Below are 63,549 nucleotides of genomic sequence, written 5' to 3' on the forward strand. Positions count from 1 at the left end.
AGGATTCGGGGGAGGGTTTGCGATTAGATGGGAAGAACTTCCGGATGCTCTCCTCAAGAACACAACCAGAGGCAGGTATGCAAGAAGAGAGACAAGAGGAAGAACTCTTTACTAGATCGCTAGCTTCATTGATCTCAACATGGTTACCGGTTTCTCGGTACACGGATCTCTCTATATTCTCGCTACGTGCCCGTGAAGAAGGGCTGCCCCCTCTCCTTATATAGGGGAGAGGGTGGCTTACACTGGAAGAAACCCTAATGGCATCTTTGACTAGACAAGCTACTTTACAAAGCTACTTTAATCATAGATGACACCGGAGTCCTCTTTAATCGGGGCGCCGACGTCCTCCGGCTTCTTTGACCGTCACCCTTCTCTTTATCGTCGGCCCTTCGTCAAAAGTCACTTTGCTTAGCTCATCTTGTCTTCTAGCTCGGAGAGAATCTTTGACCGAGTCCTGCCGACGAGGCTCTACTTTCCGGTATCTTCTTTACCGGATTCCGGTATACCCCTCTTGGGGATACCGGCTTAGCTCCACTTAGCTAAACTCTTAACCTCAGGCTCCGGTATAAACATTAAACCGGTATCTTGATGGCACAGAGCCATCCGGTTTGGCATGCCTTTGGCATACCGGGGTTATCCCCCCAACATTAGTCCCCGAAGCTGGTATAGCCTGGAGGATTCTATCCTACAGGCCATACCAGGTTCTCATTTTCCTCGGATACCGGTTTAAGCACTCATGTCATGAGCCTAGTTCCGGCACCTTTACCCTTGTTCTTTTTCTTCTCTTTGCAAAGCTCGTTCCGGCATCTCTATTGTCCGGTATCATGTGTCTTTATTGCTTCCTCGGCGAAGTCGAGAATATCTCGGGCCCCGCGCCCGACGGAGACATGCGCACCGTGGATCGACGCGCCGGTGTCGTGGGTCACTTCCCTTCGACTCCCGCGCGCTCATTTAATGCACCGCAGCTGATCCCACTACCTCTTCGCGATCCCGTGTGCGCCTCCGTGTGGCTCCGCGTTTCTTCGCGTGTACTCCCTCGCCACGTGGCGGCCCAAGGCGCGAACCGTCGTGGGCCGCGAGGCGAACCGCCGCGGCCCAGCGGTTCCCTGCCCACTTTCTTTCTCTTATATAAACGCAACTGCCCGTTCCTCTTCATCTTCTTCGCATTCTCCTCCTTCGCGCACAGAGCTCCAAGCCTTTGCGCCACCGCCGTTCTCCGTTCGCCGTCGCTCGTTCAAGCTTCGGCGCCCGGCGAGCTCACGCCGCGCCCCCGTTGGACTTCGCCGTGCGGAGATCTTCGGCAGCAACCCTGTCGTACCCGCCGCATTCGCGTTTCTTCGCGAGCTTCTCCGCCTCGCCGCCGACGGTGCTCTCCGGCGGCCGCAGGTCCGCTCCGCCGCCAGCAAACGACTCCTTCAGCGACTCCGCCGCTTAAGGTAGGTACCAATCTTGCTTCACTTGTCCTCTGGTTGCTTTCCAGATCTTGGGTGTTTGGTGTTCTTATTTCCTCTTTTTCCTTGGTTTTCTTCTTACTCGTAGATCTTCACGCGGGGTCCAAGTCCGGGATTCTTGTTTTTCGCTTCTCTTCGCAATGTCTGGCGAGGAGTCCACCTCTGCATCTTCTTCTTCCCTTTCTCTCAAACGCCGTAGACCCTCTCCCGGCGAATCCACGGCTTCTGATTCGATGGAAACCGATTCCGGCAATCAGCAGGAATCCGGTAGCCACCAAGAGTCCGGTGGCCCCCTAGAATCCGGTAGCTTTAGCCAAGCTTCCGGTAGCGCAACCTCCAGCAGCTCCAGCCAATCTTCCGGCGAGGAGCCTTCCCCAATCACCCGCGGAGCCTGGATGGGTTCCAGTGTCACTCAGTTCGAAATTGATTGGTTATACCGGTCTCGACGGATTCCGGAAGGAGTTTCTTGCCGGATTCCGGATGACGAAATCGAACCGGATCCGGAAGATGACGAATACGTTGTCTTTCTAGCTCACTTTGAGCGTGGCTTCGGCCTTCCTGCCTCTCCCTTTTTCCGCTCCTTCTTAGATTTTTACAAACTCCAACCTCACCACCTTCCTCGGCAACGCCATTTTCTACCTCTCTTGCTACGCCACCTTCATGGAGGCCTACATCGGCATCCGTCCCACTCGTGAGACGTTTGCTCGCTTCTTTGCTCTTCGGATTAACTCCGTTCGGGGCAAGGATATTCCTAAACCCAAGCCCCCGTTCAGTGCGGGTCTTGCATTATCGGCTCCCGTCAAGGGAGCCCCTTTTTTAAGTTTTCCGGCCTCGAATCTTGCCGGTTGTGGCAAGGAACTTTCTTCTACGTGAAGAATACCAGCCGCGCCGATCTCATCGATCTTCCTCCCTTCGAAGCGGGGCCCCCCAGCAGGACCAACTGGAGCTACAACCCGAAGTCGGATCATGCTGAAACCAGCCGGGTGGTACGCTTCTTGACCTCTTTGAAGAAGGAGACCAAGATCTGCTCGGATGATATCATCCGCACTTTCATTTCGCGCCGGGTGCTTCCTCTAAAGCGCCGCGCACATAGGATGAGCGAGATGTATGGCCCAGGCGATCCTACCAAGATCACAGGCCATCCTCTTAGCAAAAGGGATGTTGTTCGCAAGGCTAAGCAGATTTGCCAAACTGCTATGCCCTCCGATTGGGAATGGGGCCTCCTTCCCTCTCGCACCGACAACCCTCCGACCCAGAAGTAAGGGACTACGCGACAGGAGTTGTCTCGACCGGTAGCTTTTGCTCTTGCTAATCTTGCTTTTTCCTGTTTCAGGCCAAGGACCGCTTCCCCCTCATCGAAGCAGAGCGGCGTGGACCTTGCCAGCCTCGCGCCCTCGACTCCTTTGATCCGGATCCTTATATTTTCTGGAAGGACTTGAAGATGGGTAAGGTTCCGGCAGCGCATCTTGGCCGGTCTCCGCCGAAGCCCACTGGGTCCGCTGACGACCTGGCCACGCTTGAGGTATTTTCTTTTCCGGTTTCTTTTACCTTTCCGTTATCGTTTTCCTGCGAGTTGGTTCTTATCCAAACTTAACTCATAGATCCACGAGCGCGTGGCGCCCCTGCGCGCCGAGGCCGGCTCCGAGTTCGTGGACAAGCTTATGGCCCAGGGCCAGAAGAACAAGCAGCCGGCATCCGATGCCGGTGCCAGCCAGGCCCGCCCCTCCAAGCGCTTCCGGACTGAGCCTGTGGGGGAGAAGCAGGTGGGCATGCGTCGCTACGGGCGCAAGGCGATGCCGACCTCTTCCGGGTAAGTTACTCGTTTTCCGCCAAATTCTCTTTTTTGCCAAGAGTTTTTCCGGTTTCCCTCTTCCAACCGTCTTTCTTTCTTTTTCTCAGCCCTCGCGCTCAAGCTTGGCCCAAGGCCATCGGGCTCGAAGATTCTACAAGGACTTCAACCCCTCCTCCTCACTCAAGCCCGGCGCCACCCGGTGCCGGCAACATCTCCGCCTCCCTCTCGGGGGCACGACAAATTCGGGCGTGCGGCCCCTTCACCGTCAGATCACCGCACGGAGGAGGATTCTTCCTTCCCTCCAGAAACCCAAGACACCGGCGCCAGCAACATCGGCGCCGGCGAAGAAGAAACTGCCGGGCGGGCGGAGCCTCCGGCTCCTCCCGTCCTTGAAAAAACAACAACTTCCGCGCCGGAATCTTCCGCGCCGGAAGGTTCCAAAACGGGTGATGCACCCAGCGCTCCTCCGTCTCCACGCTCCCTCCTGATGCCGCCGCCGGTGCTCCTCGCGCCAAAGCCCTCGGGGCCACTTCTACCGCAGCCGCCCCCAAGACCTCCAAGCTCGTCAAGGGGAAGGCGACGGCCTCCGGCCGCTTCCTCCGGCGGCCAGCAGCCCTTGGTGCTGCACGTCGCCAAGGCCGCCAAAGATGCCGCCGCGAAGCCCACCGGCCTCCTTGGCCGTATTACGGAGTTCAAGCGCCAAGGCCGAGACCTGGGGCACCTTCTGCCCTACGCCCAGAAGTGGAACGCCGCGGACATGACTCCGGCGACCCGCGGCCTGGGCAAGGATAGGCAGCCGGCACCTGACCCTGTCGGGGACCGGTCTTCCGAGGAGCACTTCATGCGGCTCCGCAATGCCGTGAAAGAGCTCGACAGCGCGTGGTATGATGCCACGAACAACTTGATGGTACGTTTTTCTAACTTTTCTCAATCCTTACCGGTTTCTTCGTTTCCAGCTTGGTCTTATCTTTTCTTTGGTTTCATGCCGGTTTCTCTCTTGTCTATCTTCCCAGTCCCCGAGTTTTGTGGTGAGAGCGCAGCTTTTAGCGCAAAACTTAAATTAAAAACTTAGCATGAAACCGGCACTGCCAGTCCTCGAGCTCATGTTAAGAACTTTGTTCTTATCACAAAACTTAACTTAAAACTTAGCGCAAAACCGGCACTGCCAGTCCCCGAGTTTCGGGTTAAGAACCTTGTTCTTAGCGCAAAACTTAACTTAAAATCTTAACGGAAAACCGGCACTGCCAGTCCCCGAGTTTCGGGTTAAGTACCTTTTCCTTGGCACATAATTTACCTTAGAAGCACGCAAAACCGGCACTGCCAGTCCCCGAGTTTCGGGTTAAGAACCTTGTTCTTAGCACAAAACTTAACTTAAAACTTAGCGCAAAACCGGCACTGCCAGTCCCCGAGTTTCGGGTTAAGAACCTTGTTCTTAGCGCAAAACTTAACTTAAAATCTTCTTTTCCTTGAACAGCTCACGGCTGACGCTCGGAAGGCCCTCTTCGAGGAGCTTCTATGGGAGCATCGGGAGCTCGCTGAGGCACACGACAAGTGCCAAGGTAAATTTTCGTTTTGCCGGCATCTTTCTTTCCGGAAACCTTTCCCTCCTAACATTCGCAATTTCTGCTTAACAGTGGTTCCGGAAGCTTCCATCGATGCTCTCAAGGAGCAGCTGGCTACCGCCCAACGTATGATTCTTTCCTTGGTTTCTTTTCCATTTTTACTAGTATAACCTTGTTAACACTTTCTTTTCCGGTTACAGGGGAGAAGGACCAGCTCATCAGGCAGCACAAGGAGGAGTTGGACGCCCTCCAGACCAGCCACCGGGAGCTCAAGACCCAGCTCATCCAACTGGGGCTTGACCATGCCAAGGCCTTCGAAGCCGCTGCAGCTGACGCGGCGGCCAAGATGGAGGAGGCATCGGAGGACGCCAGCAACGCCAACGTGGTGCCGCTGGCTGAGCCGGAGGAGGCGGCCAAGGCCCGGAAGGCTGCCGAGGAGAAGGCCGCGCGGCTGGAGGAGGAGCATAAGGAATGCGATCAGTTGATCCTGCAGACCGACGCCCTCGCCTATCGTAAGTTCTTTTATCTTTCGGACTCTTTTTCTTCCGGTCTCTTTTTCTTCCGGACTCTTTTCTTTCCGGTCTCTTTTTCTTCCGGACTCTTTTCCTTCCGGACTCTTTTCCTTAACCTGTTCTTTCTTCGCACAGGCCTCTTTCCGGACTCGCAGAGGTACGCCGTCAAGAAAGTTGACGCGCAGCGCACGGACAAAGGCCAAGCGGATCTTACCGTGCCATGGACGCCCAAGGACCATCTGGTCGCGCTTAACGCGCGGGTGTCCCATATGCGCTGCATAGACCGCAATCTTTCGGACATTCCTGATGTGGCTACCCAGGCTACACGAGACTTTATGGCCTGGCGAGGAGGTGCCGGACACCTTCTCCCTCATCGCCGATCGCCTCAAGGGTGCCGGCGGAGAGGATCCGCGAGTGGCAGGTGCTCGCTGCCCGCGCTGGAGCTGACTCCGCCCTTCGCGTCGCCTCGCTCCTGGTACCCGGAGCTCGATCTGGACGCCCTCACCGGCGTGCGTGAAGACGCGTAAACCGATCTGGACCCGATCCTCTCCGCCAAGCGGCAGGATCGCGCGTACCGCATCGCGGAGTATGCCGACATGCGCACCTTCATCCCTCCCCCTCCTGGCGTCGAGGACTATCCGGCCGAGGAGGAGGATGAAGCCGAAGACGAGGTCCCGGACGATGCCGATGCCGGCGCCGCTCCTCCGGAAGCCCCCGCCGCATGATTACTCTCCTTGAAGTGTTTGCCCGCTATCCGTTTGTTGGTCCCGCTTATCTTTGAAACAATGTTCGTTAAATTCTGCCCCGGAATGCCGGGTCTATGATGTAAAACTTTAAACCTGCTTTTGGCTGTGGTACAACATTTTCTCGCCGGTAAGTTATGCCGGTAGTTAATTATCTTAAGTTTGTTTTAGCACATTGCTTTGGTTTTGCTTTTATCTTGCACCGCAAAGATTTCTCAATTGTCTCCGCATCCAATTTGATGCATACTTGGTTCTTTTGCCTTGGCTCTCGCCTGCCTTCTCTCGGGCGTTCTTTGGCATATGAGCACAAGGTTCTTTCACCAAACAAGCATCTTCTTGAACTTAGAAATAACTTTGAAATTTTGCAAAAACCGGTTTAACCGGGTTAGTTAAATTTTCCGGATTGTTCTTTCCTCGCTTTCCCCTTTCGCAGTTCATGTGCTTATCTCCTACCGGTTTATCTTGCTTGCCATGAAGCCGGTTTTCGGACAAGCAAGCAGAGTCGAAGACTCCGGTAGGATTTAGCACACTACTAAACCGAAAAGAAAAAACATTCAATAAGCAACCGGTAAACTGAAAAAATAGACAAGTTACATGCAACTTAAGTTGGGGTAGTCCCCGAGACTCATTTGAGGTTCCGACATCTTTTATTCATAGCATATAAGGTACAAAAAAGGAACTTCTTACACCACCACTTCAAGAGTAGAAAGGACGCAATGCAGCTACGTTCCATGGACGCTTGCTCTCCTCTCCGGACTTGTCCGCCTTTCCTTTTTTCCACTCCTGTGCATCAATTAGGTAGTATGCATCATTGTGAAGCACCTTGCTTACAATGAAGGGACCTTCCCAAGGTGGCAAGAGCTTATGCCGGCCTTCAGTGCGCTGCACTAGGCGAAGCACAAGATCTCCTTCCCGGAAAACTCTTGGATTGACTTTCCGGTCATGATAGCGTCTTAGGTTTTGCTCGATAAATGGCTGTTCTTGCCAACGCTAGCTCTCTTGCTTCTTCTAGCAAGTCCACATCATTTTCTCTCGGCCTCTTTGACCTCTTGCTCGAGATAGAGCTGTACCCTTGGTGAATCATGGATGATGTCGGTTGGTATCACCGCTTCGCTCCATAAACCATGAAGAAGGGAGTGTATCCGGTAGACCGGTTTGGGGTTGTTCTTATGCTCCACAAGACCGATGGTATCTCATCAAGCCAACACCCCGGTGCTCTTTCCACTCGCGTCAATGAGTCCGGGTTTGATACCGGAGAGTACCAAAGCATTCATTCTTTCCACTTGGCCGTTGCCTTGTGGGTGTGCCATCGAGCACAAATCCAACCGGATATTCTTATCCTCACGTAACCTTTTGAACTCCCCTTGAGCAAAGTTGGTTCCATTGTCGATGATGATGTCGTGCGGGTATCCATATCGCAAGATGATATCCTTCAAGAATTTCACAACTGTATGCCCATCACACTTTGCGATAGGTTTTACTTCTAGCCATTTGGTGAACTTATCCACCACGACCAAGATGTGAGTCATGCTGCTCCTTGCAGCCTTGAATGGGCCAACCATGTCCAGGCACCAAATAAGCAAATGGCCATGTCGGCGGTATTGTCTTTAAACCGGACGCCGGGGTATGATTTTGCTTGGCGTACCTCCGGCACCCGTTGCATTTTCTTACCAAATCCTCGCCGTTCTCCAAAGCAATGGGCCAATAGAACCCATGCCGGAACACTTTTGCTACTAGCGCCCTTGACGAAGCATGATGCCCACATTCTCCTTGGTGAATTTCCTCAAGCATTTCTTTCCCTTCCTCCGGTTCCACACATCTTTGAAGGACACCGGTAACGCTTCTCTTGTACACCTCACCATTGATGAATGTGTATGCTTTGGACCTTCTTTGGATTCTCCTTGATTCATTTTCGTCACCCGGCAAGGTGCCGTTGATCAGGAATTCCTTAATAGGTTTAACCCATGATGGTATCTCTCGAACCAAAAACACCGGTGCATCTATCTCCATGCTATCCACCAAGCATCGTTTCTTCCGGTATAGGCACGGCAGTCCCCGAGCTTGCCGGAACAGGTCCCCGGGTTCGCCGGAGCAGTCCCCGGGTTCCCTCCATCGATATCCATTGGCACAATGTGTGACTCCGGAACAAAAATTGATTCCGACTCGGGACTTGGCTTGATTGATGGTACTCTCAGTGCGCCGAGCTATTCCGGGAGGAATTTCTTGTCGGGATGAGCCTATCTTGGACAAAGCATCCGCAGCTTCATTTTCTCGCACGCGGTACATGGTGAAACTCACAACCTTCGAAGAATCCGGCAATCTTTTGCACGTGAAACCGTACGAGGCCATGTTGGCATCTTTTGCATCCCAATCTCCGGAACACCGCTGTACCACAAGATCTGAATCTCCATAGCAAATGATCCGTGCGCACCGATTTCTTTTGCGACCTTAAGCCCATGGATCAAAGCTTCATATTCAGCGACATTGTTCGATGCCCCGAAATGTACTTGCAAAACATACCGAGGTGATCTCCTTTGGTGAAGTAAGCACCACACCGGCACCTGGACCCTCCTTGAGCTTGGATCCATCAAAGTGCATTTTCCAAGATTCTATCTTCTCGATCCGGCGGTTTGTATTGCATCTCCGCCCAATCAACAAGGAAATCAGCCAGAGCCTCGTGATTTTATGGCATCTCTTCTTTCATACACCGGTACGTATGGTGATATCTCGTATCGCCCATTTCGCAATCCGACCGCTGGCGTCTTTGTTGCACATGATGTCCGAGATGGGTGCTTCACTCACCACCTTCATAGGATGTTCCTCGAAGTAGTGCTTGAGCTTTGTGGCGGCCATAAACACGCCATAGGTCATTTTCTGGAAGTGCGGGTAGTTTTGCTTTGAGAGGGAGAGCACCTCAGTATACCGGCCTCTGGACGGTTTTTCCTTCCTCTTCTCTTTCTACTACCACAACAACACTCACGACCCGGTTGGTTGCTGCTATGTACAACAACATGGGTTCTCTTTCCAACGGCGAAGCCAATATTGGCGCGGTAGCTAACATTGTTTTCAGCTCTTTGAACGCTGCGTCTGCCTGAGGGGTCCAGACGAACTTATCGGATTTTCTCATTAAGGCATACAATGGCAAGGCCTTTTCTCCCAACCTGCTTATGAACCGGCTTAGCGATGCTAAGCTTCCTGTAAACTTTTGTATGTCCTTCAAATCCTGTGGTATTGTCATTCTTTCGATTGCCCGGATCTTTACCGGATTGACCTCAATGCCTCGGCTCGAGACAAGGAAACCCAGCAGCCTTGCCTAGCAGGGACACCGAAAGTACATTTTGCCGGATTGAGTTTCATCCGGAACCTCCTTAGGTTATCAAATGTTTGCCGGAGATCATCGATCGTGGTATCTTTTACCTTAGTTTTTATCACGATGTCATCCACATACACCTGCACATTCTTTCCGATCTGATCAAACAAGCATTTTTGCATACAACACTGGGTACGTTGCACCAGCGTTGCGCAAACCAAAAGGCATAGTGATATAGCAGTAAGCCCCGTGCGGGTAATGAACGCAGCTTTTATTTGATCTTCCTTTTTCAAGGGAATCCGGTGGAAACCGGAATAGGCATCCAGGAAGGACAACAACTCACACCTAGCCGGTTGAATCAATCACTTGATCGATTCGTGGCAAAGGAAAAGGGTCTCTTGGGCAAGCTTTGTTGAGGTTAGTGTAGTCGATGCACATGCGCCACACCTTCGGAGCTTTTGCCTCCGTGTTCTCATCTTTTTCTTTTCAACCATTACCGGATTGGCCAGCCACTCCGTGTGCGTGACCTCCACAATGAATTTGGCAACAAGCAGCTTGGTTACCTCTTCTCCTATGATCTTTCTTCTATCTTCGCCGAACCGGCGCAAAGGTTGTCGCACCGGCTTGGCATCTTTCCGAACGTTCAAGGAGTGCTCAGCCAGCCTCCTCGGAACACCTACCAAATCTTCGCTGACCAGGCAAAGATGTTCCGATTCTCACGGAGGAAGCCGACGAGCGCGCTTTCCTATGCTTGATCGAGGCCGGCACCGATACGAACGGTGCGCTCCGGGTAGGCCGGATCCAAGCACAATGTCCTTTGTCTCATTTGTTGGCTTGAATGCCGGAGCGCTCAGACTTGCACTCATTGCCGCTAAGCTCAACTCGTGAGGATCGAGCCAGCGCAACGACTGCTTGCATCCTTTTCTTTTCCTCCGCGATCACCAGCGATTCCGCTAGGTTCGATCCGGCAGATGCCGTTTCCAGCGAGACCTTGTAGTTCCCCACTACAGTTAGTGGTCCACGAGGTCCCGGCATCTTCATCTTGAGGTAAGCCGTATGGGTTGAGGCCATGAAAGCTGCCAATGCCGGTCTTCCCAGCAATGCATGGTAGGGACCTGTCTAGATCCACCACCTCAAACTCCGCATTTTCCACCCGGCAATTGTCACGTCCTCCAAATGCCACGTCCACCCGGACTTTTCCAACCGGTGCGCAGGACAAACCCGGAACGATTCCATGGAAGGTTGTGCGCGTTGGCTGAAGCATGTTTTCTCGTTATGCCCAGCCGTATGCATGGTATGCTTGTACATGATGTTGATGCTACCGCCATTATCTATCAAGCACTTTGCTGAACTTCACTCGAGTCTTGTGGCCCTTTCATGATTGGGTCCACAACAAGAGCATATCCACCCGGATTCGGCATGATCTTGGGGTGATCCTTGATCGACCAAGCAATTTCCTGGCTGGACCACTGCATGTACTTGGGCACTGCCGGCATCACGGCATTTACTTCCATGGAGCGGCGATGTAGACTTTGCCTGTCTGTCGGCTCAGTGACAAAAACAACACAAGCATACATGTGGGTCTTCGTAAACATTCCGGCCTAAAGGTGGCGGTGGAGGTAGCTGGTTACCATCTTGTTCCACCCGGTTAACTTGCCGGTACTCGCTGCCGGTTTGGCTGCACCGGTAGAGCGTTTGGCCCTGTAAGCGGCGGTGGTGGCGGCATCCGCTGCCGCCGCGGCATGTCCGGTGGTGGCATCATTGCATTGCCTCCTCGCCCTTGGGCATCTTTTACCGCCCCTTTTTCCATCAAGTACTTGGTCCAGGTACAATCCTTCGTCGATGGTTTGACGGGTGTGCCGGATTCGGTGTGTGCCACCAGCAGGGTTGGTCCATGGCAGCTTCCATGGTGTATTTTGCGGGTTCTTGCCGCTTTCTTTTCGGACCCGTGGTTTCTTTTCCACCCATTGTTTCTTTGGACCCGCCCATGGCTGCGATCCGGCTTCTTTGCCTCCGGCTGCCGCCGGCATCATCGTCTTCTCGCACAAGAAGCAACTTGCCGCGGGCCATACCTTCGATCCGGGAAATCTTCCCTCCTCTTGTTGTTCCGGTTGTCCCGTGTTGCTCTTGGCGTAGCTGTTCCGGTTCAGGTTGTAGTGCCGGCTGCGTTGGGTCTCCCAACGCATAGTTATCCGCCACACGTATCATCTCTGCCAACGTTGTCGGCATGTTCCGCCGCAGCCTTTGCCACAACGGCGAACCTCTTTTGCACCCACCGCTGAACCAAGCAATGGCCTGCGCCTCGATTATTCCTTCGCAAGAGTTCCTTATGGTGTTCCACCGGGCCGGATAATCCCGGTCCGTTTCGTTCGGGCGCTGCGCACACGGAGCAAGTTGCCGCGGCCTGTTTGGCCTCCGATAGGTACTGCTGAAATTGCTCACAAAAGCCTCCTCAAAATCCAGCCAGCCATTTATGCTTCCTGCCGGCAAGTTGTTTAGCCAGATTCTTGCCGGTCCAACCAGAAACGACGGTATGATCCTCACGGCCCAACGCCGATTTCCTCCTCCTGCTACGGTTCCTCCGCCTCCAGCGACGTATACCGCGGTCACGTAATCCGCGAGCCAATCTTCCGGCTTCGTAGTGCCATCGTATGTTTTTGTGTCACGGGGCAACGTGAAGTTGCGAACCGGTGGCTTTTCTCTCATGATTCTTGGGCCAAAGCACTTTGGACCTGGAGGACCTTCCTCCTCGATCATTTCTGACAAGTATACTCTATCCAGACGGTGCCTCGCATCCCGTTCCGGTAAGTATCTCTCTCCCAAGCGTTCTCCCAGAGGGTTCCTGGTATGCTGCCGGTCCGTTAGAATCGGCTTCATCGTAACGTTCCGGTGCCGCGGCCCTTGCCTCGCCGGTACCTTGGTGGAGGCATCTCTTCCTCATCTTCATCATACGCTGCCCTTGCAGCCGGATAGTTTTGCCCGGTTTCATGTTTACCGGCATGTTTGTTTCCGGCATAGCCTTCTCTGGCGTAGCCTCGCTCTGCCCCTTGGCTTTTTCTACCGGCATCGTGTTGCCCGGCTTTCTGTTTACCGGCAAGGACCGGATCATACACAGTCATCTGCCGTGCGTTCACCTCTTTTTCTTTTCTTCTGTCCGGATGGGGGGATGAGGCCTGCCCCTGGGACTTGCTTCCGGCATTCTTTGTTGAACGCGCGGATTTCGAGGCTATTGCTTTGTTCAGCCTAGCCAGCTGCTCAGCGTTCTGCTGCTCTACAGCGTCTAGCAGCTCTCTGACACGCTCTTGTTGTTTTGCCAGAGCCTCTCCGGTAAGCGAATCACACAGATCTACAGCAGCCTTAGCAGCTTTTATTGTTTTATCCGGACTCGCCGTACTTAGGTTTCTCTACAATGCTAACGTATGCAGAGGTACTTTTACCGGTAAGAACTTCCTTGCGCAAATCCCGATCTAGATTGCGAGCCTTTAGCCGGTTTTCCGGTATCCTAGCAGCATGAGCGCTAACAGAAGCAAAGCCATGGGCAGCGTTATACTCACGTACGGTTAGGTTCAGCTCGCGCTGCGCCTTGACGACGTCTTTGCCGCTCTCGAGTATCCTCAGGCGCTGCGCCTCCAGCCTCCGCTCGAGCCGCTGCCGGGTCGATGTTCCGCGCGATGGGGGTTGCCGGCGCGTTCATCGCCGTTTGGAGAGGCGTTGCCGGTGGCGCGGATGATGCTCCCGCTGCGCCTGCGTCGCGCTCCAGGCGGTGGCTTAGCCGCACGGGTCGAAACCGCGCGACCAAGCACCTTCAGCCTCAACCTCCTTCCCTGCACCAGCCACACCGGTCATCATTACCTCGACGCTGCCGGGCGCGCGACCAGCACAGAGCCATCTTGGCGGGTCCGGTGCCACCAGCACCGGCGAGAGGCGCTGGCGCACGGGAACGGTGCCGAAGTAGATGCGGTGGCTGCCGAACTCGATGATGCGGCCGTTCTTGGGAAGATGCCGCCGTTGGCGAAGCAGCCCGCGTTGTCGTTGATGAAATCGATGGAATAAAAGTTCCGCACAAGCGCGTACACCGTCCGCTCGCCGGCGAACTCGAGGAGGCCCGCCCGAATGTGTACTCCAAGCATGCGCCACTTCATGCCCCACGATGGGCGCCAACTGTCGTCGTGGTGAACGAGCAGATGCCATAGGATGGCTTAAGTTGGGGCCGAATGGACGTATGAGGATTCGGGGGAGGGTTTGCGATTAGATGGGAAGAACTTCCGGATGCTCTCCTCAAGAACACAACCAGAGGCAGGTATGCAAGAAGAGAGACAAGAGGAAGAACTCTTTACTAGATCGCTAGCTTCATTGATCTCAACATGGTTACCAGTTTCTCAGTACACAGATCTCTCTATATTCTCGCTACGTGCCCGTGAAGAAGGGCTGCCCCCTCTCCTTATATAGGGGAGAGGGTGGCTTACACTGGAAGAAACCCTAATGGCATCTTTGACTAGACAAGCTACTTTACAAAGCTACTTTAATCATAGATGACACCGGAGTCCTCTTTAATCAGGGGCGCTGACGTCCTCCGGCTTCTTTGACCGTCACCCTTCTCTTTATCGTCAGCCCTTCGTCAAAAGTCACTTTGCTTAGCTCATCTTGTCTTCTAGCTCGGGAGAGAATCTTTGACCAGTCCTCGCCGACAGGCTCTACTTTCCGGTATCTTCTTTACCGGATTCCGGTATACCCCTCTTGGGGATACCGGCTTAGCTCCACTTAGCTAAACTCTTAACCTCAGGCTCCGGTATAAACATTAAACCGGTATCTTGATGGCACAGGCCATCCGGTTTGGCATGCCTTTGGCATACCGGGGGTTATCCCCCCAACACTAAGCTTGGAGATGCTTGATACGTCTCAAACGTATCTATAATTTCTTATGTTCCATGCTAATTTTATGATGATACTCACATGTTTTATACACATTATATGTCATTATTATGCATTTTCCGGCACTAACCTATTGACGAGATGCCGAAGAGCCAGTTGTTGTTTTCTGCTGTTTTTGGTTTCAGAAATCCTACAAAGGAAATATTCTCGGAATTGGACGAAATCAACGCCCAGGGTCTTATTTTTCCACGAAGCTTCCAGAAGACCGAAAGGATCACGAAGTGGGGCGACGAGGCGCCGCCACACTAGGGCCACGCGGCCTAAGGGGGGCCCGCGCCGCCCTAGCGTGTGGGGCCCTCGTCAGCCCTCCGACTCCGCCCTTCCGCCTACTTAAAGCCTTCGTCGCGAAACCCTCTGTACCGAGAGCCACGATACGAAAAACCTTCCAGAGACGCAGCCGCCGCCAATCCCATCTCGGGGGATTCAGGAGATCGCCTCCGGCACCCTGCCGGAGAGGGGAATCATCTCCCGGAGGTCTCTTCATCGCCTCACATGTTTTATACACACTTTATATCATTTATACGCATTTTCCGGCACTAACCTATTAACGAGATGCCGAAGCGCCAGTTCCTGTTTTGTGCTGTTTTTGGTTTCAGAAATCCTACACAGGAAATATTCTCGGAATTGGACGAAACGAATGCCGAGGGTCTTATTTTTCCACGGAGTTTCCAGAAGACCGAAGGAGATACGAAGTGGGGCCACGAGGTGGCGACACCACAAGGCGGCGCGGCCAAGGAGGGGCCCGCGCTGCCCTATGGTGTGGGCCCCTCAAGCGCCCTCCGACTCTGCCCTTCCGCCTACTTAAACTCTCCGTCGCGAAAACCCTATTACCGAGAGTGTAAGGGTACATTGCCCCTATGTGTGGTTTTGGTAATTAATGACAACCCCTATGGACTAATGTTTTCATTGAGTTTATATGAAGGAATATTCCATAGGTACTACTTGTACTCCAAGTGTTGGATTCAAGTATGGATGCCATGAAGATAAAGATATACCTTGTGTATTGGCATCAAGATCATCGGTTTGAAGATAAATATGTGATATGATCAACAAGAAGAAATAAAGATGGAGTTCTTATGTGGAACTCAATATTAGCCATGCTCTATCTTAAGTGAGTATGAGAAGATACAAGGTTGAGTCGTGCAAGTTCAAGATGAGCATCTCAAGTGGATCACATGCTTGAAGCTTGCCGTCCATTTGGTGACATTGGACATGTGAAGATGTGCATCAATGGAGCTTTCCCATCATGGTGTATGGGGGAGCATTTGCGAGTCTTCACGAAGCAACGATGATCAAGTAAGGCATTCCGGCTAGTGTAGAGCTTGGAGAGTTATCATCAAGATCAAGCGGGATGCGCAAGGCAAAGGTATGACCTTGATAGGTTTTCCTTTCACCGGTCTCAAGGTGGTTGTTGGGAGACCAGATTATAGGATAGATAGCCGCACTATCAAGAGGGGCTTTCAGTTGAGTAACTTGATCACATCGTCTTAGGGAGCTCAACCCTTTGCATACTTTGCATATCCTTATTGCTTCTTGGTGTTTCTATGTGTAAGGTTCTTGAGCTTGTTGCTAGCTTTACAACAAGCCCAAGTTCATCGAACACGGAGTTCGCATGCATCTTCTATTGCGTTTTCGAGGTTGGGTGATTTTATCGGTTATTCATGATATAAGGTTCTACCTTTTATATTCATGATAAAATCCCCTCCTACAGATTCTTGTGTTTTCACTTTTCATAGGATAGCATTTGTTCTTATCTCTCAAACAAAATTGGTTTCATTCGAATCGGAGTTCGGGTGCATTTGTTATTAAAGAAAAGGTAAAAGAGGAAAAAGAAAAGAAAAAGGTAAAAGGGGGGAGGCTGCCGGTTGGGCGCCCGGCCTGCCGGCCCAGACACCGGCCCGCCCGGTCCGCAACCGGTCGCCAACCGGACCGGCCTCCAGTGGCCTTTTGGCCCAAGTCCGGTCGCAGGCCCGGTCCGTGACCGGCCTGCCCGGCGCTGCCCCCGGCCTGGCCGGACGCCTCCCTGGGCCGCTCGCCCTGGCGCGGCCTGCTCGCCTCCCCGGCCTGCTCGCCACCGGCCGGGCCTCACGGCCCCGCGCAGCCCGCGCGCCTGTGCGCCCCCAAGGCTATCCGCCGCCTGTGAGCGTGCGCTGCCTCGCCCGGCTGTTGGGCCGGTCCGACCGGGCTGCACGCTGGCCTGTCCGGCTGCTGCTCCGGTCGGCCGGCCTGGTGGCCGGCTGGGCCGTTTTCCCTGCCCGATTTCTTGTCTTTTTCTCTGTATTTTCCCCCAACGGGTATACTTGCTCCCTAGCTATAAATAACCCTTTCTTCCACCTTGAGCAAGTAGTTCTTCCTATTCTCTCTCCTCCATTGTTGCATTTGAAGAACTTGCTCTCCCCTTTGATTCCTCCAACCATTCTTCCTCATTCTTGAGGGATCTAAGAGAGGAGATCTAGATCTACACTTCCACCAATCCATTTCTTCTCTAAGTGAGGGAATCTCTTGGGATCTAGATCTTGGAGTCTTTGGTTGACTTCCCCTTTGTTCTTCCTCTCCAATCTCATCCTAGCATTCGTTGCTTTGGTGGGATTTGAGTGTGAAGGACTTGAACACCTCTAGTGTTCTTGCTTTGCATCATTGCATAGTGTTGAGCTCTCTACCACGATTAGTTCGAGTGAGAGACCGTGAGCTTGTTACTCTTGGAGGGAGACCTCCTAGTTGGCTTGGTGATTGGTGCTCCGGTGATCTCTTCAAGAAGATTGTGAAGAGGCCCGGGCTTCTCCTTCGTGGAGGTTGTGAAGTGGTTGTGGAGCTTGCCATCTCCGGAGCGGAGGAAAAGCTAACCATAAGGAAAGGGCCATTATCCTTCGTGGGTGTGGTTCGGAGAATAGGGTGAGCCTTCGTGGCGTGGGGAATCCTTCGTGGGACCTCCACTCCTCCAAACGTGACGTACCTTCTTGCAAAGGAAGGGAACACGGGAATACATCCTCGTCTCCGCGTGCCTCGGTTATTTCTATACTCGAGCTCTCTTTTCTTGTGATAGCCATCGTGCTTGAAGTTCATATATCTTGCTATCACTTGTGCTACATATATCTTGTGCCTATCTTGCTTAGCTCTAGTTGCTATTGTTACACTTAGTTGAGCTTAGCATACTTAGGGTTTGTGCTTGTAAACTAAACGTTAGTTTAATTCCGCATTCTTACAAGACAAATCCGCAAGAGTTTTTAATTGCCTATTCACCCCCCTCTAGGCGACATCTCGATCTTTCAGAGAGCCACGATACGGAAAAAGTTCCCGAGACGCCGCCGCCGCCAATCCCATCTCGGGGGATTCAGGAGATCGCCTCCGGCACCCTGCCGGAGAGGGGAATCATCACCGAAGGGCTCTACATCACCATGCCCGCCTCCGGATTGATGTGTGAGTAGTCCATCCTTGGACTATGGGTCCATAGTAGTAGCTAGATGGTTGTCTTCTCCTCATTGTGCTATCATGTTAGATCTTGTGAGCTGCCTATCATGATCAAGATCATCTATTTGTAATGCTACATGTTGTATTTGTTGGGATCCGATGAATATTGAATACTATGTCAAGTTGATTATCAATCTATCATATATGTGTTGTTTATGTTCTTGCATACTCTCCGTTGCTAGTAGAGGCTCTGGCCAAGTTGATACTTGTGACTCCAAGAGGGAGTATTTATGCTCGATAGTGGGTTCATGCCTCCATTGAATCAGTGCACGGTGACGGAAAGTTCTAAGGTTGTGGATGTGTTGTTGCCACTAGGGATAAACCATCAATGCTTTGTCTAAGGATATTTGTGTTGATTACATTACGCACCATACTTAATGTAATTGTCTGTTGTTTGCAACTTAATACTGGAAGGGGTGCAGATGCTAACCCGAAGGTGGACTTTTTAGGCATAGATGCATGCTGGATAGCGGTCTATGTACTTTGTCGTAATGCCCCGATTAAATCTCATAGTAGTCATCATGATATGTATGTGCATCTCTATTTGTCAATTGCCCAACTGTAATTTGTTCACCCAACATGCTATTTATCTTATTGGAGAGACACCACTAGTGAACTGTGGACCCCGGTCTATTCTTTTACATCTGAAATACAATCAACTGCAAACTCCGTTCTCTGTTGTTCTTCACAAGCAAACATCATTCTCCACACCATACGTTTAATCCTTTGTTTACAGCAAGCCGGTGAGATTGACATCCTTACTGTTAAGTTGGGGCAAAGTATTTTGATTGTGTTGTGCAGGTTCCACGTTGGCGCCGGAATCCCTGGTGTTGCGCCGCACTACACTCCTCCACCAACAACCTTCACGTGGCCTTCATCTCCTACTGGTTCGATAACCTTGGTTTCTTACTGAGGGAAAACTTACTGCTGTACGCATCACACCTTCCTCTTGGGGTTCCCAACGGACGTGTGCTTCACGCGTTATCAATGACCCACAAGTATAGGGGATCGCAACAGTTTTCAAGGGAAGTAAAACCTAAATTTATTGATTCGACACAAGGGAAGCCAAAGAATATTTATAAGCTTTAACAGATGAGTTGTCAATTCAGCTGCACCTGGAAATAGACTTGTTCGCAATAGTTTATTAGTAGTAACAGTTTTATAGCAGAAGCAGTAGTAATGAAATAAAAAAGCAGCAAGAGTGATTGCAGTAGATAACAGGATTAAAATTTGACTAAATTCGGCGAAGAAAGCTTCAAACGGGACACGGAATTGCCATTCAAATACTCGACTAAATCAAAAAACGTTCAAGAAAATTGATTCGTGACATCAATACACATCTTTTCCGTGTTCAACATATTTCAAACCGACCCACCTTCTGTATATCGGGAAGGATTAAAATGATACGGATTAGTGAGAATTAGTGAGAAGGTTACACACTGCTCGCATGCCTCCACCCACGAAGGCCCCACCTTTGAGCTCGCCCGGGCCTGGCCTTGAAAAACGCTTGATTCGAACGGTTCTCTTGGGCTAACTTTTGGCTGTTTTAAAGTTCGAGCGGTGCAGAAAATCTTTATCATGTGGGCAACCAAACGGCCGTTTTCGTTTTCTCCATGGGAGAAAGGCTATTCTGAGCAACCAAACAGGCCTTTAGTAGTGCTTATAGCTGGCCCTGTTGGCTCCTGGCCTCCCATCTCGCTTAGCAGGCCATGGATGCAACAAGGTCTGCAGCCTGCCCTGTCCATAAGGCACAAAAGGCCAGGAACTAGGCCTCAATATAGCCCGGTGCACACGCTAATCGCCACTTCTTTTTTGGTCGGTGATAAAACGGGCATGACAAGCAAGGACAGGCCGATTCTAACAGAGCCAACGTTCTAGAAGACTAGAACCCTATAAGTAAAGATGAATATTGCAACCAAGGACAACCGATTCTACGGGATTCTTCTTGTGTTTGAATTTAACAATCCATTGACCTTGTGGAGTATGTTTCAAAAATAGTGTTGACTTGGCGGTTGCTTGATTGGTTCTGAATATGCCAAGATCCAACAGAAGCTACACCCTGGAGTGTTTCGGTTGCATTATAGTTCTTTGGTTGTTACGCAAGTCAGCTGAGCAGAGTGACCATACAATAATCAAGGGGCATTGTTGACTTGGCAAGCACGAGTTGTTTACACAGCTATATTAGTTGACTTCACTTAGGTTTCTAGCTTCTGGAATGCCAATAGCTAGGCATATACTCCTACTCATTCTGCATCATACAAAATATACTACTCAAAACTCAAAAGTCAGAATGTAATGATATTCTCAGACCGATTCCAGTGCTTGCTTCAGATTGAGCCTGTGATCTGAATATATAAATTACAGGTCAGCTGGCTCCTGACCATCTCCGGAGCGCTGCATACTCTGCGAGCATGTTTAAATAGTACAGTTTGGGACGAAGCTGCAGTACCCACTAACATCCCATTTTCTTAAAGTAGATAAGTGTAGCTTTGCTTCTACAGTTGTCAAGCCTCCATTGTCCTAGAGAATGTAACATACAGATAAGTATACTAGCGGTGTATCGGAAAGTCCAAATGTAGCCCGAGCTATAGGGCTCCCTTTTTTTTACAAAATTCGAATTCAATATTTTATAGTTTCAAAAAATTCTGAATTTTTTTTATCGATGTAGGCAATGATGTACTCTACTACTGTGAAAAATCTCAGGATGAAATACATTATATTAGAGGCTACAGAAAAATGACAATTTCTGACAAATTTTGGATGTTTCAAAATCTGTACTGTTCACTTATTTAGATCCACATATTTGTGAATTTTGCACAGCCCAAAATACTGTGTCTTTCGTACTGCTTTCATTTCACAGTGCTAGAGTACAACATTATCTATCTCAAGAATTTTTGTTCATATTTTTTTGAAGCTATGAAATGCCTTTTTTGAATGTTTGAAAAAACAAGCTCCATGTAGCCGGAGCTACAAAATGCCACACTCAGCGGTGTATGTACTATGTAGATCACAACATGCAGGAACTGGATCTATGCCACTAATTACAACCACCGTAAGGATTACTATGTTTTATCAGGATGACCGAGAAAAGCCTGCAAAATCTAGTTCTTGCCATCTTTTTTGCGCAAAATATGTAACTAGAGCCACGCAAGAAATCTAATGTAGTATCATTAACAAGAAAACATTCGGGTGACTGATACAAACTCCTAATGCAAGATATAATAAATATATACATCTATATCTCTAATATGAAAACGCGATGTTATGCTAGATACTTGGTCCTATGCAGCTGGAGCCAGATGATAATGCAAGTCAGATGTATTAACTGCATCTACAGTCTACATGGTCTTTTCTTCCTCATCGTCATCTTACATGGAAAAAGTAATAACTTGTATGTGCAGATGTCATCCCAGCAGTAATCCAACCAAATGGTTGAATTGATTCCATAGTGTAGACTCTGGAGAGAAAAGGTATACAAGGATTGTACTTCTAACTAAATATAGTTTTATAGACATTTTCTTGATGCCTCATTCACTACCAAGCAGGGGCGCTATCCGTGAACAGTAATGAAAGGCTAAGAGGTCGGCGCTCTTTTGGCTCCTGCGAAGGGTAACGCTAGCTCACAAATTATTTTTATTTTTCTTTCAAGGATATTCTAATGGGCAAGTGTGCCACTACTGCGTGCGTTAGAGAGGGGCGTCTGAATCTCATCTTATCCGGCTGAGAAGTGCACTAGGTGATCCTATGACCCAACCTGCTTTGAATAATAACTGAATAATCCACCGACCGGAAAAAGTCTCGATTGAGTTGAGAGAGAGAGAGAGAGAGAGAGTGTAGCGTGTATGGTAGCATGACAGCCGCAACGCTCCTGACTCGATGCTGCTGGGTTCAGTGTATCTGATGACAAAGCGTTAGAAGTAGAGTACTCTTGTTTTAATGCAGATGTACGCACACATTGGAAGTCTAGGGACGTGGCAGTACTCTTGCCCAACTTTAGAACATTTTTCATCGTAAAAGTGGTGAGCAATAAGAAGTGTTGCGGACAAATCGGGCGGTGAAGTTGATATAAGCCCATAACTAGAAGTAGGACGACCTATGAGCGGAGCTACCCCCTGAGCCTGATCGATCCCAACTGCCAGCAGCAACTTGACCTTGGCACCAAGAATTTGTTGGAAAAGAACGTCACTGCATGCGCACTTCAGCAGACTTTCTTTCTCTTCTCCGTTTTCTCGCACCCCGCAAAGCCACATTACAATAGTTCCACTGGACTCCGTAAGTCAGCCGGATATGTGAGTGCCACTGTGCCAGGTACGAAGACTAAACACATGGGAGCACAAAGTCGCAACAGAAATCTCGTGTAGATGGATATTTTCTATAACCGGAAGTGTTGAAAATCAACAAGTAGCAATCATAAGTTAAACATGTGCCTGAGGATGGGAATAAGACGGAATATTTTCACCTTGTTACAAATAGGAATCATAGGAAAAAATAACCTTTTTTTCAATTAGAGCGAGATGAAGGGACTATAGTAGAAGAAGGAAATCTGAAAGTATACATCACAAAAGTATTATGAGGAATTATTTGTTGCAGCGGACCAGAATCATTTCGCTTTGAACGAAGACATCATGTCAGATATTCCACAAATTTCTACGTACCATTGAGAATAGTATTCTCACTACTGACTTCACTGAGGAGGAGTGTTTCGAGGCCGTATCTCAAATGTAAATAATAAAGGAACTTAGTAGGAACCCTCGATGGATTTCCAACTTAATTCTATAAATTGTTTTAGCACATTATAAAAAATGACCTAATGGATACGTTTCCACAGTTGCAACAAGGCAATTTGCCACTTTATAAACTAAATGTTGGCATGGTTGCGCCATTACCAAAAAAGAGAGGAAGATGCGGTACATATTCAGCAATATAGGTCTATATATGTTCTTACTGTGAGCTATTTTTAAACGAAAGTAGAAATAAATCGCATCACAGAGATATCACACAAAGTCATTAGACCCACTCAAACTGCTTTCATGCAAGGTCGACATATCCTGGAGGGGGTAGTTGTTTTGCATGAAACCATCTGGGTCCTTTTAGATAGATTTTGACGTAAGATAAGTGAAATGGCCATTTCTTTTTGAAGCAAACGCTGTGAATCAAAGGGTTTGATCAAGACTGGTTCGACCTTTTCACACATTTTGTTTAGGGGAGGTTCAGTAGGAATTCGTGTCAACAATGAAATTCGCCATTACTTCCAAACAAGGAAGGGCCTTACACAAGGAGATCCCTATCATTGTTGTTCTTCAACATTGTTGCAGATGCGCTTGATATTCTCATTGCAAGGGAAAAACAAGGATGGCCAGGTTCGAGGACCCATACCTCATTTAGTCGAAGGGGGCGTTTCCATCCCTAATACGACATTGATACTATTCTATTTCATGGAACAAACCTAGAGAAGGCAATCAACATGATATTAATTTTCTTTATCCTTGAACTGTTATGTAGGATGAAAATAAATTTCGCAAAAGCAAAACTTTCTGTTTTGGAACGACCAAAAAAATGGAAGATCAGTACAAACAAATGTTTGGTTGTGAGGATGGATTTCTTCCCTTTTGACACCGTGGTATTCCAATCCATTATAGAAAGCTTCTAAACAAAGAACGGAACCCATTGGAGTGCCATTTGAAAATAAACCGTGACGCTAGGAAGGCAAGCTACTTTCATACGGAGATATACTTATCCTTATTAATTTTGTTCTTACAAGTTTACTTATGTTTATGTTATCTTTTTTTAGAAATACTTAAAGTGGCAATTAAAAGGTTAGAATTTACTTCATCCTTAAACCATAATGATCAACATAAACATAAATACCAGCTTACCGAGTGGAATATTGTTTGTCGACCCAAGGACCAGGGGATTTGGGTAATGATGTACTTGATATAAAAAGTAAATGTCTTATAAGTAAATCGTTGTTTAAATCCTTAATGAGGAGGGAGTGTACCCGGAGCTATTACATAATAAGCAATTGTGACAATGAAACCCGCAAACTCTCCAATTTTGGAAAGGTCTAATGCAAGCTAAAAATAACTTCTTCGATCCTTTTTTATAGCAAATGGACAAGCAAGATGTTTTTGGGAAGTCACTTGGATGGGGAACACATCTTGGGATAACCAATACCCTCTTCTCGGATAATGTGGTGCGCCGAAATAACATTTTGGTAGCCGACATGTTCTAGCACATAATCCGTTGAATGCAGAATTCCGACTGATCTTATCAGGAATTAAATGGGGATGCTTGGATTCATTTGATTCAGCAGAAAATGTCTATAAATTGGTTGTGGGGTAGATAAGAAAGCCGAAGTAGATAAGAAAGCTGAAGAACAAGCCGAAAAACAGCAACTCTGACACCAGCAGGACAACACCAGAAGATCAGCTTCTCCATAAGCGACGCCTTCAAGAAGGAAACAGTACACAAACGTCGTCGTCGCCCGATCACAGATCTTAGGTTTTCACACCGAAGAAAGTCCTCTCTCTCAAAACAATGCCTTCAACAAGAATATTGCCAGGCACAACCAGTTAAGCCCAGACCTTGGATTTTTACCCTGAAAGATAGAACTCTGAACTTCTCCTATGCAGTCGCCCCCACATACAAGTCGTTGTCGAAGTCACAAAGCTCCAAGCCAATTCCACCTCACCACCAAGATCCGACCCGTTGCTCTTCAACCGATCTTGGATTTCATGACCTTCTCCGCCAGCACCATGGAAAGAAAACTTCATGATATTAACAACCAGCAGAGCTTCGAAACGCTCCCTCCCAAATCAAACGGTCAGATAAAAAACATGGGTGTGCACGACCGAAAGCACCCAATCCAGCAATTTTCAGGCATTGATCGCACAATGAATTTCGCCGACAGGGCCTTTCGGAACATGACAATCCAGCCAACCCGGCAGGAAGAAGCATCCGACCGATCTTCACTTGGCGCGAGAGAAATCCTAGGACAACCACCATTATTCAGGCCAAGCCGAGAGAAATGATGAGACACGCAAAGATGATGCCTCCGACACGGTAACGACGTCAAGCGACGCCGCCATCATCCACCAAGACCGAGGTCCGGTGTGGTTCTCACCGTCTGCCCCGTCACTCCAAGCTCATCCCCGTCAGGATCCTCACCGCCGGAGATCATGTTGGATCCCAAGATCCACCACACTCGATCCCATCTTGTCCGTCCTCCTCCGAAGGAGAAAGGCGCCACAGCCATGCCCGGGGCCGCCGCCCCAACGCCCAAATGATGCAGCAGCGCCGCCGGCCGTCGTCGCCGTCGAAAAGAGGAGGTCAAGACCTCGCCACCGCGACCGCAGCTCAAATTATTGGAAACGAACCAAGTCATTTGTGGATGTGTCGTAGTCTCTTGTTTGTGTCATCGGGCCGATTCGGATGAACGTACGTCGTAAAAAACTTCCGTTTTCCTCTATGCAAGAAGTCTCAATTCTCAAACCGTGCCTCTTTGTCCCGGCCGGTATACGAGGTGAGTTCGTGTTGACCAAAGCGCCAGTTGTGCACACCACGTTGTAGAAAAAAACTGTTATAGTGGGAAAATTGCTAGATCTTAATTTGAATGATTTCTTTTAAGAGAAACTAGCGCCAGCTCTAGTATTAATCTAAGAGAAAATTTAGTGTAGACCATGGATCAAAGGAGATACTGTATTCGTTATACTACCTCAGCTCCATTACAAAATAAGTGACTAGTCTAGACGCATTTTACCGTGTAGATATATACTCCGTAGAAAAAATCAAGTCACTTGCTTTGGGACACATAGAGAGAGTATTTTCGAAGGGGCACAACACAAACCACTACTCACTGTGAGTCACACCTTGCAACCATGAAGAAGGATCATTGTGCACGCACGCACGTACGCAAGAAAAGGACGATATGATCGAGAAGGATCTCGGGATCGAAAGCAGACGTCTCTCTCAAGTCTCACCGAAAGCTCTGCCAGCGTGAGCTCATCATCAGTGACCAGTTTGCATAGGAATTCAGAGTCCTCACTCTTCTCAGCTAGTTTAACGAAGCTAGTACCATCCCAGTTGCTTCACAACATTTCTATCCGATAGAAAAGCGGGAGCTCACGCTGGAACCCGAACAAAGAGGCCATCGCCGGTCAGCTAGATTCGTTCATCGCTTGGAAAAAAGCTAGATTCGTTCGTACGTGTGCTAGCGCATGGGAACGGTAGATCCTTCCCATTTGCTCTTGCCCCCATCCCCATGCATGTAGTCACGGTCACGGCGACGTGCGGTACAACTAACCCCTCGCGATCGAGCTCTTTGACAAAGCAACATCTGCCCCATCATTAGTTATTTAGTACTAGTACTTGGCAAATGCAATGCAACAGTGGACTTCTCACCCTATATATAGACGCCGGATCTCCTCACCATTTTCCCCATTCTGACGCTTGCCTGATCATCGCCCTCGATATTTCTTCCATCTCCTTTCTCCGATGGAGCCGCTTCTTGCTTGCTCGGTCGTCTGATCTCGTACGCTGCTCTTGAACTAATGGCTCACGGCAAGAGGTCTAGGCAGCAAGCCGAGGCAATGACCTCCGTCAGCTTGCTGGACCTGGACAGCAGCGACATGGCGCGCATCCTGCTGCTCTTCTCCGGCCACCACCACCAAGGCTACCACGGCGTCTCCGCCGGACCGTCGTCGCCGGAGAGAGTGTTCGAGTGCAAGACCTGCAACGGCCGGCAGTTTCCTTCCTTCCAAGCCCTAGGCGGGCACCGGGCCAGCCACAAGAAACCGCGTCTCGCGGACGGCGCCGAGCCGCCCAAGCCCAAGGTGCACGGCTGCTCCATCTGCGGCCTCGAGTTCGCCGTTGGCCAGGCGCTCGGCGGCCACATGCGCCGCCACCGCGCCGTCGCGGCGACAGGGGATGGGCTCGGGCTTGGCCTCGACCTCGGCCTCGGCCTCGGGTCCAAAGACGTCAGCCAGAAGAAGACAACGGCGGCGGCCGAGCTGGCGTTCGACCTGAACGTGCCAGCGCTGGAGGAGGAGGAGTCGGCCGATCGCGCCAACAGGAAGCTGGGGCTCGCCGTGGACTTCCCCGTCGTGGTTGACTTCCGACGTTCAGGCCAAGAGAGGATATTCAAGTCTGATCTACACAAGACATACAGTACAATTTACATAGGTTGACTTCTCGCGGTATTTGTGGTAGAATTTTTCCAGAAGATATACAGTACAATGCCTATTTTTGCATCGGGGTTTTTTTTTTATGATGCTCCTTGGCCTTGCGGCTGGTTCACAGACCATTTACACGTAATCTTCAATTATAAAAATATATATACAAGCACTTATTTATAATATTGAAATCAGCGCCCGTCTCTTATCACCTCCACCATACATGGGTTGACTTCTCGCGGTATCTGTGGTAGAATTTTTTAATTTTTATTTCATAAGATATACAGTATAATGCCCCTTTTTGCATCCGGAGTTTTTTTTATGATGCTCCTTGGCCTTGCGGCCGGTTCACAGACCATTTACACGTAATCTTCAATTATGAAAATATCTATAAAAAGCGTTTATTTCAAATTTTTATTGTAAGCCGCGTCCGTCTCTTAGTTCCCCCACCTTTGCCCTCCACCATACATGAGTTCCCTCTCCTCCGGTCAGCTTCGCCGGTGTCGGAGGGATGGAAACCCAATCTAGGCGTGGAAATTTTTAATTAATTATTTTAAGTTATTATTTTGGTAGCAGTTTTTTTTCCTCCGCCTCAACGGAGATAACATCATCTACAATAAGTAATCTTCGAACTTTTGTTCTTAGAATTCTGTGGCGCACCCAGAGATGCGCCACATAATTTAAGTATCTGTCGCGTGGCAACTGTGATGCAAGGCATATGCGCCACAAAAGTCTAATTACGTGCTCCACAGAAAAGCTATTTTCTAGTAGTGCGAGATCTTCCCGATGTAAATGGTGGTGTTAGAAGATTAAGATTTTCTAGGTAATGACCTTTAGATCTTGCTTCGTTGGATCGATTTTGGATCTTTTCTCATGGTTGCCACGTGGATGATTATCCTTGCAATATTTGTCTTGGCTGCTACGTCCTCGACAATGGTGATTTGTACTCTTGGCTTCCCAACAACATCGACCAAGTTGTTCTGTTGTTTTTCCCTAATATACTGGTGTTGGTACTCCTACTGATGTTGATTGACTAGTTTAATGGTTCCGCGTGTGCATGTAGCTTTGCGATTGCGGCTCAACAAATTATGGAAGAACCTCTGTTGGTATTTACAGGTCTATGGTTTGGTATATATTTTTTTAGCTACCACCAGAAAACTTAATATTGTGGCATGGAAAAGAAAGAATTTGAAGGCCTTTTTAGATTTTAGCTTGCTTGTTTCTTTTAAATTTTATTTTATAATCACTGAAGACTGATTGTCTATCTCCACCAAGTATTATCTCTTCCTATGAATATATGTGGTAATGATTGTCAAAAAAAATTCCATTGTGGTTAGCTAGTGTTTGTTAGCCAGACCAAACAGCGGGTCATGGCCATGGTTACCCATTGTCTGTATAACCGGTGGGTAAAAGGTCTATTTGGGTAAAAAGTCGAATCAAATATTTACTCATGGTTATGATAATGGGATGTTCTATATCTATGGGTAGGTTTTTTCTTTGAAATAAAGGTTAGAACCTCCCGCCCCTGAATTAAAATGATGCATATAGGCTTACCCATCGGGTAGGTATGGTAATGTATGACCAATAGTCATGTACGTTGGTATCCATATACCAATAGTACAACAGTTGAGGAAAATCATCTATATATACTTTGTCATGAGGTTGTAAACTTAAACTTGTTTTTCCTGTAGTTAAACAATGAGAGATTAGGGGCACCTCAATCAACATGATTCTAAGTTAATTAAACCCTAAACAGTGTGTATAGATGATTTGCCGTCCCAAATACTTTGTACACTACCCGTGTCCATCTAAATAAGGGTAAGGAGGCAGGGAGCGCCTAGAAGGCGCAATTCAACATAACCAACCCATGACTCAATACTGTCAACACATATGAACCACATAGATATAGAACATACATAATAGACTAGAAACCAAAAAGGATTAGGATTGCTACCGACATGTCTCCCGGGGCCCAAACTTTCTAAATCTCTTTTGTGGTAACCACTCGGATCTTTACATGTACGTCGCCCCCAGTGACAAGTAGGAGTGTATACGCCGGCCTTATAATGAATGTTGCCGTACACTATATGAGAGTTTCCACAACAATGTTTATATAGGTATGTGCGTTCACCTCATTGGAGCGTTACTTAATACAATGTTAGAAAAGCGTCAAGGGGTCCTACATAGACATAGGTCCATACGAGACTTTTGGGTGTTAGTCAGGTGGAAGTGCGTCGGTTGGACAAATGAGAAGTAAACGCCTATATCAAATACTTCTCTCTTTTGGCACCCGACTCCGTTCATGCCAGACTAATTAGTGGGGACATGATGTCAAACAACTAAGTTAGGTCAAACTTAGCACACAGTCACAAGTTTGGGTACAATATGGCACCCAAAAAAATTTAGGGTGCACACGTCACAAAATTAAAAACCAAAGGGTAGAAAATAGAATCCACCATTTGTTTAAGTTAATTAAAACTGAATACCATACGTAACTCTCTAGTGAAATACCTCCGGGCACGTTTTGCTGGATTCATTGGTAGCGTTTCTACACAGTGGTGAAGAATGAAAATAATATGAGGTAGGGTGGCAAACTTTTAGAAAATGATGCAAAGACCAAAAAATGGTCATGAGACATAAATGCTATATATGATTCTAACACAATCACTTAGAGCAACGAAATTACAAGAATATTTAATTATAAGTAGAACCTACCAACATACCAAATTGTCATCTAAATGTTTTTTAAATCATGTATAATCCTATCGATCAAGACTTCAGAGTACCCTCGCTCGAAGCGCAACTCGGTCTTAATGATCTTTGTCGCATGGAAACACAATTCAGTTCTTATTACCACCACTGGTAAAAGCAAAGCCAATTCAATGAGCTGATAATATCGCCGCAGGAAACATGATGTGCTTTTCAAATATCAAGAAATCTTTATAGCCGCCAATTCTCCGTGTAGGAATAACATGTTATCTTATATGTAGTAAGATTCATGATAAATTAATGCAAGTCAAGCAATCTTATTTACATTCAACCTAGAAAATGGATCTATATTTTTATACCTAATTTATGTTTCCAGTTCGAAGTCGATTTTGTGGAGTGTTCATTAAAACAAGCATAACTTTTTCATGCATAGTCCATTTTTGATGTATGACTATTTATATTATTTAGAAAAAATACGTGCATCTAAATGCATTCAACAAAAATCAAGTTAGGGCGGCTCCCGTATCTTGCTCTAAGGGAAGCTTGGCCCCTGTTTCTGCAACTATAGATATTGTCTTCATTGTTGGTAAAGCAACTGGAAACCTGAAGTAAAAAAAATGACAAATAAGGACAACCCAATCTAAGAGATTTTGCTTATGTTTAAATTTAACAATCTATTGACTTTGTGGAGTATGTTTCAAAAAATAGTGTTGACGTCACACAGGCAAAGCACACTTGATTGATCGGTTCTTAATGACGCTGTTATATATAAGCAAATATCTAAAGGGAAGCTACACCCTGGAGAATGGAGTAGATTCAGCTGCATTATACTAGTTTTGTGGCAGTTGCGCAAGTCAGTTGGCAGAGTGACCATACTCTAATCAAGGAGCATGGTGGACTTGGCAAGCAGGAGTTGTTTACACAGCTATATTAGTTGACTTCACGAGCTTAGGCTTTGCCCCAAGGGTTCAATTTTTTTTTAGATTAAAGGGTTCTTGTTTCTGGAATGTCAATCAGCATATACTCCTCGCTCTGCATCATACAAAATATACTGCTCAAAATTCAAAAGTCAGAGTGCCATTATGTCCTCAAACTGATTCCATTGCTTGCTTCAAATTGACCCTATGATCTGAATAAAAATTGCAGGTCAGCTGGCTCCTGATCACCTCCGGAACACTGCATATTCAACCAGCATGTTTAAATACTACAACCAGGGACGAAGCCGCAGAACCAGTAACACCCCATTTTCCACAGCCACAGAGTAGACCACATCAGGAACTGGATCTCCGATACTTATTACAACTACTGTAAGGATTACTTCTAAATAAACTGTGTTTTATCTGGATGACCGAGAAAAACCTGCGAAATCAATCTAGTTCTGCCTATCATTTTTACGCAAAATATGTATAATTACCTATTAAAAAAATCCTAGTGTAAAAAATGCGATGCTAGATACATGATCATATGCAGCTGGAGCCAGATGACAATGTCAGATATATTATCTGCACCTACAGTCTACATGGTCTATTCTTCCACATCCCTATCTTACAGGGAAAAAGGCGCCCTTTAAGGTAACTTCTATGTTGGTCGGCCGCTGTTTCCTTTGTGGAGGCGTGGTCATGGCCTTCACCAGGCCTCCCTCTCCTTCATGCAGGGGGAAACCCTAGCTCCGGTTTGCCGGAGTAGGCAGCAGCCACGCCATAGTATCGCTATCTTATTGAAGACGTTGTCTGGGCTAGATGGGGGAGGCCGATGTGACACTTGTTGGGGGCAATGTGATGCGCTGCCGGTGTTGGCTGCTGCCTAGGGAATGGGCTTCTGGGGCGTAATGTACGACATGGCGGACTCAGCTTGGGCGACATCCTCCTTAAGTTCGTCAAGACCCTGCCTTCTACTCGCCGACTCCTCTAGGCACAAGAGGGAAGGTACATTGTCCGGGATTGCCTTGGAGTTGAGGTCGAGCTACCACTAGTAGGGAATAGCCTACCCCTCGCGTGCAGATTTTGGTTACCAGTCGCATGTGCGGGCCGGGTTACTTGTCGCGTGCGGGCCCAACACACGGCTAGTAGGCCACTTACCAGTCGCGTGCCGCACGCTGCCAATATGTTTAATGGCAGCGCGTTGCCAGCACAATGCCAGTATATGTTTACTGGCAGCGCTCTGCCTGCACGCTGCCAGTACTTGTAGAACTACCATGTATGTACGGCGACGTACCCTACTGTTTCTCCTTGTTATACATGTAGAAAACATTTGTTGGCTAGTGCTCAATTTAATGATGCATCCATCTACCCCTAAAATGGTTTGTGTATCGTGGTCAGCTAACTACACTAACATGTGCTAGGTAAACAACAATAATACTGGAAAACAAGTAATGCATTAAGATAAAAATTACCTATGAAGGGCCCGCAACCATTAAGGAAACCTTCTCTGGAAGCATTTAGATAATAAAATAACTCATGAAACCTTGGGGTTGCACTAGGATTTTCAAGTAAATGTTTAGCGGTGACAATTCACCTACTTTCAGGATTAGTGTCAATGACAGCCTGTAGATAGTCCCTCAACCTTGTGTATTGTTCCTTCTAGTCACCCATAACAACAGAAAAAGATATCTTCCTTGCTCTGTAAGCTTTGCTCTTTGAGGTATGTACACCCCACTTCTGCTTTGCATTGTCAATAAGTGTGTCAACAATAGTGTTTGGATCAGTTCTAACTGCTTGTTTAGAGTGCTTGGCAACCCAATTAATAGTGACCTTTGTGTGTTCTCTAGAGGCAATACAAGTGTTCACCCCTAGAATTTTCCTAATGCAAAATATCTGCTCATGTGCAATCTTTGAAGCACTCATGTAGAAGGGACAACCCTTATCGGCTTGCGAACATAGCACTATTATTCTATCATTGTTGTTCCTCCAATATTCAAAGTTCCTCAGCTGAGCTACGTGATATGTTCTTAGAGCGCTTTTGAACTAGTATACATCAGTCAAGCAAAGTTTCAGAGCAATCTGTTCATGTGGGTCAGACCTCTTCTCATCATACCAATTTTTTTTTTTCAGTTTCCTCTTCCTTCCACTCGCAAGTAGAAACTTTGGCACAAAACCATCATCATCACTACCTCCTAGCTCATCAGCTGTCTTCATCAGATGTAAGCATGAAATAGTTTCCTTCATCAAATTAAACAACTTCATGGTGTGAGCTAGTAGTAGGTCCACACTTTGATGCCTTCTTTTTCCCAGGATATTCTGGCTCCGCAGTTTCCTCAACCTCTGATTCATCCTCAAGTTCATACATATATTCAACATTAGTGTCCCCTTGAAAATGAAGAAATAGGTCAGATGTCTATTCTTTCATTTCTCATCCTCTAGGATTCTCTGCCGCGTGCCTATGCTTCATGAGCTTCTGCATTAGCTCCAGTTCAGCAGCAATAGCTGCCTCTCTTTCAGCTACTCTTAGGTCGGCTCTGTATTCACCATCATAGTAGAAGTCCTCATCGTCACTAACATTAACACCTTCTATCTCTTCTTCATCTTCATCTAATTCAACCACCTCTTTTCCCTTTAATTTCTGCATGTTGTAGCTCTGCTGTGTGCCAATGTAGAGCACATCAGTGTAGTCAACTGCCATTGGAAAAACCTCCTCAACTTCATCTACCATGAAATTAACCCATGACTTGTGAACAGCACCACAGGCTCATCAATTACATCTTTGGCTTCATCTTCTTTCCTGTTCAAACCAACTAGCCATTCTGCCTTGTGCGGCACAACAGTTAAATCAAGAAACTTCTCACTATCATAAAGTTCAAGCATTTTATCTACCTTTGACATGCTATGAAGTACCCCATTCCCTTATTCCCCTTTCCTTTTTCTTTAACATAGTACATGAAATGTCTGATTCCATAGCCACATTGTTCTACCAGTGCTAACAAATTCAACATTGTGATGTCTGATCTGCGAAGTGTTCTCTTCAAATTATCTTCACCACTAAAATGGAATCTAATGTCCCAGAACTCACCATCCAAATTTCACATAATATTTCATATTATGACCTTTTCTACATAGAAAATTACCATAACTACTTGAAAGTAGATGCGGGAGAGGGGAGAGGAAAAAAACAGAGAGCTTACTCGATGCCGCCACCGAAACTAGATGCCCACCGGTGGCTGCTCTTCGACGGTGAATCAACGACGTCCCTCGCAAAACCTGTTGCCGCTCTCTTCTCCGGTGAAGGCCGCGTCGACGCCTCAAGATTGCTCTCCGCGCTCACGGTTGAGATCCCGACCCTGGCAGTTGTGCCACCTCTGGAAGATTCGCCAGCAAATTCGCCACTGCCCTCGCTACTAGCCACCTACGCCTGTGCCGCTGCCTCCGTTAGAGGAAGGATTCACCGCCGCCATCGTTGGGGGAGTTTCGGCGCGAGAGAGGAACGACTGAGGGGTTCACGTGGAAATAAACCCTAACCTTGCCATTTCCCCTCTTCAAAGCCACAAAACCCTAAGTGTTAACGACCGTCTCCTCTGTCCGTCAGGGCGGTGCCACGTAAGCACCGAAAATGGGGTAGAGATGTCAGAAATTGTGTCAATTCGCTCCAAATCGATGATTAGAGCATTCCGCAAAAACCTGGCAAAATGTGGTGGTTTTTTGTCCCACGAACGTAAAGTGGTGCTATATGGTAAATTGAACTCAAATGTGGTGGTTTTATGCTATTAACTCCTTTCAGCAAGGCACTCCTAAAATTTGATCTGTAGTGATTTAAAGTACAACCACCTTCACTAGCCATTTTGTGAGCAGCGACTTCTAGTTCATTTCCCCTTGGTGCAGGTTTTTTTGCCTAGTTGTTTATATGATCCCGTAATACTTCCGTGCCGCCCCCTGCGTGGCAGCTGGGGGGAACCCTACCGTAGCCGCCGCCTCCCCCTCCCCGCCCTCGCCGCCGCCAGGGGCGCGGCAGGCAAAGCTTGGCCGACGGCGGTGGGGATTCCCTCGTCCTCTTGCGCGTGGGGGTCGGGCGCGGGTTGTCCTCCTCGGGCCAGGGCGCTGCCCTATCGTCGGGGACCTCAGTGGCAGCGCCTGGCCTCGGCTCGGCGGTGGCATGACGAACGACGAGGCGGTGTTGTGCCCTGCCGGCAGCGGAGAGAGGGGTGGGGGCGGGCTGCAGGGGAAACCCTAGGTCCTATTCTCCTCTCCTCTCGGCGGCCGGCGGTGGAGGGCTGGCTCTCGGCTGCGGCAGGGCCCATGCGTGTGCGGTGTCTCCGGACTACGCGATCTACGATTGGTGTCTCCGGCGGCAGCCTTGGCCGGCCTGGGATGGTCGCCGGCGTGGGGGCGCGACCTGAATAAAGGCGGCGGTCCTAGGATTCCAACTTGCGTCAAGATGATGATCTGCCGGAGGTGTGTCCCCATTGATCTGGCTAGAGTGACGGGTTCCGGAAGGCGTCGCCGATGATGTTCCATGGGCGGTTCACGCCTGGAGACTGCAGGATCGGGTGGGATTCGGTCGGGGACACCCGTGTTTTACTCTGACCGTTTGGTTTCAGAGGGAGCGCTTCGAGCTCTGCTGGCTGTTAATGTCATGGGGCATGTTCTCGTTCCATGGTGCTGCGCGAGAATGTCATGAAGGCCGAGATCTGAGGACTAGCAATGGAGGTTCCAATCTTTGGGGCGAAGAGGAGTTGGCTTGGTGTTTCATGACTTGGAGCAGCGGCATGCACGTGGGAGCGACTGCACAAGAGAATACCAAAGTCTTACCTTTCAGGGTGAAAATCCAAGGTGTTGTGCCTGGCAATGACCTTGTTGATGACATTGTTTTGAGAGCGAGAACCTTCTTCAGGGTGAAAACCCAGATCTTTGATCGCGCGATGACAGCGCTTGTGCATTGTTTCCTTCTTGGAGGCGTCGCTTTTGAAGAAGTTGGACTTATGGTGTTGTCTTGGTGGTGTTAGTGCTGCTAGCTGTTTCAAGGATTAAACCACTGTAGCAGAACTTTTCTTCTTTCTGTAATTCTTCTTTCTTTGTTTGGCCATGTGCATCCGTAATACCGCTAGGGCAATACGTTGTTTTAGAGGCTGGATGTAATTGGTATCTTCGATATTAATATATGCTCTTTGTCGAAAAAATACATGCTTTTGGATATGCTTTGACTTCATACTGTAGAGGCAGTAGAATTAGTAAGTTCCTTGTAGCAAGCGATGTCAACGGCCGAATGTGAACTGTTTTTCTCTCTCGCTTACTTTAACAAGTGATATAATGCAGGGCGAGAAATGCATCTAGCTAGCTTCTGGATTTGTTGTCTCAATTATTGGAAACGAATTTAATCGTTGGTGTGCAATTGCCGTGTATCGATATTTTATGCGTGCCTTCTTGTCTCTGCTAGGCCGCTTCTCATCATCCCATGAACTGCATATTTATATAATCCCATTTGTCTTTTCTTTCTTATATCAAAAAGAACTCCCATAGTGTGCCTCCTTGTCCTGGTATACGCGATGAGTTCGTGCTGAACCAAGCGCCAGTTATGCTGACCACGATGTAGAGAAAAAAGAAAGTGCCATAGTCAGATATTTGAAAGAGAGAACAGGACTGGCACCGGCTCTGGTAATAATCTTAGGGCTAGTTTGGTTACAGGAAACCCGACGGGATCCCGACCTTTTTCCGGGGAGATTTTAGCCCTAGTCCGGAGATCGGGAAAAATAATTCCGGGGCTTTGGTCCTGTTTCTGCCTATTCTCGGCCGGGAATATTTACCCGGGATGTTTGGCCCGAACAGCCAAACGAGCCATTAGAGATACGTTTGTGTAGACCAATTGATGAAATGAGATATACTATTCGTTATCTTTTGGAAGGGGCATATAGCCCAAATCAATGATACTAGCAAGCTCTAGACTCTCGATTGTCACACCTAACAAGCATGGAAAGGATCTTTTCTGCACACGGGCACAAAAGAACGTTGAAAACGATCGAGATCGAAAGCAGACGTCTCTCTCACCGAAAGCCCTGCCAGCGTGAGCTCATCACCAGTGACCAGTTTACACAGGAACTCAGAGGCCTCACTCTTCCCAGCTAGTTCAACAAATTAAGCTAGCTAGTCTCATCCCAGTTGCTTGCCAAGGTATCTATCCGATAAAAAGCGGGCAGCCCACACTGGAACCTGAAGGAAGAAGCCATCAGCAGTCAGTCAGCACGGTCAGTGGCGCCTCACGTACGGCTACGCTTCGTTCGTAACAACTACGCGCCGTTCGTACCTGCGGTGGAACGGTCTAGCTTTGGTATCTAGTGCGAGCAGTTTGAACGGCTCCGACTCACCGCGGCGGCGGCTCTCAGCTCGATCGATCGATCCTTTCCGGCTTTCCCCCTTGGCTTTTGCCCCCATGCATATATATATATATGTCGTCACGGCGACGTCTTGACAAAGCAAGAGGTGCCCCACTGCCCCATCATCAGCACTACTATTACAAGTATGCAACAGTGGACTTCTCTGGCCTTGTGGCTATAAATACTCGTTCGTTCCAACGCTTGCTTCCAAGTTCCAACTACACCTGATCATCTCATCGGCCTCCATCTTTCTTCCTTCTCCTTGCTTCGTCCAATTTGCTAGCTTTGGTCGTCTGATCTTGTGCCTTCGCTATAGGATTAATGGCACATGGCAAGAGGTCTAGGCAGCAGGCCGAGGCAACGACCTCCGTTAGCCTGCTGGACCTGGACGGCAGCGACATGGCGCGTATCCTCCTGCTCTTCTCCGGCCACCACCACCACAGCCATGGTCACGCTGGCGTCGCTGGGCCGCCGTCGCCCGAGAGGGTGTTCGAGTGCAAGACCTGCAACCGGCAGTTCCCTTCCTTCCAGGCGCTGGGCGGCCACCGGGCTAGCCATAAGAAGCCGCGTCTCGCAGAGGGCGCCGAGCCGCCAAAGCCCAAGGTGCACGGCTGCTCCATCTGCGGGCTCGAGTTCGCCGTTGGCCAGGCGCTCGGCGGCCACATGCGACGCCACCGAGCCGTCGCGGCGGCAGGGGAAGGGCTCGGCCTTGGCCTCGACCTTGGCCTCGGCCTCGGCCCCAAAGACGTCGGCCAGAAGAAGACAACAACGGCGGCGGCCAAGCTGGTGCTCGACCTGAACGTGCCGGCGGCGTTAGAGGAGGAGCCAGCGGCCGATCGCACGAACAAGCAGCTGGGGCTCGCCGTGGACTTCCCCGTAGTGGTTGACTTCCGACGTTAAGAAGAAATTCATGCCTGATCTATACAGTACAATTTTTGGTGTTCAATATTTGCGTTGAGCTGCTCGAGAAGTCAACAACCCTTCGCACGTTAGAAATACTGCCTCGTGTACTTTTCTAATATCTCCATATTTACACGGTTTGACTTCTCGCGGTGTTTGTGGTAGACTTCTTTTCCACGGGAGTTCTGTTTTTGTGATGCTCCTTAGCCTTGCGGCTAACAACAAACAATTTAAATGTCACGATGGAAACATTTATACATGATCCCTCGCAATATAGTGGGCTTGATCGTGTACGGTATTTAGTGCATGATTTTGATCACTAATGTATATCAAAGTATTCATTTATAATGTATAAAGGAAAACAAATTATGGTAGTTTCACATTAAACGGAATACCGCCTAAATCCCACTCCTAGTTCATTTTGGCACTTTTAGTGCTCATTTTGGTCTCATATTTGCACTAGAAATGGCAAAGTGAACTAGTTGGATTTATGGGATCCCACTTGACACGTTAGTTTCACTAACTCTCACCGTAATCTCGATTGTGCCATTAATTTTAGGTGAATTAGCCAAGCACCGCTAACTTGAGCAAAGTTGTTACTTCTACACCACAAGACGCACACTTGACGCCAGATATTGTTAGGTGTGGCTAACTTGTGGCATGTTTGACTATTTTCTTACATGTCAGGCCTCCTTTATCCTCGTTAGTAGAGATGAAACAAATACATCTCAAAAAAAAAAGATGAAACAAATAAATGTTGGCTTGGTTTTCCTGACATTTGGTCCCACCACTTTGCCCCCCGAAGAGACGAAACAACGCCCAACTAACTATATCCTCAAGCGTGAACCATGGCACGGCGTGCTCGCTCTGGCCATGTCGAACGACAGGACATCCATGTCAGACGTTCTTCCTTCACCACCATGCCATTTATGATCTTACACATTCTCCACCACACGTCTAGCTATGTGGATAGCAGTGCAATCTTCATAGCAAGAAAAGAGTTTCAGACCAGTTTTGATCAAAATTAGATGAAATAATATTGCGTGGTGGGTGTTTGTTGAACTCTCTCTCTCTCTCTCTCTCTCTCTCTCTCTCTCTCTCTCCCGCCATCCCGAAAGCAAGATGGATTGGTGTCATCGACCCTGCCAACGCACACTTTGAACTCATGCAAACATTATGTGCCCAAATCCTCGTGGACATAAGCTTTCAACATGTCGCTAATAATCGATCCGCACTCAACTCAACCATGTCGAGGACATGGATGCCACGGCATGCACACTTTGGCCATGCCAATCGGTCGTGTTCCGGTTTTGCCCCCATGCCAATGATAGCACCAATTTTCCGCTACGCATATGTTTGGATAACAATGTAATATCCATGCTCACACATGAGTCTCTGGCAAGGTTGGGTCAAATGTGAGTTGAAATAATATTGCATGGGAGGTGTTTGTTGAATGTACTAGATGGGAGCTGATGGCACAGCAACCACATTTATTAAATTATTGTGAAACAAAGCACAACAAGTAGAACACACTCAGGAATTGTTAGATGCTTTGTGCCTGCCATCTTCAAAATTTATCCCTGTCACTCTTCCTATGAAGGTTTTCTTGTCGTCGTGAAAGGGAGACAGACCGGTGTTGTCAACCGGTGCATCGAACAGTTCAAAATCGTGCAAAAGTTTGGTTTGCTTCTCTTGGTGATGATCTAGGAACAGTCGACCACGTTGATAAAATTGATAATTATATGATGTGTGAAGGAGCGCTTAATTATTCTCTAGCGAGCAAGGAGGCGATGGATATTCTGGGTTGTCGGAGTCTGCTGTCATGTTGTCGCGGATGATTGTGACATTGTAGTATTGTACACCTTTTCTCTGGTGCATGGGTCTTTCAGCTACGCCTTCACGTCAAAGCACCGGTTTTCCATGAGGCATGGGCGGTAACATATCCACCATATTCCAGCGATGGGTGTCCGAGGAGGCGGTTTGGCGCCTTTGGCATCGAAAGAGAGTCCGTCAAATCTTAGCGCACATAGGTAGACAAGCTCTGATGGGAAGTTCTTGAATTCGGTCATGGCGTGGATGAGAAGATCGTGACATGTGCTACCTTTAAAGCTTCAAAGATTATTACCTGTTTTCTGTTTTGTTTTAGCTTATGAGGAAGTGTTGAATGCTTTATCATCTATTTCATATTTATTATGGCTTCACACCTTGACTAGCATGCATAATGTGCTAGTCCTTAATTTTGCAAAAGAGCAGGCATGGGTGCCCACCCACTAAATATAAATTGAACCAATAATCTAAATCTCCTAACACTATGTACTTGAGAAATAATGAACTTACTTATTTAAACAAAGTAGAAGAGGAACTTTATTGTTCTCTCCGTGGGATCCGCTCTTGAAGCCATTAAACATGAACGGATGATTGATCATTTGATGACATTCGTTGACATAGACATACATACGTCTCAAAATATATTTTCAACACCTCTACTTTATGCAAAATAAAAATCTCTAGGACATGAGTAATCTTGCTTCCCTCTGCGCAGGGCCTTTCTTTTATTTTTATGTTGAGTCTTCATCTTCTTACTTTATGCACTATTAAGAGAGCATAGTTGTCATTCTGAGTATAATGTGCATAGTCCCAAAATTTATTATTGATTGATTCATGATTATGTTATTGCTTGTTTTAAAATTACTTGTATCTAGTGACCCTTTGAACTTTAAAGGTGTCCTGACATTTATGTTTTGCTACTTCATAAAGGACAAGCTGAGTACCACTTTGCAATGTTTTCTCTATGCTAAAAAACAAACAGTTGCTTTCAGTGCACAATTATTCATGATCTTTTTTTCATGTTGTAACATAGTTGCTAAGTTCTATTGTTAGAATTACTAGTTGAATGCCCGTGCGTTGCCACAGAATAACAAAAATTACAGACATGTGATTTCTATTCAAACCTTCATCATTGACATCGGTATCCCCTTCCCCTGTTGGCCCTCGTCAGCTTGGCAGTCCAGAAGCCAATATCTGGCATGTCCTCGTTGTTTTGTTGCGCTCCAAGGAGTTTCTCTCTCCTCCTTGATTTCCTATGGTTTGTTGCTGCAACCCCTCTTCACCTCGATTTCCCATAGGCCATAGCTGCATAATCCTTATCCCCTCACTATTGTTCAAGATGATTTCTCAGTTGATCATAACAAAGTGAAGATATGAATCTAAAAAATAATTTTCTTATTTCTTTACTAAATAAAAATTCAAATTCCAAATATAAGATTATTTTCAAAAGTTAACTAATTTAGGCATAAGTTACGATGTTCACATAACTTGAGGTTTATAATTTCTATCCATCGGCAAATTTTTATATTAAATCGTAAAATATGCTAATGGATTCCGCAGTTCACAAAATTTGAAGAATATACAGAAATTGCAGTATGCATACTAGCGCTAGGGAAGAGTAAGGAGTATGGGTCGGTCGGGAACATGCAAAAATTCTAAGTGAAGCTTCACATGCACACTTCATGCATACATGCGAAATGAAAAGACCACACCTTTATAATTGATGGCATTTGTGTGCCTCTGAAACTTGCCCTCCTTTAACCGCTTGCACAAAGTGGTCTCGCCACCCCCCCCCAACTCATATGCAAGGTCTTCAAAGGTGTTCTCTTCTCTTGGACGGCGATACTTCATTGATGGCTTCGGCATTTAAATATATTCTTTTGTGAACACAGTTCATCGGTTTATTGCTTACGATCCTTTGCACAACCTGCTTAGGTACGCTGAACTCGTTAGCAACCATCTAAGTAACACCATTATATTGTGCAAAAAAATATTCACACATGGCGTGCAAAATTTCTCTAATAGACTAACTACAATTTTGGCATGTACTTATAGGAAAAACATTACGAAAATAACTCTAACAGATTAAATTGTCCTAACAAAATGACCATAGTTTTGAATTTTTTCCCTCAAGAAAACATTTTTTCACATGTTACCCTCATAAAACAAATTCCGAAAATACTCCACTCTAACAATTGAATAGTGTACCAATCACTTCCAGAAATCAGGCAAACACATTAAATTATGGAAAATGCTTCTGATCCTTCGGAGGTTGCAACCTCCGGGTCGTGCGACGCACGATCAATCCCATCGTCCCGCAGTCCGCAGATCAAGCGCCCAGCCAGACATTGGCTTTGTCTTTTTTTTTCCCTCATGAACCGCACGTGTATGGACCCACGGTCGCTACTCCTTTCCTTTTCCCCATCGTTATCTTCTTCCAGCCACGAATCGCCGCTCCGCCTCCATCCCCAGTGACGGCAGCCTCGACAGATCGCTCCGCCGCCCCTTCCCCCGCCGCCGCCGGCCTCGAATGGAGCGCGCCGCCGCCTCCATCCCGCGCGCCGCCGCCTCTGTCCCACACGACGGCACTGTGACCGGGGACCCGCTCTACCTCCAGCCCGACGGCCATCGCACGACCTCTACCGCGCCATCGCCGACCTCCATCGCGCCTCCCTATGCCGGGTGGGGTTGTCGCCCACCTTCACGGCGCACACTACCGACCATCGGGGCCGCCACCGACCCGACAAGGTCGTGTAGCACCACTGCGGCTCCGCCTCCGGCACGAGCCCGTCAACCTCCGACCACGCCGCTCGCCGGCCTTTCCCGTCCGTGCCTCTTCTTTCTCCCGCGCATGCGCAGACGAACTATGCTGCAAATCCTATCAAGCGGAGCTATAAAGGCTACTAGACAGAGCTGCAAAGGCTGCAAAGGCTGTGGGGTAAGGCACCGCCCGCAGAGCGCCTCCCCGAACCTTAGGTGCGGTTGTTGCGAACGGTCAACGAAGGTGCTACAAACAGTCGGCCGATGAGCTACAAATTGCCGGCGGCAGTGCTACAAACTGTTAGTGGTGATGCTACAATCTGCCAACGATGCCGTCTCCCCTCTGCTTCGTCCTGCGCTGGCAACAATCTGGCCCACTCATCCGATTCAGCCTGAGTGCTTTGTGTGCTACCAACCGTGGGCAAGGGCTGCAAATGGTTCATGTTGGTGCTACCAACGGCGGCCGATGGTGCTGCAAAGGGTGGCTTAATATGCTACCAACGCCGGCCACGTGTGCTACCACGCTGACGTGCGGTGCTACAAATGGTCGTTGCGTGTGCTACCAACGACGATCGGTGGTGCTACAAATGGCTATTGTCGGTGCTGCAAGGAGCAAGTGGTGGTGTTGTCATTGGCGGGCAACATTGCCACAAGGAGGTCTCCGACCAAGTACCATGCTTTGACAAAGTACGATGCTGCAAATGGTCACCGACGGTGCTACCACCAGTCTGTGGTGGTGCTGCAAGAAGGAAGTGACGGTGCTGCCAGACGGTGTAGGAATGCTACCGGCGGTGCACTGACGAGGAGTAGTTCACGATGCTACAATTGTATATTTTTTATGCTACAAGTATTATGTGGTTCTGCTACTTTAGTATAATTCTTGCGCTACAATGTCTCCGGCGAGGTCTCCTGCGAGTCTCCGGTGAGGTGTCCAGCAAGGTCTCCGGTGAGTCCTTGGTGAGGTCTCCGACGAGGTCTGTGTTCGACGTATTTTTTCTATTTTATTTTATAGACGAACCGTTTTTTGCTTCAGCGAAGCAAAAGCGAGATTTTTTTTGGCTGCGACGAAGCAAAATCAGGATTTTTATAGACGAACCGTTTTTTGCTTCAATGAAGCAAAAGCGGGACTTTTTTTGCTGCGACGAATCAAAGTCAGGATTTTTATAGACGAACCGTTTTTTGCTTCAATGAAGCAAAAGCGGGACATTTTTTGCTGCGACGAAGCAAAGTTAGAATTTTGCCTAAAAGTAGACACGTGTCAACATGTGAAGCAGGAGGCTGGAATGTTTTGGTGCCTCCGGAGGATTGCTAGCGCTGCCCTTAAATTATCCTAACATAATAAACATAATTTTAGCATGTTCCCCTCGTAACATTTAAATTCTAAAAATTATTGTACTCTAACAATTGAGCAGTGTATCAACGAAATCCAAAAAATACTTTAATTCTGAAATTTACTCTAACATTTTCAAGCAGTGTAAAGATGTAAAATAAATTCCAAAATGTACTCTAACATTTCCATCATGGCGCGGACATTGGCAGACGATTAAATTAACTATTGTACCAATAAGTTTCAAAAACCATAAATTACTCTATTTGTGTGAATCTATCAAAATGCGACGGATTTTGCGACTCAACAGATTACCCGTGTTCTGCTTTTTATACAACGTTCAATCATTTGCATGCATGTACTGTACTCTAGATTAACCATTTTGCTTTTTGACACAACAGAATACCCAGAGATAGCCAGGTGCCCACCGATCCAAGCCTTAGAAAAACATCTAATTTGGCATTCCTTCCAAGGGCATTGAATATATCTGGTTAAATGTGATTTTCTCATTTATTAATAAGTCAGGGAGTAGCATGGAAGCAGCTTTTTTCTGGATAAAAAAATAGAAGGATGGTGCAACAGGGATATCACCCATAGATAGAGATCCACACAGCACGGCTTTGTTGATGTACATAGTAGAACATGGTGCAACAGACATGGCGATGTTGACATAGTTGAATATTGCCCTCGTGTTAAACTCTCTAGCATACCAACGCTGAGATTAAGGAGATGATGAGATCAAATTCGTGTATATCAAACGTTGTCAAATTACTCTAGCATACCAAGGCTGAGATTAAGGACACGATGAGATCAAAGTCGTGCATATTGTTAGAGATATATTAGGTAGTATTAGATGTCACGGGATTTGTATAGGATTTGTCATTCATCTCCTGCCTTATCTCTAGGAGAGCTTCTTAGCCTCCAAGTCTGTACCCTATATATACTCGCCCATGAGGCGCAATACAACATCCAACATATTCCGCATATCTCTCTTCCTCTATCCTTCTACATGGTATCAGAGCGGCGCCGATCCTAACCTAGCCGCCGCCCAAACTTCCGCGCCGCGCCGCCCCCGGGGAGGTCGATCTCCATGATCTACTCCGGGGGCCACGCAACCCGTATGAGGGTTCGTTCGCCGATCTGTTGATCCGCTGCCCTCGAGTCTTTTTTTCCCAATCTGTAGATTGGTTTTCTTTTTGCTCCGCCGGTCGCTCGACCAGCGTTTTTCTTTTTGGTTTTACCGATCATAGATCGGATTGAGTCGCCCACCGCCGCCGTCATCACGCGCCTCTACTCCAACCTCGGCGTCGACTCTGCACCGGCTCTCCTCCATCATCCGCCCTACGCCGGCCACCGCGGTCGACTCGCTGGCTGGCTGTAGCGCCTGCCTTGGTAGGCTGCCGCGGCCGGCTCGCCCGCGTCGTCTCCGCCTCGGCCGATTCGGTCCAGCAGCCGGTCTGACCGGGCCTGGCACCGCCTCCATCGACCGTGCGACACGGCTGCACGCGATGCACATGGGACGCCGTTTGCGTCGCAGCCGGCCGCTTTCGCCTGCACGGTCTCCATTGCCGGTTCGTCTTCGCCGTCATCGCCCAGGACATCAACGACAACGTCGCCAACGACTCCGATCTGCGGCGCGTAGTCTACGCCATGGCACGTGTAGCGCCGCCGTCGGTCTGATCAACCGACCCCGCACACGTCTCCGCCAAGCACGTCCCCGAGCACGCGCATACCACCGATTGAGCATCGGGTTGCCGCTGTGTCGCCCCTTCGGGTCGCAGCGCCGCCGCCTTTGGTCCACGCTGCTAGCCAACGACGCGCCTTCTGCGGCACGTACGTCGCTGGTGGCGTCCCGCCGCTGCACCGACTCGCGCCCTGCAGCTACGCCGGCCCCTCAGGCTGTGGCGTCGCCGCACGCGGTCGCCTTCGCCGTCCCCCGCGCGTCGATGTCCGAGGCCACCACAGCGCCGCCCCTTCGGCGCGGGTCGCCTCTATCCGCGCATGGTCTTCGTCACACCGCTGGGTCTTCCTCGCCTACTTCGTGTACCGCCGCCGCGCCCCCACCCCAGGTCGCCGCTGGGCTAGCCAACCACTTCAGGTCGCGCTGGGCTCGCCGACCACCGCAATGCCCGTCTAGGCGTCCAGCATGACCACCCCTGGTCACCGCTGGATTAGCCGCCTTCTACGTCTCCAACCGTCTCGACTTCATCGCCCGTGCCATCGCCTCGTCCCCGTCTACACCACCTGCTACTCTACTCTGAGAACCGCGGGCAGCGTCGGCATCTCCGTCGATCTGCGACCGCGACGCTTCCGGAGGCCTCCTCTGCTAGTCCCTCTGACACGGCGATAAGTTCATGATGGTCCCTGCCCCTCGCATGCCCGGTACTGGCAACACCGGAAGTGCCTTCGTCCCCGACACGTTCCCGAGTCTGGCAAACTCGCGCCGGACGTCTCGTCTTCATCGGCTTCGACAACGTCTTCTTCGGCATCGCCTCTACGACTGCCTCGACCGCGTCACCGACTTCTTCTATGTGTACTCGGTTCTGGCAAAACCGACGTATGCCTTCGTCCCCGACACGTTCCCGAGTCTGGCAAACTCGCGCCGGACGTCTCGTCTTCATCGGCTTCAACAACGTCTTCTTCGGCATCGCCTCTACGACTGCCTCGACCGCGTCACCGACTTCTTCTATGTGTACTCGGTTCTGGCAAAACCGAAGTATGCCTTCGTCCCCGACGTGCGCCTGGTTCTGGCAAAACTAGGGCCGCACCTCGTCCTCGACGGCTCGGACTGCATCGACTTCGGCATCGACAACCTCCACGACTGCCTCGACGCGTCTCCGTCACTCTCCTCGCGCACTACGCGCTTGCGGCTACATCGACACCGGCACCCGCCCACGACATCGACCACGGCAATCCCTCGCGCGGCTCCCTTGACCAAGGTTGCAGCACCCACGCTCTCGGCTACCTCGACATCGGCACAAAGGGCTACCACCTCGCCTGCGCCTCACCAGCTTCTTCTCCAGTCTGACCGTCCGCGACGTTACTCTTGTTCACGTCGCTACCGCTACGACTGCGGGGGGGTGTTAGAGATATATTAGGTAGTATTAGATGTCACGGGATTTGTATAGGATTTGTCATTCATCTCCTGTCTTATCTCTAGGAGAGCTTCTTAGCCTCCAAATCTTGTACCCTATATATACTCGCCCATGAGGCGTAATACAACATCCAACATATTCCGCATATCTCTCTTCCTCTATCCTTCTACACATATCAAACGTTGTCGACATTCAGCTCCTCCTGCAAGCAAACCCATGGTAAGCATGCATGGCTGCATATTCCTTGTCTTGCTCGCGCATGTGAATGTACTGTGACCAAGATCGTGCCCCGTCTCCTCCCGACATGTTCGTGCCGCCACGCTCGCGCAAGACGCGAACGCCTCCGTCCTCACCCAGCACGGGATGGCTGCCGTCCACGCCATGCTGGAACTCACGCACGCCCAGCTAGCAGCACAAGAAAGATGCCGCGCTCGCCCACCATGCATCCCCGGAACGCGAACCCGCTCGCCCTGTACAGGGACGCCGCCCCCTGCAGCAATACTCCCTGTCAGTCCCTGATCTACCGCGCGCACGCCTTGGCCGGTCGACGACATGCAAACCGCCGCCAGGCCAGGAACGCAGCCCACACCACGGAGGCCTCCTCCCGCGCTATTAACTGTTCTCGGTTCAGATTTTTGCCGGCATAGATGGGAAATACCCAGAGAAGGAGTAGAGCTGAAGAAGAAGACGGAATCATGCCGAGTGAGAAATCCATGGAGTAGTGGCGGCTCTAGGTTAATTGCTAGCGATTTTTCTGGCCGTCGTGGGGGGGGGGGGGTGTATCTTTGGGAGTTGGCGATACTACGCGGAGCAATCCATGGGGTAGTCTGTTAAGCGGGCATCATTTTAGTCGTTTGTTTGTTGAGATAATGGGTGGAGCTGTTTAGGGGAAAAATGTGAAGTGCCATGTGTGACACCAGGTTTCACCTTAATAACTCTATATTTAGAGTACTTTATCCCAACCCACAATGCTTTTACAATAACTTGATCAAGATTGTATTTGCTGCATGTCACCTTAAAAATTATTTTTGTTATCACTTACCTACTCGAGGACGAGTAGGAGTTAAGCTTTGGGATACCGATACATTGCAAACGTATCTATAATTGTTGATGCTACATGCTTGTTTTACACCAATTTATATATGTTTTGTTTACACTTCCTGGCACTTTTATGCGTTTTTATGGAACTAACCTATTGACAAGATGCTACAGTGCAAGTTCCTGCTTTTTGTTGTTTTGTATTTCAGAAAAGTTGCACGGGAAATATTCTCGGAATTGGACGAAACGAAAGCCAAAACAGAGACGGAGGAGGGCGTCGAGGTGGCCACACCACCCCTAGGAGCGGGCCCACTTCTGGCCGCACCTAGGCATGGTGTGGGGCCCCGGCGCCCACCGACCTCGCCCTTTCGCCTATAAATTGTCTCCCGACGCGAAAATCCTAAATAAACCAGCCTTTGTCCACGAAAAGTTCTGTAGCTCCGCCGCCATCGAAGACAAGTTTCGGGGGATAGAAGTCTCTGTTCTGGCACCTAACGGGACGGGGAATTTCCCCGAAGCCATCTCCATCGACTCCACCAACATCTTCATCGCTGTTGCTACCTCCTATGATAGGGAGAGAGTAGTTCACCCCCGAGGCTGAGGGCTTTACCGGTAGCTATGTGGTCTATCTCTCTCTCCCATGATATGGTCTTTATGTGATCATGAGCTTTGTAATCTAGTTGAATAAGTAGATGTTATTCTTCAACTATTATGCTACTCAAGTGATTTTATTATGTGATCTCCGGAGACACCTTGTCCCACGGTGTGAAGGTGATAGTATGCATACCGTGTGTGTCTCTTAAGCTTAATTTACAGAAATACTTATGAATTGTGATGTCTTGTTAGTACTATCTTTGTATGCTCAAAGTGATAGTGTGGGGCGTTCATAGTTTGACAACGGGAACTTTAAGGAGTGTTTATGCAGGCCTACGCAGTGAATTTGTGTTCGTTATCCAACTGGGAGAGTGGTTCAGAGTAGCGTAGTGAAGAGATAATATTTATGTATTTAATTATGATATCATTTTTTAGAGTGTCCACTATTGAAAGTATGATCCCTAGGCCTTGTTTCTAAGCTTTGAAACACCGTTTACAACCATTTCTGTTACATGTTTGATTGCTGCTATTTTCATTTCAGATTGCAATTACCACTCATAATCATCCATATTACTTGTATTTCACTATCTCTTCGCCGAACTAGTGCACCTATACACCTAACAAATTTATTAGGTGTGTTGGGGATAGAAGAGACTTCGTGTATCCTAATTACAGGGTTGCTTGAGAGGGATATCTTTGATCTCTACCTCCCCGAGTTCGATAAAACTTGGGTGATCCATTTAAGGGAAACTTGCTGTTGTTCTACCAACCTCTGCACTTGGAGGCCCAACAATGTCTACAAGAATATAAGCGTGCGTAGACATCAATAATCTCCCTCTACGACAGGGTGCCGGGAAGAGCTTCAGAAACCCTCCCGAGTTAGAGTCGACGATGGTGACGGCTACGGAACTTTTCGTGGATGGAGGCTCGGGTATTTAGGTTTTTCTCGATCAGATGAATATATAAATGGAAGGGCGAGGTCGGTGGGCGCCTGAGGGGCCCAAACCACCCCTAGGCGTTGATAGGGGGTGGCCCGCACCTAGGCATGGTGTGGCCACCTCCTGGCTCGTCTCCGTCTTTGGTATAGGAAAATAGGGACTTCGCCTTTCGTTTCGTCCAATTCCGAGAATATTTCCTGTACAACTTTTCTGAAATACAAAAACAGCAGAAAACAGGAATTAGCACTGTGGCATCTTGTCAATAGTTTTGTTCGAGAAAATGCATAAAAATACCACGAAGTGTAAACAAAACATATAGAAATTGGTGTAAAACAAGCGTGGAGTATCAAAAATTATAGACACATTTGCAACATATCACATCTGTTATTCAAATGCCCTACAGCTTTAGCAATGTGGGAGTATCTCGGTCTAGCTCATTTAATGGAAGAGACATCGGTGGAAGATAGAGCTAGTTCTGTGGTCCTAGAGATTCTCTTTAGGAGGCAAGATGATGTTTTTCCAAGGTTTGAGATTGGTATTAAGGAGGTTATCGCGGTGGCATGTTGGTATTTGTGGTGGATTATACGACGACGTACACATGACGAAGCTGTCCCGCCTATGTTCCAATGCAAGATATCAATGTTGACTATCACATCCAATGCTGCAAAGGCCGTCGCAAAACCAAGCAGGCTGGGTGCTAGATGGAGTATACACAATCCAAGACAAGTTGAGGTAAATGTTGATGGCTCTTTCCACCATGATTCCCATGCAGGTGCTGTAGGGGAGGTCATTTCGTGATTATGATGGACGTTTTGTAGCGGCATCCTCTCTCTTTCTTCCCAATGCTGCATCAGCTACAGCGACTGAAGCCACTGCCATGAGAGAAGGATTGTCTCTTGCAAATCATCTAGGATGCAATAATGTCATGGATATGACCACGGTAGGTGCTACAGGGTGCAACACTTCGTGGATGCAGGAGCAAGGCGACGTAGCCATCTGCGTAGCGAGGTGCACAAGACGCGAGGTTTTACCCAGGTTCAGCCCCTCCGGAGAGTAAAAGGCCTACGTCCTGCTAGATCTATTGCTCAGTAGGAGATTGCAATGGGGAGGCTCAGTCGGCGGTTACGCCGAGAGCTTATAGTGGTGAGATGGGATCTCGGATTGTGTGTCATCTAGGGTTTAGCTTGGGGGTTTATATGAGCACCCCTGATCTAGGGTTACATGAGGATAAGTCCGAATCATATCAGTTGCTACAAGTACGAGATTTATTATGCCCCGCTCAAGTAATCTTGATCTTCAGTCGCATGGGTCTCCGATCCAGTAGCCACCTCCAGGGTTTTAGCCCAGTCGCTCCAGGACTTCAGGTCCAGTCGCCTTTGTCGACTGGATCTCCTTCTGGGCCTCCTTTCCTACCGAGAGTGAGACTGATGATGCACCCCTTGAGCATATCCCCATCAAATAATGTTGTAGCAGAATCTGATTCTATGGAAGTCATTCAAGCTTGCACGGGAGAAGAGGCTTGGTGGCTGCCTTCACCATGGTGCTGGCTGCCTTCGTCGTTCCGGCTTCTGCGAGAATCCGGGTCGCGCTCCTCGTGTCGGCTCCGATGGGGTTCCGGCGTGCACTCTCTGTTCCTGTTCCTCTGAGGGACCACATTGTCGCGGATGTTTATTCCACCAGGCCCATGGGGTCTGGTGTTTCCGGCTGTACTACGGCGGCGAGGAGGTGGAGGACGCGGGTATCCGTTGGGCGGAGGTGACGGATTTCGGTACTTGTTCCTACCAGTGTCCTTCGCATCCTTTCCCTTCTTTGGATCTGACGGAGGTGTCTTTGATGGCACAGGGATTGGATTTGGGTGTTCTCTGGTTCTCCTCCTGCGCTCGGAGGATCCGGTGCGCGATTCGTCGTCGTGATGCTTGCTTCTGGAGGAGTCCTTTTGCGCAGTTGAAACACATAACTCTGGGTTAGATTCCAACTTGCGCGAAGTGTCTGCTGAATGGATCGTAGCGAACAAGAGGGGGGTGAATGACGCTACGGCAAGTTTTAACCTTTTTCAATTTTAGCGCAACGGAAGGTAAAGGTGATAACTTTTGCAATAGCGGCGTTCCTACAAAGATGCTAGGACATGTGCAACAAGTAAAGGAATCAACAAGATAACGAGAGTAAGGAGCGAGACAACCGGGAGGGCGCGAGGCGAGTCGAGGTTTGTTTCCCGCAGTTCCTTCCACTAAAGGAAGTACGTCTGCGTTGAGGAGGTGCTAGTCTCACACAAGAGACTTGGCGGCCACACCACGAAGGAAGGCCTCACCCTCTTCCTCGAGAGAGCTCCACGGAGGTGCTCTCCCTCTTCCACTAAGGCACCGGTCGAGGCGGTGATTCCTTCACAAGGTTGGGGCGAGCTCCACACACAAGGATGCTCCCAACACCCTATGGAGCTAGTACATCACCAAGCTAGACTCCATAGCTGCACATCTCCAATGCTCCACCATAGGAACCCATCTCCAATGCTCCACCAAAGGAACTCTTCCAATGCTCCACCAAGAAGCTCCTCCAAGGCTCCACCAAGAAGCTCCTCCAAGGCTCCACCAAGAAGCTCCTCCAAGGCTCCACCAAGAAGCTCTTCCACCAAAGGAACCCTAACACCAAGATCCACTAAGGACTACCACGAATTGGTGAACTTTCTCTCGGTAGAATGATAGATCGGGGTCTCCTCCACCACCTCTCAAAGTATGAACAAGATTGGTTGGGTGGATGAGGAGATCCCTTCAATTTTGAGCTCAGCAACAATGGAGGAGAGAGAGAGAGAAGAGCTAAGGCTGGCTGGACAAGAAGGGGCCTTTATATAGGTCCCTCCAAATCCAACCGTTACATGTTGTTTTTGCCTAAGCGGTACTACCGCTTCTGGAAGCGGTACTACCGCTCTGAGTTCGAATCCCCACTGAACTTGTCCACGTGGACACATTGCGGTAGTACCGCATGCGGTACCGCTCGAGGTACCGCAACAGGGTCCAGAGCTTACTGGACTCGAAGCGGTACCGAAGCGGTACCACAGCGGTACGATCGTAACACGTTACGGTACTTGAGCGGTACCGTGGGCGGTACTACCGCTCATGGTACCGTAAAGGTACCGTAACGGGTTCTGTGGGGCATTTCCATGTGCAATCCTCAGAGCGGTATCTCGGGCGGTACCAGCAGGGGTAGCGGTACTACCGCTCCTGGTACCGGTAGTACCGCAAGGACTAAAACAGCTTTTTCCTCTTTTCCTCTCCTACCATGTTATCTCACGACACACACACAAAACCAGAAAACCTAAGATCTACGCTTCAGTCTTCCGATCATGGTGTGTTCAGCGAGGGCACCGTACACCTACAAATCCATCAAAGATAATCTTTGTGCACGGTTAGAATTGTTCGAGTGTTGTTATCAAACACACAAAACAAGGGTCATAGATCTTGCTCTTACAATCTCCCCCTTTTTGGTGTTTGATGACAACACATGAATTTGCAATAATTCATAGGATATGATGATAAGGTACATGATTTGTAAGAGTAGACGAAGCTCCCCCTAGATGTGTGCATATTCTAGAATATGCATTTGTATATAAATGCACACATCCTAGAGAGAAACTCCCCCTAGATTCTACAAACCAAGCATAAGTGCTAAGAAGAAAATATGACAAGATTATGTAGCACAAGTACACTATAGAGGCAAGAGCAATTGTATATAGGGGAGTTTGGATGAACCTTTTCATACCTTTGCCTTGAGAAAACCCAAACTCATCATAATAATAAGTGCCTCCATAGGAATGATGTGGCCAATCAAAGAATAAATAATGGAGACCATTGACCATTAAGCTACGCACGATTAAGTCTTAGTACAAACGGGGGGATCGGGAGATCCACGAATAGAGTAGCAAACACACATATGAATAAAGTTTCGAATAACTAGGGGAAAGATTTGATGCCAAGGCCGAAAGAACCAAAACGAAGCCACCAAGCCCTTGGCATCCCCTTGCAAATTCCCGTCCTAATAGATCAACTTCTCCCCCTTTGGCATCGAGACACCAAAAAGGAAGAAGGAGCATACTAGCGTCCCAAGAGAATCACTCGTCGTCGTCATCCTCCTCGTCATCATCATCCTCGTTGTCATCACCTTCATCCTCGATATCCTCCTCCTCTTCATCTTCGTCTTCATCACCATCGTCTCCATCTTGAGCAAGACCCTTGCCATGAGGTGGTGGAGATGGACGAACAATGTGCTCGGGGATAGATTCTTCGGAGCTTGACCAAACGAGTTTCGACTTCCACTCACCGGGAGGAGTGATGTTGTCCTCGGACCCCTCGGAGACCGGAAGTTGCATGTGCCTCATCATGGCCTTTTGACGTTGGCGGATCTTCTTGTTGTCGTGATGATCTTGATACATCCTATCTTCGAGATCCCTCTTGAAGCAAAATGACTTCTTTAGGCGGGAGGTGAGCTTGGCGAAGAGGCCCTTGGTCTTGACGGAGTTGGGCACATAGTCGGAGTCGTCGCTATCGGCTTCGTCTTCATCCTTGTCCTTGGGAGCTCCTTTGCCAAACCTTGGAAGGTCATGGTCCTTGACAAGAGGACTCTTCTCCTTGTGGATTGTGACGTTGGGTCGGCATTGTTCCAGAAGATTTCCTCGCCCTTCTTGACTCCACTTGATACAAATGAGCCTCATGAGGTAAGGAGCGTACTGAGGGAGCTTGCGAAGGAATGCACAATCACGCATCTCATGCCAAATGTAATCCATGATGTCCAGGTTGCTTGCCACTGCCCCTCATCTCATGTGTGCGCACAAGGAGATTCACAAGGAACCCATGCACCTCATCGTGGTTGGTATGCTTGGGGTTGATGGTGCTCCGGTAGATGCGGTTCATGATGTCGTAGACGGGTAGAAGGCCTTTGGTGCTTCCACACAACATCCTCCCTCGAATGTAGAGATCGGTCATTTTCTCCTTGGCCATTGGCTTAGCTTGGAGATGAATGCGGAAGGTGTTGGAGTCATCTTCGGGGAGCTCATACCCAATGCCTCTAGCAAAGTCTTGCCATGAGGCTTCCATCACATGCTCCTTTGTCATCCACTTCAAAGAGCGATAGCCTCCTTCATCCTCAAGAAAGACGACCGTGGCATAGAATTGGCAAATCACCTCCCGGGAGAAATCATGAGAAAAGGTCATTATAGGAATGAGACCTTGTTCATCACAAATTTCAAGTGCTTCTCCAAAGTAGTCGAGGTCGGAGTTGAGCTTGTCCATGCTTATGGAGTATTGGGGGCAACACTTGAACTCTTTGGCCCCATAGACCTCAGTGTAGATCCTCTCTTGATTGACATGATGAAAATAAGCATTGGGGCATTGACGAGCATTTCTTGGGAGCAAATAAGGATTGGCCCCCCGCACCTCCAAGAACTGGCCTTTCTTTACATCAAGCATTGATTTTTGAGGTCCCCTTGCCCCTGCTGCAGCTTCTCTCGTCGCTTAGTTGTCCTTGTTGGCATGATCTCCTCTTGCTCTTCCTCTCGATGACGACGAGAGGATGGCTTGACCTTGCCACCACGGGTCTTAGGTGCTCCTGTGAATAGCAAAGGTTTGGGAGGGAATAGGGGATAAGTGCACAAGCCGAGAAATTAAGGATCAAATTGGACACTAACAAGCAACATTGGTGACTTTAGACAGAGCGGTAGTACCGCAATTCAATCCGGTAGTGCCGCTTTGACCGGTAGTACCGCCCAAGGATGAGCGGTACTACCGCTTGAGCTCGCACAGCCAAAATCGAGATTGGGTTGCATGGTAAAATCGATCTAGAGTCACACATTGTTGCTAGCTAGTATCCCTGCACATGAATAGCTTCCAAGAGTGCTTCTCCACCACAAAACTCCAACAAACCCTAGCATATGCATCTAGGGAGTTCAACACACCCTAGAGAGAGAATTTAGGGTTCATACCGGAGGACATGGCGGAGAAGAGGTTGGGGAAGCTTCTCCACGGAGGAGATTTGGCCGGTGGCGGCTGGAAGAGGAGATCGGGGTCGATCTCCTCGAGGTCTTGAGCTTGGAGGAGCCTTTTGACTTGAGGTGGAAGAGGAGATGTGGGGATTTGGGGAAGACCCGACCCCAACCGGTACCTCTTGTCAAAAGATGCAAGCGGTAGTACCGCTCGTACAAGCGGTAGTACCGCTTACCGGTACTAGCCCGGTACTTAGAGCGGTAGTACCGTTCTGGGGATAATTGTTCAGTTTCGTCAGAGAACTGCCCCAGAGCGGTAGTACCGGCCCAAGAAGCGGTAGTACCGTCCTCCAAATTCAAAGACCTCGGATTTTGGTGTAGACTTGTGCTTTTAGACCGAGTTGGCTCAAGAGATAGATGATGGCTTAGGATTAGATTACGAAACTGTTAAGGTACTACCCAACCAAGCTTGCAAGAATCAAAGCAATTAGAAGCCAAGCTTGGGTGAATCTCCCGTGAAGAAACAAAGAGAAAAGAAGAAACGACAAACAGAACAAAAACTCCTCGAGGAGGAGGTTTGGTGGCCGAAGCCACCGTGTAAGAGTTTGGTAGTGTGAGGTCGCATAGAGACCTAGGACTCACGACTACAACTCAACATGAAGCTCATAGTCACTTGATTGACGAATGGCATATGCTTTTGGGTTTCTTTGTGCATCATGGGGGGAGGGATAGCTCAATAATTTAAACCGCACTCCCCCTATGTTCATGCGTGCTTTACACCTCGACATATGGCACAAGAGTGGTATAGGTATCCACTTATGACACAATGTCCGGATGAGAAGCACAAACGTAGAGGGGCAAACCTTGACGATAATCGATAGAGAGTGAGTCCATTGTCTTGTTGGGCGCATTCGGGAAGAATTGATACTTGGGATTGCTACACCGTTGAATCCCATCATATCTTGCTCTTGAGTATGTCTTGTTCTTTGCTTGAATTATGAGAGAGTCTTGACGCTTTAGCATCCCGGCGAGAATCGATCAAGAGGATAGGTTCTTGTGAAGTTCCTTGATCTTCATCATGATTCATTTCCTTTCAACACAATTCCTACAAAACACAATCTCTACACAAAGAAGCAAATTCTATTAGTCCTAGACCGTGGCCTCTTGAAGAGACTAGCTCCACAAGAGGACCACTACATGTTCATAATAGTAGGTACAAAGACCCAAGAGTGTAGAGCAATGAACAAAGAGTACATATGTAAGAGTCTTGACAAGATAGGACTTGATCACCACCTTATCAAGGCTCCAATACCTTAAAGCTTGCTTGTGTCATCGTCATGAGAAAGGTAGATATAAGGACTTGATGACGACAACAAATTCCTTGCTTCCGGACATAAGACTTGTGGCTTCAAGATAACCACCCAATAAGCACCTCCGAAAGCAAGGCCCTTCATGGATCAAGAGTTGGAAATAGGAGCCCACATTTCAATGGGCCCTACCTTCATATTCTTTGCTTCATTGATCCTTCCTTCTCTCTCAATCTTCTTTGGCATAATTGCCACTTCTCCTTCATTGCATAAGTCCTCGTGGGCTTCAATGACTCCTTCCAAGAATTGGACTTGAATTTGGAGACTCTCAATCTCGGACCTCAAGTCATTAGCTTCATCTTCTCGGTCCACTAGAGCTTCCTCAAGAAGAGAATTCCTTCTCAAGAGTGAATGCTTGTGTCTCTCCAAAGTGGCAATGTCGTCCTCATGATTACGGCAAATGTAATCCTTGCTTGAGCGTTTGTATTCTTCTATGGCTTCATCTTGCATAAGCTTGATCACCATAAGTTTGTCCTTGCTTCTCTTAAGATAAGAAATTTCATCCTCATGGTTACAACAAGTGACCTTTTCTTTGCTCAAACGGATCCACTCCAACAAGGACCCATTTTGCCTCTCATTCACTTCGACTAGCTTGGCCTTGTGTTTCTTTAGAGTGGAAATCTCTTCTTCATGATCGCAACATTGCACCTTCTCTTTACTCAAGCGATAGTATTCATCTAAGGCCTCCTCTTGAGTTGAGATGACATCCAATAACTTTGCATTGTGTTTTCTCAAGAAACATACTTCGTCAAGGAGCTTGTCACAACATGAGTTAGGACCTTCATCTTCTTTCTTCTTGGCAAAGGTTGCAACATCCTCAATTGACCATTCATGATCTTCTTCAAGATAATCCTTCTTTGTCTTGAGCTTGTCCAACCAACCAAGAGCACGATCTCGATCCTTGAGTTGGGAGATGAGAGAGTTGTTGTAGTCTTCAAGAATAAGAGCACTAGTTTCAAGAGTCATACGCATGCACACTTCTTCCTCATAAGCTTGGGTGAGAGAGATAAGCTCCAATTCCTTCTTCTTTTCAAGCCCTTCATCTTCCATCATATGGTCTTCACCTCCAAGCATGTTAGTTCTAGGCTTCTCGGTGAAGGAGATCTTGGTGACGTCGTTGTTGGGGGGTAGCTTGAAGAGCCGTTTGGGAAGAGGTCTAAACTTGCTCTTACGAATGAGGTATCCACCATTAAAGTCCCTTCTCTTGTAGAGGCAATCCGCAACGAAGTGACTTTTGTTGTGACAATTGAGCAAGAGTCACTTGGTCTTGAGTTTGGTTTCTTGTTTCCACTCCAAGGAAGTAGAGCATTGTAGAACTTTTTCTCGATCCAACGGTCATCCACAAAAGTCGCTCCAAGATCTTGCATTTGTATGGCGAGAGCAATAAGACGCCGGTACATCTCTTCGGGCGATTCTCCCTCTATCATGACAAAGTCGTTGGCCATCACTTCACTAAAATGAGAGCATTGGATACCCCCATTTCCAAGGAAGAGCTTGTCAAGTTCGTCCCAAACTTCCTTGGCGGTCTTGAGCGAGTGAAAATGTGCGCGGTCCTTGGGAGTAATGGCCAAGAGAATCATGTCGATGGCGATGGCGTTGAGTTGGTGGTCCACCACTTCCCTACTTGTCAAGTTCATTGGGTCTTGTGGTGAATATCCTTCTTCAATGATACGCCAAAGCTCGGTAGAGGTGCTGCGCATATAAGAATGCATTAAGAGTTTCCAATCACCAAAGCTATTAGATTCAAGTAATGGTGGTGGACCATGAGTCAAGATGCAAGGCATGGGCATTGGAACATTTACGGCATAATCATTTGGTGGAGATACATCCTTCCCCTTTGAAGAGGTGTCAACATCGTCTAGATCCTTTTCCTGATGTGAATTTGTTGATTGCGCAACAATCTCAACACAAGGAAAAGAGTCAGCTTGTGATGGGGAAGCATTGACACCACACTTAGAATCTATGATGGGGTTTGGTTTCGGAGTAATCAACTCCATCATCATAGCCTTCAATTGGGATACAATGGATGACTCCAATTTCTTGAGGTCATCCAAAGTAGCGGGAGTATTATCGGCACTTGATGATGGAGATGATTGCTCACGGGGAAGGACTCCATTCACAACCACCTCTTGTTCGGCCATTTCTTAGGCGGTTAAGCCCGAGCAAGAAAACCTTGCTCTGATACCACTTGAATGGATCGTAGCGAACAAGAGGGGGGGTGAATGGCGCTACGGCAAGTTTTAACCTTTTTCAATTTTAGGGCAACGGAAGGTAAAGGTGATAACTTTTGCAATAGCGGTGTTCCTACAAAGATGCTAGGACATGTGCAACAAGTAAAGGAATCAACAAGATAACGAGAGTAAGGAGCGAGACAACCGGGGGGGGGGGGCGAGGCGAGTCGAGGTTTGTTTCCCACAGTTCCTTCCACTAAAGGAAGTACGTCTGCGTTGAGGAGGTGCTAGTCTCACACAAGAGACTAGGCGGCCACACCACGAAGGAAGGCCTCACCCTCTTCCTCGAGAGAGCTCCACGGAGGTGCTCTCCCTCTTCCACTAAGGCACCGGTCGAGGCGGTGATTCCTTCACAAGGTTGGGGCGAGCTCCACACACAAGGATGCTCCCAACACCCTATGGAGCTAGTACATCACCAAGCTAGACTCCATAGCTGTACATCTCCAATGCTCCACCATAGGAACCCATCTCCAATGCTCCACCAAAGGAACTCTTCCAATGCTCCACCAAGAAGCTCCTCCAAGGCTCCACCAAGAAGCTCCTCCAAGGCTCCACCAAGAAGCTCCTCCAAGGCTCCACCAAGAAGCTCTTCCACCAAAGGAACCCTAACACCAAGATCCACTAAGGACTACCACGAATTGGTGAACTTTTTCTCGGTAGAATGATAGATCGGGGTCTCCTCCACCACCTCTCAAAGTATGAACAAGATTGGTTGGGTGGATGAGGAGATCCCTTCAATTTTGAGCTCAGCAACAATGGAGGAGAGAGAGAGAGAGAAGAGCTAAGGCTGGCTGGAGAAGAAGGGGCCTTTATATAGGTCCCTCCAAATCCAACCGTTACATGCTGTTTTTGCCTAAGCGGTACTACCGCTTCTGGAAGCGGTACTACCGCTCTGAGTTCGAATCCCCACTGAACTTGTCCACGTGGACACATTGCGGTAGTACCGCATGCGGTACCGCTCGAGGTACCGCAACAGGGTCCAGAGCTTACTGGACTCGAAGCGGTGCCGAAGCGGTACCACAGCGGTACGACCGTAACGCGTTACGGTACTTGAGCGGTACCGTGGGCGGTACTACCGCTCATGGTACCGTAAAGGTACCGTAACGGGTTCTGTGGGGCATTTTCATGTGCAATCCTCAGAGCGGTATCTCGGGCGGTACCAGTAGGGGTAGCGGTACTACCGCTCCTGGTACCGGTAGTACCGCAAGGACTAAAACAGCTTTTTCCTCTTTTCCTCTCCTACCATGTTACCTCACGACACACACACAAAACCAGAAAACCTAAGATCTACGCTTCAGTCTTCCGATCATGGTGTGTTCAGCGAGGGCACCGTACACCTACAAATCCATCAAAGATAATCTTTGTGCACGGTTAGAATTGTTCGAGTGTTGTTATCAAACACACAAAACAAGGGTCATAGATCTTGCTCTTACATCTGCCTTGCTCTGTTGCTGCACCGCTGAAGCGACGAGCGTGCGGAGGTGGTTGATGTCGATTTCCTCATTCTTCTTGTTCAGAAGTTCCGCAGCCTTCTGCATGTTCTCCTTCGGAGTTGTGAGTGGCTGCAGATTGGAGGGAGTTGCGAAGGTGATCTTGCGGGGGCCAATAGCTTTCCGCTGGATCTTATCATTTTCCTTTATTTTGGCCTCCCAATGTTCTCAGAGTTTCTTGGCCTTCTGCAAGGAGTCAACGGCTTCACGTTCTCTTTTGAGAAAGTTATCCATTACTTCTTGAGCTTCTTGCCTTTCCTCCAACATCGCGGCTGCGGTGGTGGAGATTTTCTTGGCCGTAGCCAGCATCTCCCTTCTTGTTGCTTCTAGAGCTACTGGATCTGCGGCTTCCTCCGGAGTTATAGGCTTGTTCAGGACTTCTGTGTGAACTAGGGCTCCTATGCCTGCTTGCTCCACGAGCTCTTCCGGGGTCAAGTAATCCTTGTCCCCAGAAAAGTTGTCTTCTCCGGATTCCGACGCAGCACGGCGACGAGGTCGCGATGGCGGAGTATCCGAGTTGGACGCTATTGGGAGGGCTGCTGCAGCGGGAGCTTCTTCGTCAGCGTCTTCGCCTAACCCAGTTATGGTCGCTAGGACCTGCTTAGGTGGGGCAGATTCCGCGTCAGCTTCCTTTTCGCCTTCTAGCTCCTTCAAAGCTTGGTCGAATTCCTTCGTGTTCATGGATGAAGCATAGTCGGAAGTTGGGCTGAGGTTGCCCAGGATTGATTCTTCTACGTCTCCGGCCTCCCCTTGCTGATCCGGTGCGCTGCTGTCTCCGGCAGCCTCATGCTGTTCCGGGGCGTCGTCGGTTCCGACTTCATCAACCTGCATGGGTCCTGCGTCTTCCGGAGGAGGAGCGGTTCCAGCGGTATGTGCGAGGAAGTGCACGAAGTGACACCTTTGCTTCTCTAACACCTGGGAGACCCAGGCGGATCTGCATTGGTCTTCCACCGTTGTTTCCTGCTCAGGGGCGGATTGGGTGGGTTTTGATTTTTCCAGATCTAAGGCGGAATCTTCCTTAGGAAGCTCCAGCATCTCAGATCGGATCTTCGCGACTGCGTCCTGCTCAGCGGCGGTCGCGTCAGCGTTACTTACCAGGGCGTTTCCGTCGAGATCGACGGTTTTGCCGATGAAGATGTGAATGCCGCCAATTGAGACGATGGAGAGCTTGACGGGGTCGGTCCTAGCCGGAATCCAGCACTCGTCCTGAGGGACGATCGGAAATTTTCCGGCGTAAAGAACACGCCCCACAGCGATGGATTCGTCGCAGCTTCCCATGGCGGAACCCTCCCGGTTCCGGCCTCCAGACGCTGCTGGCCCCACGGTGGGCGCCAACTGTCGTTGCCTATTCGATGGTACTCCAGAGGAGGGATCCTCATGGAGGGGAGAAGAAGTAGGGACCATAGGGAGGAGAGTCCTCGGGACGGTGGTACGCGATTTACCCAGCTTCGGAACACCTGCTCGATGACAGGGCCTACTGCTGCTTGTCTGGAATTATCTGGGCGCTTTCGCGTTGTTACAATGAGTTGTGGTTGTGCCTCTAGGGCTCCCAGGATCCGGCTTATAAAGGCGCACGAATCTAGGGTTTACATGGAGAGTCCTAGCCGGATTACAGGTTGCCTAACTACGGTACAATATCTTGCCGTGTACGTCAAGGATCCGCCTTCCATCTACGTCGTACTGGATCCGGGTTCCTCATGGACCTTCACGGATCCAGCCTCCTCCGAAGGTCGGTTAGGATCCGGCTTCCCGATCCTGGGCTGGATTTCATCCTTCATGGTCAACAGCAACTGGGCCGCCCGATGGGCCACATGCCACACCATCGTTTGTGGGCCACCCAGGCTTGCCGGATCTAGGCACTGTCGATGGTACACCCATGAAGTATACCCACAACAGTGAGTCATCAGCTATTTATGCTAATTGCACCAAGCTGGCTACTACTATCGGAAATGTTGAATTTCGATACTGTCCAAGGGAGGCAAAAGGTGTTTCTCATGACTTAGCTAGGAATAGTTTTTGTGACAAAAATTCTTGTAATTGGGTCGATGAAGCCCCTAACTTATCATTAGCAAACTCATAGACGATGTAACTATTATGTTATTTGAAAGCAACAAGTTTCCGACGCATTATTTTCATTACCAGGGTATCTAAGGGGACTGAAAGGTTTTTAATGAGGTAACTTGCTGACTTAATATATTATGGTTTCAAAAAAATGGGACTCTATTATGGGAGTTGTTTTTTCTAGGTGGTGATTGACATGGAATCTGTCACGTACCGAGCAATCTTATGTGAAATCTTAGCTATAAATTATACATTCAACTTCTCAAATAATATGGATGATGTTTATTAACCATCACGAAACAGTTCCGTATATTGTTGCTGGTGCGTATAATCACCCCCCCCCGGGAATTTTTTTTGTCCCCAAGGCAAACAAAGAATATCGTAATCAAGGTGGACGATCTTCTTTGGCCACAAAAAATTAAACCCTACTTCTTTGTAGATACCTTTTCATATTTAGAACCTGTTGAAGGATGAAGACCACGACACTCCCTTTTTTCTCTTTTAGATTTAATATATTACGATATGAACGGATGAATATGGAAACTGAATGTCTAATAATACCGATGTATGGAATATTGATCCAAATTTTATATTTACACATGACCATTCATACATAGCACAACAAGAACTAATGTTGGAATAGCATATACCTACCACGACTGTTATAGGTACAACCGCTTAATCTATTGTGGCGCAATTTATAAGCGTCGTCCTTGAATAGATTTCAGGGTGTAATAAGGTGATATACTTTGTTAGTCTTTAATAACGAAACAAACGGTCGTATGCATCGACTGGTGCAGAAGCGGTGTTGCCCCTTTACGACAAAATGATAGCAGCAAAATGAGTTTTATTGGTGACTATTTCTCTGGTGGCGGCTGAGTGCCACGGAAATTGTTTCTAGTGCAATTTGCCATCTAGTGAGGCAGATGTAAGGCTCTTGTTAGCCTGACTATGGTTTAGTGATTGTCTTTACCCTCTTCGCCCGTTCTTGTGGGGAAGGAAAATAC

At 48.5% G+C, this 63,549-nt stretch overlaps 2 protein-coding genes across 2 annotated transcripts; both read left to right on the top strand.

Moving 5' to 3' along the window:
* Positions 1-26,319: 26,319 nt before the first annotated feature.
* On the top strand, positions 26,320-26,955 carry LOC124695315 (zinc finger protein ZAT11-like). The gene has a single exon (XM_047228172.1). It carries the CDS (start codon positions 26,320-26,322, stop codon positions 26,953-26,955), a length of 636 nt encoding a protein of 211 aa, XP_047084128.1.
* A 10,312-nt stretch (positions 26,956-37,267) lies between these two features.
* LOC124698883 (zinc finger protein ZAT5-like) lies at positions 37,268-37,892 on the top strand. Its single transcript, XM_047231279.1, has one exon. The coding sequence runs from the start codon at positions 37,268-37,270 to the stop codon at positions 37,844-37,846; it is 579 nt and encodes a 192-aa protein (XP_047087235.1). The 3' UTR covers positions 37,847-37,892.
* The last annotated feature ends 25,657 nt before the right edge of the window (positions 37,893-63,549 follow it).

The sequence above is a fragment of the Lolium rigidum genome, chromosome 3 (assembly GCF_022539505.1).
Source record: "Lolium rigidum isolate FL_2022 chromosome 3, APGP_CSIRO_Lrig_0.1, whole genome shotgun sequence".
In the NCBI taxonomy this organism is placed as follows: Eukaryota; Viridiplantae; Streptophyta; class Magnoliopsida; order Poales; family Poaceae; genus Lolium; species Lolium rigidum.

Bases quoted from the DNA above. Each gene is read 5' to 3' on its own strand.
- LOC124695315 (XM_047228172.1), top strand. From the start codon at position 26,320: ATGGCTCACGGCAAGAGGTCTAGGCAGCAAGCCGAGGCAATGACCTCC.
- LOC124698883 (XM_047231279.1), top strand. From the start codon at position 37,268: ATGGCACATGGCAAGAGGTCTAGGCAGCAGGCCGAGGCAACGACCTCC.